General features: G+C 32.7%; 1 protein-coding gene and 1 long non-coding RNA gene across 5 annotated transcripts; both read left to right on the top strand.

Annotated features, from left to right (window-relative positions):
• The first annotated feature begins 2,108 nt into the window (after positions 1-2,108).
• Positions 2,109-53,944, top strand: LOC134236469 (receptor-type tyrosine-protein phosphatase T-like). Of its 4 annotated transcripts, XM_062718651.1 has the most exons (20): positions 2,109-2,366; positions 11,574-11,711; positions 12,656-12,796; positions 15,081-15,212; positions 15,342-15,485; positions 17,714-18,046; positions 19,006-19,163; positions 41,723-41,810; positions 42,100-42,170; positions 42,466-42,502; positions 42,764-42,861; positions 42,986-43,114; positions 43,242-43,393; positions 49,246-49,381; positions 49,601-49,756; positions 52,291-52,381; positions 52,508-52,578; positions 52,675-52,809; positions 53,474-53,593; positions 53,735-53,944. In XM_062718651.1, the coding sequence occupies exons 7-20, from the start codon at positions 19,122-19,124 to the stop codon at positions 53,927-53,929; spliced, it is 1,521 nt and encodes a 506-aa protein (XP_062574635.1). In that variant the 5' UTR covers positions 2,109-2,366; positions 11,574-11,711; positions 12,656-12,796; positions 15,081-15,212; positions 15,342-15,485; positions 17,714-18,046; positions 19,006-19,121; the 3' UTR covers positions 53,930-53,944. The 4 variants fall into 4 exon arrangements, with proteins under 4 accessions (XP_062574635.1, XP_062574636.1, XP_062574637.1 ...); XM_062718652.1 differs by lacking the exons at positions 2,109-2,366; positions 11,574-11,711; positions 12,656-12,796 and adding an exon at positions 12,961-14,877; XM_062718650.1 differs by lacking the exons at positions 2,109-2,366; positions 11,574-11,711; positions 12,656-12,796; ... (1 more) ...; positions 15,342-15,485; positions 17,714-18,046 and having other exon boundaries at positions 18,946-19,163.
• On the top strand, positions 29,604-31,201 carry LOC134236470 (uncharacterized). Its single transcript, XR_009985613.1, has 3 exons — positions 29,604-29,859; positions 30,513-30,583; positions 31,034-31,201. It is a non-coding gene; the product is annotated as an uncharacterized LOC134236470 (long non-coding RNA).
• Positions 53,945-55,433: the final 1,489 nt, after the last annotated feature.

The raw sequence follows: 55,433 nt of genomic DNA, 5'->3' as shown, positions 1-55,433 counted from the left end.
AGCAAGGGTGTGTTTTCCAGATTTGTGCAATGTGTGAACCCAGGGTCAGGGGTTCTTGTGAGTTGGGGCACTACCGATTATTGCTGAATATTACTGATTTCTTGAAATGCATTTTTTCCTCTACTCTCCCTATGGGTATTAAGTAACTAAACTAAGCATGCTAAGTGTTAGGATGAGCAATGGTGAAAAACTGTGCATGCCATGGCCTCTGGTTTAAAATATGAACCAAATTCAATGGTTGAAAAGTTGCTTGATGCTCAGGTGACCTATAAGGCCCATGGGCCTCTTGTTTAAATACATTTTATGTTTAAAGTCCAAAAACGAAGCTTTAAATCAAAATCTTTTCATGCAACAATTTTTATTTTATGCCTCTCTATGCAATGATATTAAAAGTTCGTTGAGATTATTTGAAATGGTATTTCAAAAAGTTAACATTTGCATCTCATAAAAGTATTTTAAAATTACATATTCCAAGAAATCAAAGTTCCTATAATTTAACTTTAGGTACCAATGATTTTAACATGATATGGAATTAATAAATAGTTATGCCCCCGTAATTAGTGAAGTTTCGGGGGTATATAGTTTTTGTCGTGTATGTCCGTTTGTCTGTCTGTCTGTCTGTATGTTTAGTTGTCTGTCTGTTTGTCCGCAAAAACTTTATCCTTGCCTATAACTTTTGATTTAGTGGAGCTAAGACATTTGTATTCCACATTTGTATTCCTTGTGACAAGATCTTTCTTTGAGTACCATCAAATTTGACCTTTTGACCTTGACCTTGGAGTTTTACTTTGGCCATATCTTCTGAACAATAGATACCAGGACATTTATACTTGACATATATATTCTTTGTGAAAAAACCTTTCATTGGATACCAACAACCTTAACTTTAACTTTGGCTATAACTTTTGAACAATGAGAAATAGGGCCTTTTTATACTTCACATATGTAATCCTTGTGAAAAAAAACCTTACATTAGATACCAAGAACCTTGACCCTTTGACCTTGAAGTTTGACCTACTTTAAAAATACAACAATGATCATAAGTTTTGAAGGGTTAGAACTAGGGCATTCTTACTATTCTTGTGACATGACCTTTCATTTGATATCAAGAAACTTGACCCTTTGATCTTGACCTTGGAGTTTCACCAACTTTTTACAAACTTTAACCTTGACCAGAACTTTTGATCATTAAGGGCTAGGGCTTTCATATTTCACATGTGTTATCCATGTGACAAGACTTTTTATTGGATATCAAGAATCTTGACCCTTTGAAATTGACCTTAGAGTTTGACCTACTTTTTACAAACTTTAAACTTGGTCATTACTTTTAAAACGGTAAGGACCAGCGCCTTCATACTTCCCATACGTAATCTTTGAGACAATGCCTTTCTTTAGAAACCAACAAACTTGCCCCTTTGACCTTGACCCGGATTTTCTTCTATCTTATAAAATGTTAACTTTGGTCATAACCCTGAAACAGGTGTAGCTAGCATTTTATATTTTGCGTTTCTTGTGAAAAGGCCTTAATTTTGATACCAACATATTTGATCTGCATTTGAGAAAGCTTAGCCTTCGCTATGGTGCCATACAGGGGCGTCAGTGTTTCACAAATACATCTTGTTTTTGCTATGAAATGATGTGTTCAAAAGTAGTAAAAGAAACTTAAGTATTGTATAAGTATTTTTTAAGTCACGCAATGTTCTTCAAAAGCCTGGATACGTATGATTTTTATAAAGAAAAAGGTTTTTTGTAAAGAAAAAGGATTTGTTTATTAATTTTCAATTAGAAAATACATGTACACAGTAGGTATTATTGTTCGCACTTCCTTTAAAGTTATTTAAGATTTACTTATTTTCCCTTTATGATAAGATAAACATGATTAGTTTTAAAGATGAAGTTTGAAGAATATCGTGGGTAAACACACAAATTTTCAGAACCTGAGAATCGGACTACTTTTTTCAAAATTTGTCAATTATCTATGTTCCATAAGTATGATTTGTGTTACAAATATACAAATCTAATTACATTTTTTGAAAAAGGTTTGAAAGGATAGAATGCGTTATCTTTTCTCTAATATTTTCATACCTTATATTTTTATTCTCTAGAACAAGGACAGAAAGAGATGATGTATGGGTACCAACTTTATGTTTCAAACACAACTGACTTAAACAGTTTGGACTCTATGCATCATTGTTACAATCACAGTGGGCCTGCCTTGCCTGACTTAATCTCCACACACGTTTGTGTAACATTTGGGAAATATGTTATCTTCTACAATGAAAGAATTCCTGGAGTGCATTATCCTAATTCTAATGGAGTGAATCAAAATTTTACAAATGTTCAGTTGTGTGATTTGATTGTAAATGGTAAGTCTTATTCATACATTAATGTTCTGATATGTGTATCGATAAACCATACATTTGACAAATATAGTTATATTTATCCCATGTCTACAGGTGGATATGACTCATCGGATTTTTTTTATATCTCACAGTCAAGTGTAGTTGTGACGCCACATTAAAACCGCTACTAGTCCTAGAATTTGTTTCAAGTTTATTGACTTTGTGCAGTAATGTACATAACAATTTTTCTTTGAACAACATGCATGTTGCCATGAATACCCAAAGTAGGAAAACATATTTTACTCTATTTTGCTTCTCAAGGTGTGAATGATGTAGATGTCTAGGATACTGCATAAAACATAAGAGAAAATATGGAAACCAGAGCTTTTTTTAATTGATTTTTTTACATTTGGACCACCATTTGACTCAAATGTGAATATAAAATTTTTTTCGAATCATTAATGCACATTTATTGGACAAAACCTATCATCTTCCAAAAGATAATTGGGCTCCTTCATAAAATGTAAAAGGAATTTCTTGGAACCATCATTTTCGGAAATCTTCTTGACCAACAGGGAGAAAAAAGAAAATTCCGAAACCTGACTACACATCTGAGTTCCATACTTTTTGAGTTTATCAATATATATCTTTTTTAAGTGTACAATACTCATACATATTGTAATTATTCATGTTTAGTATCTTTTTTTGAAAATAAGAAATATTGCTTATTCATTACCTTTACATATTTTATGATGATAACAAACAGTGTTGAGAGATGAAACTAACTTTTATTTCATGTACATGGAACACCTAAACAAGGGATTATTCCGTTAATTGACCAGATTAAAGGTGTACTGTTGATGGTTTTGATATTTGTATTCACAAAGACAGGCCCCAAAGCCATAAACTGAGAATAGACTGATCAAAATTTCAAGTAATACTACTTTTGGACTTTTGCGAAGACACTGACTTTTACAGTTGACGGCTTACATTGACATTTAAACCTGAATCATGTACGGAGGTACGGAATTGAAAATAGAAATAAAAAACATCCATCGAGGTGAATGTTATTGTACTCGGGGCATTGAAATAATTTATCAATCAAAAAATATAATTGGTAAAATTTACTTTGATACTTTATTCACGAGAATTAATATATCCTCATATTTTCAATAACTTCAGAAATGAAATAATGAAGAAGACAAATTCAGTAGGAAAACTTGTCAGGAGTTAGTCAAGGCTTGAAGGGAGGGTATTGAGGGTAGGAATGTTGCCGTTTCCTTCTTAGACAACGTATTATGATCTTTGAAATAGCTCGTTATAATCGTTTTTAGCTCATCTGATCAAAATTTGTCCGTCGTCTGTCGTTGTCGTTGTCGTTGTCGTCGTCGTTGTTGTTGTTGTCGTCGTTGTAAACTTTTCACATTTTCATCTTCTCCTAAAGAACCACTGGGCCAATTTCAACCAAACTTGGCACAGAGTATCCTTGGGTGAAGGGGATTCAAGTTTGTTCAAATGAAGGGCCACGCCCTTTTCTAAGGGGAGAAAAATCTTCTTCTCCAGAACCGCTGGGCCAGGAAAGATGAAACTCATGTGGAAGCATCCTCAGCTAGTGTAGATTCAAGTTTGTTCAAATCATGACCCCTGGGGCAAGGGTGGGGCCAAAATGGCCGACCCAAGTTGTACATAGGAATATATAGGAAAAATCTTTAAAAATCTTGTTCTCCAGAACCACTGGGCCAGGAAAGATGAAACTCACGTGGAATCATTCTCAGGTAGTGTAGATTCAAATTTGTTCATATCATGACCCCCGGGGCAAGGGTGGGGCCAAAATGGCCGACCCAATTTTTACATAGGAATATATGGGAAAAATCTTTAAAAATCTTCTTCTCCAGAACCACTGGGCCAGGAAAGATGAAACTCATGTGGAATTATCCTCAGGTAGTGTAGATTCAAATTTGTACAAATCATGACCCCCGGGACAAGGGTGGGGCCAAAATGGTCGACCCAAGTTTTATGTAGGAATATATAGGAAAAATCTTTAAAAATCTTCTTCTCCAGAACCACTGGGCCAGGAAAGATGAAACTCATGTGGAATCATCCTCAGGTAGTGTAGATTCAAGTTTGTTCAAATCATGACCCCTGGGGCAAGGGTGGGGCCAAAATGGCCGACCCAAGTTTTACATAGGAATATTTAGGAAAAATCTTTAAAAATCTTCTTCTCCAGAACCACTGGGCCAGGAAAGATGAAACTCATGTAGAATCATCCTCAGGTAGTGTAGATTCAAATTTGTTCAAATCATGACCCCTGGGGCTAGGGTGGGGCCAAAATGACCGACCCAAGTTTTACATAGGGATATATAGGGAAACCTTTTAAAATCTTCCTTTTAAGTACTTCAAAGCTATGATTAGTGATATTTATATGTAATCATCCTCAGGTAGTGTAGATTCTAATTTGTTCAAATGATGAACGCCTGGAGGGGGGATAAATTCAAGCCCAATGTGCTCAGGTGAGCGCTGTGGCCCCTGGGCCTCTTGTGTTAAATGTTAGGATCAATATTTTTTTCACAAAAGAGCTCCCGTATATTTTCTTGGTGTAAAAGTAAGCCGTCAACTGTAAAAGTCAGTGTCTTCGCAAAAGTCCTTTGAAATGATTTTGATAACAATACAAACAAATGTTTAAGGGGGCCGACTGGGGTTTTTATTGTTTGAAAACTACAAAAGCGAAACTCTTCATTTTTATACCATATGTAACTAACATTAACTTTAGTGTACATGCAAAGATTGGGAGAAATCTACTGCCCAGGTATTTTTCAGGGACCGTCTCAAATATAGGTACATTTACTATAGGATTATATAGCAAAATGTCAATTTTTAGCTCTCTAAAGTAAATTATACAAATATTACAATAGACCTTTTGTTCAAACTATAATTTATGATGAGTAATACTACATGTATATTATACATTATGTGTAAGAAACACAAAATTCTAACGACTTGTTACCAGAGGGGGCATCTCAAAAGGCCCAAAATTAACCAATTTCCCTGTTTTTATATAGCATTACAAAATATGGCGGGCACAAAGGTATTATATGATAAAAAATAAAAGAATGATGGAGAGATTCTCAAATTTCTATGTTTTAAATTTCAAGAGCGTACTTTTATGACGTTTTATTTAATAACATTTTGATTACCTTTTCTTTAAAAGCTTTAGTTTATCATAAAGTCAAAAACACAATATAATGACGTCAACCTCTCTATCATTTTTGGTTAATTGTTTAAAAATTCCATTATATGAAATTGTAATTACATTTTTTAATCTTTTATTTCTTAATTTTGTTTATTTTTATTCATCAAATGAAAAAAATTGCTTTAAAACAGTAAAAACGCTTTATTTTACTTTGATGCGCGAAATATTTCGTAACTATTTATCATAAATGGCAAGCTATTCAAAATCTGTTAGTAATAAATATTGACATTTCCACACTTTGACAAAGGCAAGTAGGCAATGACGCACATCTAAATATAAAACTATTGTATGGAAAACAAGTATTGTGTTTAGATAATTAACATCTTTTCTTCTTGATACCATCATTCCCCCTTTCCCTGTCAACAACCAACACATAATTTTAGAACTTAGGAATGGCCATATAATTAATCTACTAAGTAATAAGCAAATATAGGTACAAGTACATTTAAAAAAAATCTAAGATTTATCGAAAAAAAAAACAATTAATGTTAAACACAAAATTAAACATTTTATTCATATAAGCCGCTTTCTCTGCTGAATTTTATCTCCTATTTTTGCACCTACATGATCGGTATATAAAATTCATCTGAAGCAGAATTTGTGCATAATCTTATGCCTTTAAAGAAGAAAACACTTGCTGTGGCTTTCAACTCGACATTCAGATATATTGACGACGTATTGTCAATTAACGATTATAATTTCCAATCTCTTTTAACAAATAAAATTCGTTATAGCGAATTCTAAAAATCTGTTATAACAAATTAAATTAGTTATAACGAATTCTAAAAATTGTTATAACGAATTCAAAAATATATTTTGAAAGGTCCTAAATGGGCTTCCGTAAATTGGTTATGACAAATTCACAAATAATTTTCTATAGGCCCCAAAAGTCGAATTTGATGATACGATTTTAATTCGTTATAACAAATTTTAGAATTTGTTTAAACAAATTTGATTCGTTATTACAAATTTTAGAATTCGTTTTAACAAATTTATTCTGTTTATCCGTTACGACGATTTCATCAAACTTGTTCTAACAAATTCAATTCGTTACGACGAATTTAAAAAAATGTTATATAAGAAATAAATTCGTTCTAACAATTTCGACAATTCGTTATATGGAATTCAAAAATATTTTTGATAGGTCCTTAATCGGCTTCCGTAATATTTGGAAATTCTACTTGAAAAAAAAAAACTTAAATGGTAATCTAACAACCAAGCTTTTGACGTTATCATTCGTGCGCCGTAAGACGATACAAAACATAACATAAAATCTCACAATTTGTTTATTTATGCATACATCTATTTGAAATTTGCTAATTTTATTTTAAAACTATGTACTAAACAATGGTGAAAATATCAGAACGTAGTAATGATTATTATTCACGCGAGACAACTTGGCCATGATTTCACCGGACAACCCTCGTACATAACACGTACATATACATAAGTCTTAACATTTTTTTTTTATTTATACAAAATTTTATTCACATAAGCAAATGTGATTGGGCAGCAGGAAAAGCCTATTTTAGCCCTGTCCCTGAGAGTCTCTCAAAGTCTAAACATTTCATCAGTCGTTTCCTTAACCCCAAATATACATGTTTTAAACTTTGTAACCGCAACGTGGGGTGATATTTTTTCAATCATATTATTTCTTCAGTCTTTTATTTCGAAAATCCTTTAAAAAGTTTGCCGTTTGTATATTTTTGAAGTTAACAAAAAACAATATATTAAAATTAATGTATTTCGTGTTTGTAGGCAACTGACTAAAACTTAAACAGGAATATAGATATCCATGCATTCTAATAAAAGTTATGTTTCTCTCTTAGGCTGTCTTTGTCAGATCCACACTTCTTTCTCCTAATTAAATCCTTTAAATGATATTTAAGGACATTCGATCCTGTCCTTTTGAGCCGAATTTAGTCTGGACCTTTATTTCTAAAATTCTGCATTTTAAGTTATACGGTTGAGTTTAGATTCTACAATGCAAATTAAACTATATCCTTTGCAAAAACCGCAATTAAATTCCATTCAAGAAGAGTTAAGCCAGGGACTATATCTTGTGGTGGAAGGTTTCTTTTTAGAAGAAAATTATCAATTTATCCCTTTTGAACTTTATAGAGTACTATTAATTTTAGATTCCTATTTTTTCATGTTGGTTGCACACAAAGCTGTTTTTTGCAGTGAAATGTGTTATACATGTGTGTTCTGAAATATTTATTGAGTTATTTCTTATGAATTCTTTCGACGAATTATGAAAAATATAGTAAATATATTCTGAAAGTCCAGGAAAAAATTGAGCCAATTTTAACAGAAAATTGCCAATTTTTCTTAATATCTAAATATTTACATCATATACCCCCACTTTTAATATTATTTTCTGAATATTTAAGATATTAACTTTGACCCATCTGCTTAAATTCAGCAAAAGTTTAAGACTTGAGAATAACTTTCTTGCTTATTAAATTTTTAATGCCAGAAAAATCACATTTTGTGAGTGCAGAAATTGATTATGTGTAGCAATTTGAATCTTTCCTTAGTCACAATTTTAAATTGTCTTTTTTTAAATAGACTTATGGTTCATTTTGTTCCATGCTTTATTTGGATAAAAATATTAGAGGGAAAACGTTGAAGATGTATTTTTTTTTATTAAGACATAGGTTTCAGTGCAAAGAGGTCATATTTTATGTAATGTAGCGCCAAAAGAAGCATCTTGACACCCACATTTTGATTTGATTTTTAATTAAGAAATTTAAGATTTAATTAGAAAGTAAAAATATACTAGACCAAAAAAATGTTTAAGACTTTAAATATCAGGATCGAACGTCGTTAAATGATTTAACCATTCAGAAAATGCCTGTTCAGAAGAATTCTATAAAGTCAAACAATACACAATTTTCTTAATAAGTAATTGTAGAAAAAAGAAAAAAAAATATCAATATGTGTGGGTCAATTGTACTCTTCAAAGATCAGTAGAAATAATTGTTTTTAAATACGAAAAATATTGAGTTTAAACGCAAAGAATATTGCTTTTTCGAGGGTTGTCACTGTATCTATAATATTTGGCGTCATATTATCGGATATATTGTACCAAAAGATGTATAAAAGCTAACCAAAATTGAAAATTCCTTTTAATAATGTTCAATTGAATTAGCGTTATAGACGTTCTAAGCTGTTTAAAAAAATAGGTGTAACTGCGTCACAACATAACGTCACATTTTAAAGTGTATATTGTTAGAATGAACAAAGACAAACACATTAAAAAGCATCTAAAAAGCGTCTAATCGGCCAATAAATTAAAAAACAACATTTTCTTAAGTTGAAAATAAAATAACGTCATTACTTTTGGATAATAAATATTGTTGTTCTAATCTGCTGTATTGAACAAAGGAAATGTCGAAATGGAAAAAAATCGCTTAAACGAGCTGTAATGCTTTTATTGCTCCAAAATGGGAAATTCGCCTGTAGAGACAGTTACGATGATTCATCAGACTCACAGAAAAGTTAATCTAAATAATAGATTTGCTTATAGATGGTTTTAGCGATTTTAACGGGTCTTTGGTCAGTAGAGAACAGGAGGCCCAAACAAGAGGCCCATGGGCCATATCGCTCACCTGAACAATGTGGCTAGTAAAAAAGCAGAAATCACTTTATTATTAAACCCAATAGTGGTCCCAACCAATCCTCAAAAGGGAGTGGGTATAGTTTGAGCAAACTAAGGATGCTTGCATATTTCTTTGATCGGCCATTGAAGCCCTGCCCTGAGAATGCTTCCATAAAAATAGGATCATTCATGCCTTTGTTATTCTTAAGAAGAATTTTTTTTTTAATTTCCCTATATTTCTATGTAAAACTTTGATCGACCATTGAAGCACTGCCCTGCCCCCACGGGTCATGATTTGAACAAACCTGAATCTACACTACCTGAGGATGCTTTCATATAAGTATGATCATTCATGCCTTTGCTTTTCTTGAGAAGAAGATATTTAAAGAATGATTCTATATATTTCTATGTAAAACTTTGATCAGCCATTGTGGTTTCAGTCCGTCTCATCCTACCCCCGGGGTCATGATTTGTATAAACCTGAATCTGCACTACCTGAGGATGATGGTTTCCTATAAGTTTCATCTTTCCTGGCCCAGTGGTTCTTGAGAAGAAGATTTTTAAAGAATTTTCCTATACATTTCTATATAAAAATTTGATCGGTCATTGTGGCCCCGCCCTACCCCCGGGGGTCATGATTTGTACAAACTTGTATTAACACTACTTGAGGATGCTTCCTTATAAGTTTCATCTTTCCTGGTACAGTGGTTCTTGAAAAGAAGATTTTTAAACATACTTTTTCATTATTTCTGAATTATCTCTCCTTGAATAAGGGCGTGGTTCTTAATTTAAACAAACTTAAATTCCTTTCATCTAAGGATACTTTTTGCCAATTTTGGTTGAAATTGGCCCAGTTGTTCTTGAGAAGAAGTCGAAAATGGGAAATGTTAACGACAACAATAACGACAACAAGGACGCCGACACAGACAACGGACAAATTTTGATCAGAAAAGCTCACTTGAGCCTTCGAATCAGGTGAGCTAAATAGGAGGTCGGGTGGAAACGTTCAATAGTGTCTGACGTTGTCCAAAAAGAGAGACGTGTCACGATTATAGCGATGAGAAACTTTCAGTTTGTCTTATGGAACTGTTCAAAGAGTTTTGACAGAGGACTGAATTATGTACAGAATGAGTGTAAAATGGATGCCAATAATTCTTTAAAAGAGAAATATATGTGAATTTGATCGTGAACTTCAAATATTTTTTTAATGAAACGAATGGGGAAACGTTTATGACGGCGCGTATTCATCATATGACGTAAATTAGGTGCGGCGACTACCATAAACACTTTGTATATAATTCGATATTTTGAAAAGTATAAACCATTTTAATTTGAATTTTTCAGGACTTATTTGTAATAAATATAGCTTTGATCATGTATAATTTCGTTGATTTACGCCGACTACTAGCAATTTTATCGAAGTTGTGACATTTCTGATATATCGACCCGTGTAAATGCAAAAAATAAAAAAAAAACTACTGCGTTTAAACGCAAAAATTATTGCGTTTAATCACAAAAGTATTAAGATTAAATGCAAAAATTATTGCAATTAAACGCATCAAACATTTTTGCGTTTAAACGCACGAAGTATTGCGTTTAATCGCTTAATTATTGCATTTAAACGCAATCGTTTGCGATTAAACGAAAAGTGCTTTGCGTAATCTTTGCGATTAAACGCAAGAAAAAATATTTCTTTCTCTTAACTGACCTCAACGGACTTCCATACTAACCTTATGGACCAGGCAAAATTTATCAAAATGATGGGACCAGTGCAAAATTAATTTCTCATTTTAAAAAATTACATGCCCCATGGCTTCTTATTTCAAAAGTTATAATCTACCCGTGCCTTTACATCTATTAAAAAGTTACTGTCCCATGGTTATATCTTGATGGTTATAGTGAGAATATTGCAACAAAAAATCAAAGTTACCCATTACTTATATGTATGTATATTACTTGAAAGAGTTTGTTTCTTTGTTAAATTTTGCATGCAGCATGCATCGATTTGAAGTTTTATTTTCGCTTTGTATGCATGACTTTTAAAAGTGATAATACATTTTTTTAATTCTTGGGGAAAAGTATAACAATGCGTAATTGTGTCTCAAGTTTAGTAAAAAAAACAATTTTGCCCCTTGGGCACTTAATATTAAAATTATTTTTGCCCAGTGGTTTTCTTCAATGAAAAGTCATTGCCCTATGCCTGTTTGTACCGGTCCCATAATTGTGTCTTGTCCTAAGGAGGTGATGGAAACTCATGATATAGAAATCAGACTTTATTAGTTTGAAAATAAAAATGTATCACTTTTTTGTTTAAGTGTTCTCTGTTATGATAGCTGTTGTCTTATCAACAAGATTACCATACGCAGTGTTGTTTTAGGATGTGATACTCCTGGAACGTATGGAAATGATTGCAATAGGAGATGTCCATCAAAATGCCAAGAACAACGATGTCACATTATCAACGGAACCTGTTTAGGTTGTACGGAAGGATGGAAAGGAGATAAGTGCGAATATCGTAAGACTTTTCACATTTTAAAAAGTATTTTCATTTCAAAATTAAATTGATTTTATTGATTTTATTAAAAGATATACCAGGGTTAAAACAAAACTGGTATCAAAATTGCTAAGTGTGGAAATGTAATAGTTTTCACATATAAAAAAAAATCGGAATTGATTGTTCAAATGAAAAGATAAACGAGGGTTCAAAAATAGTAATTCCAAGTAACAAAGTTTTTTAGAGAAGTCAATAAACTTATAACTCTATTAATATGACTTCTGTCCTAAAAAATTAAAAAAGAATAAACAATACTTTCGGTAAAAATAAAACAACGCCAGTTTTTTTTTTTCACTTCAGGAAAAAAAATATTTTGAAGCCTTATGACGCTTATTCGATACTCATTTCGAATAAAACAATGCACACGATAAGTGCAGAAATGAACGAGAGAAATATGAAGATAACGAGTTGTTATAAAGGTAACACCTTTCTAACACTACACATAAAGACTAAGAGGTGGGATCAGATGTCTTGGAGTTCTAAGCATCCAATGTTACCGTGTAAACACCATGTGCTCTATGTGATGATTGGGAATCCAGGAAATTTATTGACAATACAATGTATGAAAAAGTCAGTTCGGAAATAAATTTGGATAAATTTCAAGAATTTTTAATATTTCAAAATAAAAGACAAGTAGTATCAAACTTTACTGCAAATGTATTTCCAATGGATCAGTTAGTAATACTTTGAAAATCAGACGTGATTATTTCGGTCTAGTTTTTTTCTCTATTTTTATCACAAACCTTTCAACGCAATACAAAATATTTTATTTTGATTTACATTAATTTTTTCTCTAATTTCTTCTACATTTACTTGTAACATTTATTTTAAGATGGAATTATACCTTTTAATGTTTAAATCCTAATTCAATTAATAAATGCATGATGATTTTATTTCTAATATAGGATGTCCAGAGGGATATTATGGTTTGGAATGCAGAGGTATTTGTTCAAACAACTGCCAAGAAAACAGAACCTGTAATCACGTGACTGGGAACTGTGACAACGGCTGTTCTGATGGATGGACTGGTGGACGTTGTAACAAAAGTAATATTATATCGTATTTATTTTCAGATATTTCTATGTCGCTACATATAGAATTAAACATACTTTTATGTATATTTATCTTTGTATCACACGAAATACCAATACCAACTAGAGTAAAGAGGCCAAAGAATTTATATAATACATATTTTATTACTTTTCTCTGTTTTCTCATTCTCTGATTGACTCAAACTTGCATATTTATATGATTTCATTTACTTGTTTCTAAAATCAACTATGATTGATAATTTATTTACACAAAGCTTACATGTATATTCCATAAAAGTAACAAGTAGCCTTTCAATGTCACTATTTCACTATTTCTCCGATGACTATCACTCAAATTTTTGTATGTCATTTTTAATACATCGATTTTTTTGTTTTGTTATTTTTATTTAGACAACAGCGCTTTCTAAAGCTAGTTCAAACATAAATCATTTCCGGGAAGATAATTCTGCAGTTGACCAAAATCAAAACGAAAACCTTCAATATATAAACGAGTTTAGTTTTTTTTTAAATACAATGTGACATCTGAATAAAAGAATTCCGTTTTTTAATTAGACAGAACTGTCATTTATTTAGATGTATTGTTTGGGAGGAGCAACATACCGCATAATTTTTTTTATTTTTACTGTTTGCATGCATCCACCAAAAAGTAATTTGGTTCAATTAACTCTAGTACTGTGATAAACAAGGATTCCACAAAGCGGAACATCACCTCGCTAAGAACTTATTTATAAATTTAGACAGCATTTGATATCGATATTGAGACTCCACCAGATTCCAGTGGAGCGTTACAAACTCGTGAGTCACGGCATCTTATATCAGCGCTGCAGCATTTTTGTGCAACTGTGAAATGGTGTGAAGATTCCCATAACAAGTCCGAGATTGGATTCGAATCCGACACGTAGGGATCAACGCCTTATTTATTGACTTTGGAACAAACTCATTAACCACTGAATTACATCGTGTAGCTCATGAACGACTCTGTAGAAAATAAATATCATTTCTACAACGAGGTATATTATTGACAAACAAATGGATAAAAAAGAATTTCAACAGGCACGTTTAAAGTCATCTTTACGTAAGTTCTATGCGATATGGTTGATACAATGACCTTGTCAGCAAAAACAATTTATCATTGAATCAAATGCTGACTGACGTTTTTCATATTAATTGTTAATCCATTATTTATACACTGCATTGACGACAGATTTTTCCGCTATTTCTTGATCATGACAAGGAGCACACGGCGGGTGATGCTCACTCCTCCATGGCACCTAATCCCACCTCTGATGTTTTGGAGGTCCGTTATTGCTCTGCTCCTATTTTCCTTTGTTTTATTAACTTTTGATCTGGATTACTGTTAGTTATCTCCATATGTTACATTGTTGACCGGTCACCCGCTTATTCTTCTTGATAATGTAAACGGAAAATTCGTAGACTATACAAGGTACGTGAAAATAATGAATTAATAATTTGTATTAAAAAAATAAGTCAACACTCGACTTAACGGTACTGAATAGCTAAAAATCATATATATGTTTTTAATATTGTAAAATTACTTTAATTCAGAGTTCATTGCCTTTTTCTTCCTTCCGAAGTGTGATTCCAGCTCCATTTTTATTGCATATTTAGATAATAATCATAATTACTTTAAAAAATCTAAGACTTTAAATTTTGTGTTACATCATTGAAAAGTCTAAAAAGAGAGAATTTTCTTCATTAAGTCACCTCAGTCATTCAGGTGACCTGCGGGAGTATTGCATGTTTTAGTTTACATAATACCAGAGGAATTTCGGTTAATAAGGTATATGTAAAGCAGGTTTAGGCTAATTATAGTATTCAAAATCTTATTGACGTCGAAGAAGATTTATTGTACATCTTGTGATTGAAAAATATTCATATTATCATTTTATCTTTTTCATCGTTATTAACATAGAAATACTCCAAAACAAGTTGCACCGTGACAGAAATATGTAGACAAAATATCACTACCCTCTGTGATTCGGTCGCCCTATGACCTCTGACACCGAAATAAAATTCATACAGAATCGAACATATTTTCTCTTCAATAGGTTCATGTAAGAAAGATGTTTGCAAAATTTAATGTAAATATTGTTCTTTAAGCTCATCGTTCATAGAATAATAATAAAATGATGATTATGTTATAATAATAATACATACTATATATAGAATAAAGTGTTCTTAATTTGATAAACTTTATTCTAAGACTCGTATTAATTTTTTATCATAAAATTCTGTTGTTCTTTTTTTAATTGATTAGCTTGTGGTCCTGGTCGGTATGGACAAAATTGTTCGTATATTTGCTCCAGAAATTGTAAAGATGCCAGGTGTGATCATGTCTATGGGAAATGTATATGTAAACAAGGATGGAAAGGATCAGACTGTTTGACAGGTAAAATTTCTTATAAAAATTTCTCTTACTGATTTCGAAAAAGGAGGAATGTATTCATTTATTTATATATATTATCTAGAATCTTCATTTTCATTTAAAATTACGTGCTGTATTATTTATATTATGCAGAATGTTCAAATGGCACATTTGGAGAAAATTGTCTTCAAAACTGCAGTGATCAATGCAACAACAATGAAGTGTGCAACAATACCAATGGAGAATGTCCAAATGGTTGTAATAGCAACTACGAGGGTGTAACCTGTCATAAAATGAGTATGGATTGTAAAACCTTTATACTTATTTTAATTTTAATCACAAAACTATTTGAATCTATTTAATTCTCATAATTCCTACTACTTAAAATAAATATTGATTTCATTTTTGCTGGTTAGTATGCCATTAATTCTTCATCCTCACGATGCCAGTCGTCCTAAATCCACTTGTGGCCGTTAAACACCAAAAAATGTCGTTCGATATCAAACGGGCTTGTTTCTCCTTATGAGAAGTATGCAACAGATCGGTACTTAAAAACAAACCACTAATTAATGTTAAATGTAAACCGAACGTATAAGCAATTTTTTTTCACTAAAAAGTTTTATATGAAGAGACGGGGCCCTTAACTATATGCACCAAATCTAGTTGGTCATTACGATAGGGATCAGTGAATTTCATTTGGGTTTTAACTGACAGGATTAGCTATCTTTCATTGCAGAGAGCACCTTTCGATTTTGATGTAAAAGTTCGTTTGATAGTATTGTTAAATGGCTTGTCTGCTCAGTTTATGTTAGCTTTATAAACAAAAAATTAAAACTTTGGTATTTGGGTTGTATTAAATTGTTGATTTGGAATAAAATTGTATTCATTTCCATTAAAATAAAAATGTGATGACGAAGAAGATTCAGTAAAGAAACTAAATTCAAATGATGCAGTTTTGAACACGTTAAAAGAATTTTTCTGGGGATAAGGGGGTGATGGGTTTATAAGGGTGTCGTTTTTCTTTTAATCTGTTGTTCCCCTTTCACTGAAAGGGGTGATATTAATTTCGATCTGTCTTTCAGTCCCTACCGTGTCTAGCTGTCTGTCTGTTATATTTTCGTTTCTGCTCGATATCTCGAAAAGGATAGAGCTTTTGCAGTAAAATGTTATACCTCAACTTCCTAAGGAAGACCCCCTTATTTTTTATGTCAAAGGACATAGTCCTAAAATCATACATTCTACATTCTAAATCTGTGTGCAAAGATTTCAATTCTGGGCGATACCTCAATAAAATTTTGAGCTTTTGTAATGACATTTAATATTACATGTATTATTTCATTTGGCCCCTCCCGCCCTTCTGAAAGTCCTCCCTAGCCCCATCTCTAGATCCGCGTATAGGTTTCTTTTTTTCTTCCTGAAGGACATACATAAGGACAGACATTCTCTGAGTAAGCTAAGCTTGTTTTTTCATTTATTTTCTGCCTTTAGTGTCAAAAATTGGATCTAAAATAAAGAAGGAAAAACATTTATAGCCTTTAGGGAATTTTCCTTGAAATATGAAAAAAGTTTTTCATTTCATGTGTGTATTTAAACAGCTGTCATCCTTAACCAATTAAATGGGCTATTACGCTCACATCCCCATAATATTTATTCTTCATTGACATGTTGATAATTCAGTAAAAAAGACAAATGATTTTGTATGTTTCATTCATAAAATTAATCAATATAAGAAGGAAATAAATTCATAAATATTAATTAAATGTTATTTTAATCCAACAAAATTATCAAATCGACTGCATCCTATTGAAATTGATACGTAAGTAGATATTTACATTAGCTGTGTTTTTCTAGAAAGCCAACTGTGAAAATGATTTGAATACCATTTTCATGTATACTCACGCGTAAAAATATACACGGAGAAACTTGCGTTAACGTGACGTCACAATGAGGCTACGTCTACGTTAGTGAAAATGCAACAATATAGGGCAACGAGAAATTTAAATATTGAGTACATTATTGGTTTTTTCAAACATGTAAAATATTAGGGATGATTTTAAGTTTAGTGTTAAATATTCGTGTGTGAATCACACAGACTTGCATGTAGGCATATTTTTCATGAAGCGCGCTATCACACACCAATAACTCACACAAAACTTAAAAACATTCCTTAAATGAATGGACCCTCTCGTGTAAAGAGGAACAGTCCAATCTCGACATGTTGACCTGCGTCATTTCATTTAAAGGTTTTAGAGCGGTAAGTAGAATAAAATTAAAGTTCTTGTCGTTAATGGTGCAAGATAACCTCCTCGATTTTGAAATGTTCAAAAATAAAAGCATATGCTAACCTTTCGGATTTTTTTTTATTTCAAACAACATTTTTCGACCTCTAAGGTTATCCTGCAATATTCACGCAAACGGGAATTTAATTCTTAAATACTCATAAAAGTACTATAAAATATTCTAAAAGGAAAAATACTGATATTTTGAATGATAAAGTGGTTGCTCCTAGCTATGCAAAATTGCAGAATCAGCAAAACCCCAATCACAACATGAAATTACACTGCCTGTCACCATCGTGATTGTTGCTTGCTTTCTTGTGCTGATCATACTGATAGTCATATATGTGATAATATGGAAACGGTGAGTATTTTAGAATTAATTATATCAATTATTCATTGATCTTTGAAACACTTATACAATTCTTCGCTACGTATTTAAGAATTCTTTTGAAAAGCCAGGCTGTGGTCTTAATACTTCGTACATATTACAGTATGTATTTAATTACTTTACTTTCTGCAGAAAATATCGACGTGGGGAATTAAAACGTGACCCTGAACATTTGCCGACTGAGTCAAAAGGTAAGACCATTCCAATTTTTTTTCAATGTCCAGTTGCCATACATCTGTCTTAAACCTGCCTATCCACTCGCAAAAAGGACATCACCAGTAAAATAAAACACAGACTTTAGAGTAACAAATCGAACATGCGTTATTCAATGGATTTCATTTCACATATCAATTTTGTTGGTAGAAAGATCTATTCTTTAGCAAAATAAAAGTTTCAAATTGTTAAAATCTACTTTATATGATATACTGTAGATCAGTGTTTAGAAAAATTAAGGAAAATTTGACAGAATAATCAATTTTAGGATTTTGATTTTGTTTAGGATTTTTTTTCTGATAGGGAATGTCGAAAACAAAGGTGCACGCGAATGCTAAACATAAATAAGATGTCTTTGTGAAACACTATGCCCCCGATGGTAACACAAGTCTGGAGTAGGACGTAGACTGAACTGGTATACACTTTTAAGATGTTTAAGGGCTTCAAATGTAGGTCAAAAGTCACAGTCGAGGTCACATGATAAAAAAAATTCTGTACCAATGGAAAGGTCTTGTCATAATGACCACTCATGTCAAAATATTGAAGCCTTACCCTTTATAGCGCTAAAGTAATGGGCTAGATTAAAGTTGGCAACAGACAGACAGACAAACAGACAGACAGGACAAAAACAATATACCCCCGGGATTCTTTCGATCCAGGGGCATAAAAACCTTGGAATAGCCTGAAAAATTAATCATTTTAGTTTTTGCCTACTCTGAAACTAACATGTACTACTGCATGAATGAAAATTAGAAAATGATTGTAGGTCTTAGTTATTAAAATGCGAGTATTGAATATTCTTAAAAATCCCATACAATACTAAAACATATATTTCATGTATGATCATGTAAAAAAATTATTTTAGAATAAATGAAGTTGTTTTTAATTGGAGTTGTCATCATGCAAACTAAATATATAATAATTTTAATGAAAACAGAAAGTAAAGACATTCATTCGTACACAAATGAGACGGCTAACTTACAAGAAGAAGCAAAAACAATTAACAAAAACCAGAAAATTTCTGTAGCCGACCTTTGGAAGACCATAGAAGAGATGTGCGAGGATAATGGTTCGGGTTTCAAAGCAGAGTACGAGGTATGACATATGTTAACCACATAGGTAGTTAATACTTGTATAAACAATTGCAAAAGATATTATCCAAAGCAATTTGATTAAAATCAAATCCTTAATACTGTTCGTTTCACCATATGTTTCATCCTTTGATTCTCTCACATAGATTGCTATACCAGGTAGCGATCTAGTGTGAGCGAATCAAAGGATATTTTTTAATTCAGGTTGATATCTAAAGCTGGATATACCGAACAATATTAGATGTACACATGTATTCATTATGAATAGTTTCGCAGGGATAACTTAAGATTACTATAGTTACATGTAACTATAATTCTTCTTAATAGCTAATTATATTCACTTTGATACTTTTATTCAAAATGAAACAAGCTGAAGACACCCTAAAATTCAATAAGATTCAGAGTCCTATCATCTCAGAAATATAATACCAATGTTGTAACGGATGACTGCACTTAGAGCTGTGATTTTGGGTCTTTTTCGGTTGCCTCTATTACTTAACCTTATTTCACTTTTGTATATTTACTACAGAAGTCTGCCAGTTTGGCAACAAATTAAAATTCTAGACTGTAAAACAGTAAACAAAGTTCCTTTTTTCTTGTCCTTAGTGTTTTCCAAATACAGAGAATTTACATTTATCTGCCCTTGGTTGAACATTAAGTCTACTACTGGGTTTTAAATTAGACTAAATGAATATCAATGACATGTATTAAAACATTTCAGATCGTTATTTACCATTTCCCTATTTGTTCTGTATGACACAAATACATTTTTACAAAGGTAAAAGTCTAATTTGCATCCCTGCACCAACACATAATCTCAAAATAATATTTAAAAAACTCTTCAAGGACATTAAACAAATTGAAATAGTAGTAGTGCTCTTACTTACCAAAAAATAAAATGCAAATAATGTGTTTCTCTAAAAGGAAAAGAGAATTATATGTAATTGAGAATATTTATAGTTTTACTATTTTCAGTAGGCGTCCACATAAGATTTAAATTAATTTGGAAATCTAAATTCATATTTCAAGCTATTTACGTGCTATAGATGATACAATTTTGCAATTTTATAAAAAGAATCATTCCTTTCTCCGAATGTGGGATGGTGTAATAAGCTATCAAGATCGCGAATCTTGTTCCCGACACGAGTATGTAATGAATGATTATTTTTTGCCTCATTATTTTATCCAAAACGAAGGGTCTATCATTTTTAATTAAAATTTACATATACAGTGGAGCCTCATTTATCCGGACTCTTTGGTTCCCAGTCAAATTGTCCGGATATGTGAAGTGTCCGGATATCTGAATTACCAGTTAATCAAGACAAAATAACGTTAAAAAATTCTGTTCCCATGAATAATCGTCCGGAAACTGAAGCATCCGGATATCTGGCGTCCGGATATCTGAGGGTCCACTGTATATTTTTAATTTTGTATCGAATTCAAAATCTAAAAACATCATGAGATAGTACCTGAAAATGGTTTACACGTTTTGTGTAATTCAGAAAATTCATTTCAATCCACTTTAATTATTTTTAGACTAAATGATATAAACAGGAAAATATATATATATATATATTCGATAGCGTACAATTCATTGAAGAAGAATCCTTCCACGGTCGTTAATAGTACTATTTAAAAAGGGACAAAAAACAGTATTTTAAATTAGAAAAATTTATGTTATTGAATTAAACAACAACATTTTAAAGGTGCATGGACACAGATTTTCAGTATAATATTACGAATTATATATTTTTAATAGCATTTCACACAAAAATATATTTAAAACTTTTCAACTTAAAGTTATTGATACTTCAAATATTTGGATGGGTTTGATTGACACATCCTTGCATTCTCACAAAGTTTACTTTTATTCTAAATACTTAGAAAAAGTGGCAATCTTGTTGTGTATTAATGAAAAATTTTAAAACGTTAATCCAGATCTGTGTTCATGCACCTTTAAGTATACTGTATATGATTTTTAAAGGACATTTTTACATGCATAAGAAGAAAAACTAGGTAATTTGCATTATTTGACCAAAATCAATTACACAAAAACTTTTTAAAGACTTTTCAACTTTATACAATCATTCCCCATGATAAATTAAAGTCCAGGATTTTTGATATCATTGACAGTGCTTTTCAATAAAAATGGTACTCTTAAATTTACTTACCTTTTAACTGGTCATTTTCAATTTTTTGACAATGTCTACGTGGTCTTTAGAGACCAGACTTACAAAATAATTATTTTAATACACATGGGTACCAATTGCGCCCAGTTATAGGTAGGTCTATTTTTGCCTTCATATGAAGCAGAATTTGCCCAAAATCTTAAACCTGAAAAATAGAAACCACTTGCTGTGACCTTTACCTTGACATTTAGATATACTAGTATTCACGATGTATTGTCAATTTAACATGGTTGCATGTATTTCAATTCTTATGTCAATACGATATACCGGTGAGCTTGAGATAAAAGATACCACAAAGTATGACATATATCTTTCATATTTGGATATTGTAATTGAAAAGGACGTTACTTGACATCTAAGAAACAAGCTCTATGATAAACGTGGTGACTTTTAACCTTACAGTCGTCAACTTTCCTATACTTATGCATCTATGCACCTGCATCACCTGCTTACAGAGTTTATATATCTCAGTTGATTCCATACGCAAGAGCATGCTCCATGTACAAACAATTTCTAAAACGAGGTAAATTATTGACAAACAGGTCAATGAAACAAGAATATCAGCAGTCTCGTTTAAAGTCATGATTTCGTAAGTTCTATGGTCGAAACAATGTTGTCAGCAAATACAATTTATCCTTGAGTCAAATGCTTTTTTCATACTAATCGTTAATCCATTATTTAAACAATGAATTGACGACTGACTATCCGTTATTTCCCGATCATGACTTGGTATGACCAGTCGGCATGGGATGCTCACTCCTCCATGGTACCTGATCCCACATCTGAAGTTTTTGAGGTCCTTGCTTGCTCTGCTCCTATTTTGTATTGTTTTATGGACTTTTAAATTTGATATTGAATACTGTTCGTTATCTTTATGTTTCAATTTAATAGATAATTGCTTTTGTTGAAACTAGGACTATATATACATCATCGATCCTCCATTCCAGGATGTTTTTCGTTAGTAACGACTTAAATGTAAAAGGGGACAGCATGTTAATAATATCCTTCTGGGCATTCGTCTCTATGCAGTGTATAGGCTGGTAGATGTAAGGGGCATTTTTGAGGGATACCAAGGGTTGCATATGTCAAGGAATGAGTTTCGTGTATTTTAATTTAATTTGGTGTTTCAGCACCTTTGTTATATTTATCGATTTTGACATATCTCTAAGTAGTTGAGTTACAAGGCCTCAATCGTATATATTCAACACTTGTATAACGGTGTTCAGTTCCCCTTCTCATATCAAAAATGTATTGTTAAATCAAAGAGTGCTTAATAAAAGAATTTTTGTAGCTTTTCCAGTGTTGGAAAGAAATTTGATTTCTTCAGGTTTAAAAGAGTAGGACCTTTTGGGGATTATTTTGTGTGTGCTTTTAAGGATGTATTCTTATGATACGCGGAAAAAAACGTGCATTAAACTTTCTAAATGCTTATATTTTTCTGACAATGTAATACCCAAGGAATAATTTAAAGACAAGAAAAGTGTATGTTAGTGTTCATCTAAGAGAGATTCAACCCTTTAAACATAGGCCAAAATAGAGCAAGGGAAATTTCATTAAAAATGCTAATAGACCATAAAATACCTCATAAAACTTGTAAATACAGTGAATTAAAACTTAATTCAGCTGAAATTTACTTGAAAGTATTGCAAAGTTGATTTTTTAAGCAAAATATGAGCAAATAAATACCAGTATAGATAACTTGTACCCAAAAATGTTGTTCACTTAAGTCAAAATTAGGCACATTTTTCCCTTTAAAATTGCTCGAAAAACCAAAGAAAAACATATTTCTACAATTAAACTTTTTAAGAAAATTGTTGTACAATTTCTTTTGGCATTATGGATCCTTTTCATAGCAAGAAAAGTTGGGGTTAGTGCACATATAAGAAAGTTTTGATATTTTTTATATCCTCACCCCCTGTTTCTTTTTCAGCATTTAATGAAAATAAATCAAGGCATTTAGGCATCAAAGTATGTGTTTTATTCACCAAATATTCAAAATTAGTGTGATAATTTCTGGTAATAATTGCAATTTTGTTAAGAAAAGATTTTTAAGAACAAAAAGTAATCAATTAACACATAAAACTTCATAATAATCTGTTTGATGTCCTGTCTTTCTCTTGCCCTGTGGGTTCCGGATTGGGTCCTGGTTTGTGGTGTTGGATGGTGGCCTCACAGGGATTAGTCAAATCCAGTCTCACTTTCTCAATCTGATTTTCATGGTTTTCTCCATCTGATTTTAGTGGTTCTTTAACCCTGCTCTCTTCTAAAAGCCTTCATTAGTGGTTCTTGTGAAAACAAGACTTACCTGTAAAAAATTATTTTAGAAAAAAGTAGATTATAATTTACTGGTAATATCATTGCTCCAAAAAAATGTTAAATCAATATTTTGTCTATTTGACTTTTTTTTATGAACCCAGGCCTGTAGTTTAGACTCAAATAATTTCATGTTCATGATGTTTCAGAAATATTCTATTTTTTTTAACCCGCATACGCCGCCATAGAATGAAGCGACCTAGTTTCTTACCGAATGCAAACAGCTAAAAATTATAGATGTTATCTTATTATTTTCGTACGGTATGTCTATAAATTTTGGACAAAGAATCTGCATTTACAATATCAAAGGTCATTTATCATATACTAAGAGCTAAAGTTGCAATAAAAAAGATAATACGAATGTTGTCGTCTGCACGCCTCTGGAGACCTTAGGCCTAATGTACGTTACGTACATGTAACATGTTTATGCTATGTTTGAGTTTGCGATGTGACAGTATACTACACAGGAAAAATGTCCACATGTGTTAAACATATGTTTGGTTTCACATGTGTTCAACACATGTTTTATACATGTAATACATGTGTGTAAATAAACACATGTAAAATATGTGTTTCATTTATATGTAAAACATATATAATTTACACATGTTATACACCTGTGAGATAATATATATGTTAAACACATGTTTTTCACCACACATGTATAACACGTATTATATATATGTAATATATATGTGTGCGAAAATACAGATGAATTATACATGTTTAATTTATATAAAATATATGTGTATTCATAAACACATGTTATACACATGTTAAGTTTTATCTCATATGTGTGTGTACATTAATTCAAAAGAATTTGTAAATGTTAGTAAAATTTTACTCATGTAAAGTTTTACTTTGTTTATCCCCCCCTTCCCTTCTAAAAAAAACTTTCACAATTTTTTTTTCTGTAATTATGCATTTATCAGACAAAATTGATAAAGAATGAATTCATTTTCTTTTCATTTTAAATCTTTTGGGCTTGGCTTACTTCTTGATTAAAATTAAAATAATTCCGTATTTGTCTCCGGGCCGGTTTTGTCTTTTATCGGATGAAAATGTACGTCATTTTTGACGTCACTGCTGCAGCAGACGTGCTGGGTGTATATAGAAAGGTAAGTGTTCTCCGAACAATTTTAAAAGACTTTTAATTCATATTGTTTAAATATCATTTCATTATGATTATAGTTACAGGTGCGTATGAACTTTCTACATACATGTAATACTCTTATCATTGTGACTTGTCCATGTTGTCATGCATTTCGTAAACCTAACGATAGTGATCTGAAAGTAATTTTGGTGAAAAATGTTTCTGACAGAATGTAAGCACGGGCACTGGAAGTTAATGTAAATATATAGTATGTGTATGTATAAAAAAGACCCTTCTTTTTTTATACATACACATACTATATTATTTATAAATATTAACATCCAATGCCCGTGAATGTAAGCGGTTACATGTTAGGTTAAAGGCATTACTATTTTTTATAATTTGTATACAGGTAAGTAATTTTGGATAAATTTGTTTCTGAAATGAATGAACGTAAACATTACATGTTAGGCTATTTTTTAAAGGCATTATTAAGGTCTTCCGCTCAGACGGAAGACCTTCTACTGATTCTGATGGTTAAGATTATTCCCTATTATTCTTTTTTTTTGTTTGTTTTTTTTTCCTAGACGCCAACTTTGAGACCTCGTAACTCGCTCATTTCTTAACGGATTTCGCTCAAATTTTCAGAGTTTTTGGACGTTACAAAACTCAATTAAAATGTTTTCATACATTTCAAAAATTCCCTTCCACTTTCGATTTATTTCCCTTTAAGTGAAAATTTGGTACTGTTCGTTTCCAGACAAAGGCTCAGAAACGACAAAAGCTGGAGCAGAATGTCTACTGCATTTAAATACTAGAAGAATTGAAGTTGTGCACATCGGTTTTTCTTTTTCGATTTCTGCGCTCCAAACGGTGCTAGATAGGGGTCAAAAATGAGAATGCCTAAAAGCGCCAAATTTTACATATATTTCCTTGTGTATCTTTTAAACTAAAAATAATTTGTTAAGACATATTTCACAAATATTGTGCATAATTTTAAGATCTATCATCTGACATCATTAAAAAGGGGCTGGCCCCTCAAATTAGGGGTCAAGGGAGCATGAAAGTTTTTGCATTATAACTCAAAAACGGTAAATATTTCGATATGGTTATCGATTTGAAATGGGTCTTTAACATCTTATTGATCTCATGAAAACGTTATTTTGTTTGAATCTTGTGTTATTGAATGAGCAGCAAACTTTATGTACAGGTAACTGATTAATTTTATACGGCAAGTGAAGAATTCTTTATGCGTACGCGTATAACACGTATAACTGAAATAAACTGAATAAGAATAATATACTTAACTAAACTGAATGTTAAACTTTGTTGAAATAAAGTTTTTAACGTATTCTCTAGCTGGATGTCATACAGATTATTCAGAGACAACTTTCTCCTTGTATTTAGTTTGAATTACAAGACGGGAGATAGGAAAAATACTTATCATCTCTCATTCGATTGATACTCAATGTTGCATTATTTATAAAAAAAAAAATCAAGCTTAAAATAATTCACTGTCATTTTATTCATGCATCGTGAATTTTCGTCGGACCTTGACTGCTTTGTTTACAGTTGTGCAACCTGTTTATCGATCGCGCATGCATTGACCTATATACATTCCGGAGGTCAACAATACCGCTCTTTGATTTTTACGCGAGTCCCAGAGTTTATCTAAAACGATGCTAGTCATCGATTTACTCAGTTTAAAATCAAGAATTTGTTATTTGCTTAAATCGTAAGAATATTTCTAGACACAAATATAAAGGTTTTCTTGAACATGTACGAGTATTTAAAGATAAAATGTCTGATTCTATTCTTTGACGAATGAATAAGAGGCGCTGCGATTTTGCTCAGGTACAGATGATTTCTCTGGACGAGTCCATCGGTTACACTGAAAGGTGAAGCAGGATGACCTATCGATAACTCTGCCAATTTTGATAGTGATTGTAATGCCACATGTACATAAATTAATGTTTGAATTCTACCCTTGTGAAGTCCATTATAGTTTCGTTATTTAAAGAATCGGGGATATCACTACTGCAACTTAATTGTTTTTAATTTGAACGGATGATTCTATATTATTGGAAAGGTACACATTTTTTAGGCGCCGTCGTCTCCCTCTCAACTTTGAAGTAATTGCAATCGTTATATGTATACGGGCCTATATCAAGTTATTCTAATTGTTGCTTAATTTATTTCAGAAAAAATTGCGATGTTGTTTAAATTAGCAATTACAAATAAACATGACAAAAGCACACAGTAAATTGTAAGTGGAAATGACGTTTTCAATTCTCATGAAAATCGAAAATAAAATTAAGTAACTTTGAGTTTTGCATAATTTGCTACATAACTTATCATTGTATTTTTCCGAATGATATGCTCATAAATTTCTTTTATTTCCTCAAATAAAAAGCTAGAATATCACAATGACACGATTTTATGTGCCTGTACATGATATTAACTAAACTACATGCTGTTTTACACAGAAGAGCACCCAACATGAGATTTAAGAATACGAGAAAAAAAAGAGAATAATTAGAAATTCTTCTAACAAATGCAAAATTTCTTCCTGTAATTTCATACAAATATTCCAAGTCTTTCGTGTTTATTGGACTAAAAGAGATTAAATTATTAAATTCCCTCTCATTGCGATACGTAACCCCCTGAAATGATACAATGCTTTCCTTCAGAGTCGAGAATGGCAGGTCAGGGCTGGTGTTAAAATCCATGATTACTCCATAACCTATTTTAATATTAACCAAAAATCATACGCGATATTGTTTTTAATTCGCAGGTTGTCAAATAAATTTAAGAAAAGGTCGGCAGAGATGAGTACGCCTCACTAAACTTTTTTATTCATAAACTTTTTAATTTCTAGAGTGTACAATCGAGCATCGAAGTGTGTACATGTACTACATGTACTAGTTTTTTTTTTTTTTTGGGGGGGGGGGGGGGTAACCAGTTTTAGCTGCATTTTATTTCCTGAATTTTGCATTGCATTTCCGACAATTAAACAAAGTTAATAGAATATAATTGGTGACAGTAACACAAGTGATTTATAAAACGAAAGTCAAGCAATGAAACGTTAAAGTTTGTATTTTGAAAAATAAATCAAGTCAAGTCACATAAAACAAAGACAGGTTGAAACGCTCACACATGGACATACAAACGTTTTGGTAACTCGGAATAGTCCAGAGTAAAACTATATTTTCTTGATGATGGAATGTCCAGTACATCTAATGTTCACGTCCGGGATAGTTCACGGCAGTTTCATCACACATACGCAATTATCATACAAGTCGAACGCTCTGAGGTTGAGGATTGACACTAATTCCTTAGATAAATACTGAGTATCAAATTCCTTTTTACTGTCTTAACTTAACTTGATAGGTAAATAATTTTAGCATATGTTAAAAATAAGCATTAGAAATAATTCTTTTCATAAAATTCAATTCTGTTACATTTCAAATGAATTTGTAAAATTAACTTTATGACAATTGTCATGCTGCAGATCTGTAGCTCGCTAGCTGTTCTAAAAAAAATTGAGATGGATCACCAGAGAACTACAGTGCCATCCATATTATCTCAAGTTCAGGCTCAGAAGGACTATTAAAAACGGTTGTAAGGAATGTTTAACTGTAGAAAAGTTTAAGGAATGTGTTAGAGACACACGGTAAATAATATTTTTAGATTCAAGCAGTTGAAAAACACGGATATTGAATATAGCTTCAGTGCAATTTTTTTCTAATATTTTCTAGTTTTTTATTCTTCGTATTTCTCAATTTATCATGTTCAAATAACGTGTATTTATTTTTATTTGGGCACATTAAACCTTATTTGTCAACCAGTCTGACAGTGTCCATCTGTCACGAGAACTTTAAACTTGATAATAACTATTGAATGGGTTGAAATAGGACTTTCATATTTCACATGTGCATTATTTGTGACATCTGATTTTCAAATATACTGTGATTTTTAACTCCGTGACCTTGATCTTGACCTACTTAAAAAATAACATTGCTTTAAATTGACCATAACTATTGAAAGCTTTCATTTTATAAACATGTACATGTAATACCTGTGTCAACGCCTTTGAAAATTCATTATGATTTTTGACCCTTTGACCTTGAAGTTTGACCCACTTTTCAAAAACATTAACCATAGTCATACCTTTTGAGAGAAAAGAGATGGATTAGGGCTTTTATTTTACCACTGTGTATTACCTGTAACAACATTTTTTTTAAATACCGATACGCTGATTTTGACAACGTGACCTTGAGGCTTGACTTACTTTTCACAATTTTAATCTTGATCATAACTTTTGAATGAGAAGAGATAGGGTTTTCGTATTACACAAAAATCAAATGTATGTAACCTGTGATAAAATCATTTCAAATACTAGCATATAATGAACTTTGACCTTGAAGTTTAACCGGCTTTAAACATTGCTTAAAATTGACCATGACTTTTGATAAAGAAAGGATAACGCTTTCATACCTAGATTTACACATGTATACACGTATTAGCTGTGACAAGGCCTATCGAAAAAAGTATAGCTTAAGAATTCGTCAATACGGTAGCACACAAATGGCTTTGCTTATCACCAGCGTGTGTCATGGTGTGACGTAAGGTCATTTTAACAAGGTCAAGGTCGCAAACATTCCTTTACTATCTTTTTTAATAGTAAAACATAAATAAGATGACACCTTACCCTTAATAGATTGCTTTAACATTAGAACGTGGAATGACCTTGACCCAAGGTCATTTCTCCCTGTCCGCAGCTCCGACGGAAGACCTACTCGTTCCTTTGCAACGAGCTCGGCTCTAGTTGGTTTTCCTTTTGTGGTTACGTACTGATATGAAAGTGAAAGTAGAAACCTTGAAACCATTGTGACTGTCAGTTGGTGTTTATGTATGTTGAGATGGCTGTCAAGTCGATTCTTTCATCAACTTAATAACAAGTGTTTGTTTTTATGGCCTATAGATGCATGCAGTAACTTGAGTTCAGTGTCACATTGCTGCGTCTAAAAAGCCAAAAGCTGATAAGACTGGCGATTGATCCCAAAGCTGATTTGACAGAAGATTGCATCTTCACAATATTAAAGGTAAAAATAAATACTACTTGCAATAAAAAATCAAAGTAAACATCTGTAATGACTCCTTCATGACAAAATATTTCTTGATACATTGTAATTTCTTTTTGTTCTTTTATAATTCTACATCATATTGTTTGCACGACTTCATAAATAATAAGTCCAACTCAATGCTACAATAATTTTATTCTATATTATAAAACAGTTTTAATCCAGTGCACTTTTAAAATATGGAAAGTATGAATAGAATTTGCTGGCTTTAAAAGCTATGAAACTGGTACATGTACTGTAAATGACTTCGGGGGGGGGGGGGGGGTGGGTGGGTTGGTAATTGAATTTTTGAATTTCAGTTAATAATTAATAATTACAGTGACATCCAACTTTCAAGGTACAAGTACATGTGCATATGTGTTGATTGTTGAAAGTACATCAGCTAGCTAATCCATTGGATATTTACATCTATTATGTACCGGTATTCATTACCTGACATTTATTATTTTTTTCCAACACTAGAGAACATAGTTTCTAGTAAAATGTAAGATATTAATTAAGACTATTAAGAACCTACAAACACGTACTCTCTCCTTTTTGTAGTTGTAGTTTTGTAGTTTAATTAAGTTTTAGTTATGCTTAGAAGATATCTACTGCATGAATATTTGTTTCAGGTTCAATATACAGTCAGCATCTCATAAGAATAAATCCCAAGATCCAAGACTTGCTTAAAAGCTTAATTAAGGTAACTACACACTGTTATAAACTTTGTTATATTCTTCCCAACAACGTTTGGGATATCCTGGAATCACACTGTCTGTTTTTGTGCCTGTCTACTTCTCTGTAGTACTTTTTGTCCAAAAATAAAATATTTGTGTCAGAATCTTCTTAATTTTTGGCAATATGAATTAGTGATACTGTTTCAACATTCCAAATTTAATTGTCAAAATCAAAAAAAAAATACTTTTTATGACTTTATTATGAAGCATATCTTCCAACAGTGTAATTGTCTTGCAAATTACATCATAGGATTCCACAAAACACCTAGTATAGCATATATAACATTAGTTTTATCTCTTATTATATCTCTGTTGGTGAATTGGGTATACATTTGTTTGCTGAACTTTAATATTACTTGTAGAATTGATTTTGTAATTTAAGAATTGTTTTATTTTTACTTTTGAAATTTTTGTAGAGACCATTCTGTGCCACAAAGAAATTGTTCAGGAAAGGGAGAAATGGTGGATTTGCATTTTGGGTACAGTTCAAAGAGAGTTCAAAATGGTCAAGCTCATGGAAGATCAGAGGGAGGACAACTGAAGAAAACTGAAAGATACAGAAGGAAAAAGAACAAGAAAATATATGAAATAACTAGATGCTGTCATGAGACAGTAATACCCGCACTAAGGTGTTTGCCTCTAAATGCACACTCCTCTAAAATTAGGCTTTACCAAAGAAAAAGTCAATATAATTTAATAATTTACAAAATAGGGCCTCCATGTATTCATCAAATTGAGCATAATATTCTCAAGTGAACATGTGACCCGTCACCATGGGCCTCGATCTTATAGGTACATGTATTTCATATTCATAATTCATTACCAGTCTGAAATTAAACAACAGAATTCAATTAATGATGTAAATTCGGTTCGAAACAAGGGGGGGGGGTAAATGTTTGGCCCATAATTGGAACTTTTTAAATCTATTTTCTCATATAGATCAACAACAAATATTATTCAAATTAGTTTAAAGCGTTTTTGATGATTTTTTCCAAAATGTACAAACTTTTTTTATACTTGATTAGGCAGAAACACCTTGAAAGCTGCCATATACCATTTATACCCAATCAATTTAGTCAACCCCCACCCTTCTCCCATCAACACACACACGCGCAAACACACCCTATTTTCCTGTTTTTGGAAATAGGCCTAGATGGCAAAGTTAAGATAAAACATCTTTTGTAAATAATAATTTTAAATTTGTTCTTATACTGTAAATGTATCTGAAGACCTGCATCACATTGGGCTTGCGTCACGTACCTAACTTAAGTACTAGTTTTACCATTATCATTTTTAGATAGCACTGCACGTGCAGTACTAGGCCTAGTGTTGTGTACACATCATTGCATGTATGTCAGTTGGAATTATTTAGTGTTTAATTGGATTATATTTCATGAAGTTGGAGCTATGGCAGTCGGTAAGTACACGTTTTGGTATAGATTTGGGTAAAATAGTCTGAAATGCAACTGGTTAGGTTAAAGTTTAAAGGATCAAAGGTCATCCGATGCTGCAATAAGACGAATTTCACATTCTAAAGAGTTATCGCCCGTTATCGACGTTACATTCAGTTACAAAATACAGAATTTTTTTCTGAGAGGAAGGGGGGACTTCCAGACCAGAATTTTCTGAGAAGCAAATAAAAGGAGAAGTTATGGTGGTGTCTGTTTTCTAGGGTGGAGGGCATCCAAAGTCTTTTTTATATTATAGTCCTGCAAATTCGGGGGGGGGGGATCTCAAGATACACTTCCAGTCCCTGTAAACAGTAATGGCAAATGATCATGTGACTCCTAAATAGTAGGAAACTTTTTCCATTTGACAATACATAATTTTGCGCTTTTTGTGTTATTATGTTATGTAAATTTAATGTATAAAGGTTTTGAACCCCCTGGAGGTCATCCCCACTCTCCTAATGATTCTAACTGGAAATGTTCACAATATGACTGCATTAAATGAAATAAAAGTGCATCAATGATAAGATTGCTTGACATTTCATTCATCAACCTATCCTCCTAGAATTAGGAATGAAAATCATTCAAAGAGATGGACCACATTTTAAAAAGTATTTGTATATAGGCTATTAACATATTTTTTTAAAAATGTAAAACAAGTAGTAGTTTGCATACATGTCATGAATATAAACAGGGGTCTGGGATGGGGTGAAGGGAAGGATCGAGTTCCTGTCTCTTTACGTCTTAATGGTTGAAAACTCCTAAAATGAATGTTGACCTCAAATCCGACTTGTCCTCATTATTTTTCAAGTGGGGGTGTCTCCATTTGAGTGAAATATTCCTGAGAGGGATGTTTAACAACAAACAAACAATTAAATGACATAAAAACACAATATTGATTTGCGTTAAGAAATATGCAGGGGATTTTTTCCATCATAAATCTTCTTCTCAAGAACAGCAAGGGCATTATTGTCCCCCGTTTTGGGGGAAAGGGAGGGAACATTATACACTTATTTAATGACTACGAGGTAAACAGTCAAACTGTTGTCCCGAGGTGGTGGGGGAGACCTGGGAAACTGTTGCCCAAGGCCGAAGGCCAAGGGCAACAGTTTCCCAGGTCTCCCCCACGTACTACTGAGGGACAACAGTTTGACTGTTTCACCGAGTAGTCATTGAATAAGTGTTTTATTACCTAACCTACTATATAACTAATTAAATTGGAATAAAAACACACAAACAATCAATAAAAAGTTTTCACAATTGTTTATTCACATACTTGTCTATTAATTAGCTGAATACATAATATAAAGACTAAATTAATATTTTTATTTTAAAGTAATTACTTAATAAATTTATTGTTTGTGTGTTTTGTTTAAATTTAATTCATTATAGAGCAGGTAAATAGTGATGTCGTGATCATCAAAACGCTTGAATATCACAATGACGCTTTAACCAGTCAACAGTTCATTCTGTGGACCGGTCAACAGTTCACTGTTTCATGATCACGCAAAAACATAAAGTAAACCGTGAAACAGTTCAAAATGCCTAATTATAAATTAGATAGTAAGTTAGGTAATAATAAATCTTATTTGTCTGTCAGTCTGGCCATCTTTGACAGTATGTGCATCTGTCACAATAAATTTAACCTTGATCATAACTTTTGAATAATATGAGATAGGGCTTTTATATTTCACATGTACATTACCACAAAACTTTCTAAATGTACTATGATTTTTTAACCCAAGTGAGACCTTGACCTCAAAATTTTACCTACTTTCCAAAAAATAACATTTTAAATTAATCATTTTGAAAGAGAAAAGATATGGCATTTAAATTATACATGTATATTACATGTGAAAAGACTTTTCTAAATATATCAATTCATGACTTTTGACTTTCTGATCTTGACGTAGGAGTTTAACCTACTTTTCAAAAATATTATATTATATATTTATATATATATAACTTTTGATTGAAAAGAGATGGGTCTTTCATATTTGACATGTACTTTACCTGCAACAAAATATTTCGAGCATGCGATGATTTCCCCCCTTTGACCTAATTTTCATAAAGTGACATATGATAGGGATGCATATTTGATACACAATCTGCCATAAATTATGGCATCCCATTCACTTAAACACAGAAAGCAAAGGACCACAATTCTTTGAATTTGCATGTATAATCTTGATATGGAAACATCCTCATATAATGTATATTCAAGTTTTTTATGCTACGCCATGATTAGGAATACATGTATTAGTTTTTGTCATGTCCGTCCTCCACCCTTCCATCTGTCTTTCCATCGAGCTCAAAGAAATTACTTTCTAGATATTTTATCAAAGTTCATATGCTGATGCATATACTGATGTAAACTATCCAACTGTGGCAATATTTTTTATGCGCCCGGATCGATAGATCCCGGGCATATATTGTTTTTGTCCTGTCTGTTTGTCTGTTTATCTGTTTGTCTGTTTGTCTGTTGTCAACTTTAACTTTGGCCATAACTTTTGAACAATAAGAGATAGAGACTTCATATTTGGTATGCATACTCCACTATTAAAGTCCTTTCAAATGACATCAAGGTCAATGACCTTGTGACCTTGACTGTGACCTATATGCTAAAAATAGCTTTTTCCACTGTTTGTCATAACTTTTTATCCATAGGAGATAGGGACTTGATATTTGGTATGCATACTCCTCTAATAAAGCCCTTTCAGTTGACAACAAGGTCAATGATCTTGTGACCTTGACTGTGACTTACATGCTAAAAAAAGCTTTTTACACTTTTTGCCATAACTTTCGAACCATAGGAGATAGGAACCTCATATTTGGGATGCATACTCCACTGATTAAGTTCTTTCAGATGACACCATGGTCAATGACCTTGTGACCTTGACCGTGACCTAGATGCTAAAAATAGCTTTTTACACTTTTTGCCATAACTTTTTTACCATAGGAGATAGGAACTTCATATTTAGGATGCATACTCCACTGAATAAATTCTTTCAAATGACACCATGGTCAATGACCTTGACTGTGACCTATATGCTAAAAATAGCTTTTTACACTTTTGGCCATAACTTTTAAACCATAGTAGATAGGGACTTCATATTTGGGATGCATACTCCACTGATTAAGTTCTTTCAAATGACACCACGGCCAGTGACCTTGTGACCTTGACTGTGACCAATATGCTAAAAATAGATTTTTTGAACTTTGTTTCTGCCGGGCGCATAGTGTTTCACAAACACATCTTGTTTACCTTTACTTTCCTTTGACCTTTACTTAACTTTTCTTAAAATTAGTGTTTAGCTTTATTTTAGAGAAACCATAATGATTCAAGTTGTGTAATGAAACTTCACATGATGATACATACTGATGTAAGCAATTAAAGCTTTACAATGCTTCACTCTTTTTTACCTTGACATTTCCTGTGATCTTGACCTCACTGTCTTAGACTAGATCAGTTTTGAATAAACAGTTCAAGATATATTAATCAAACTTCATATGCTAATACATACTGATGAGAGCTATTATTGCATTAACTTATTTTGACCTTGAATTTTCTTTTGACCTTGACCTCACTTTTTAAAATATGTGTTTATCTAAGTTTCAAATAAACCATTAATTATATTTTTATCAAAATTCATTTGATAATAGTAAATTCACACTGATGTAAGCTTTTCAGCTAGAACAACATTTTGACCACAACCTTTCCTTTGACTTCTCTTTTCTTAAAACAAAGTGTTAAGCTCACTTTTATTAAATCATTAAAGATATTTTTATCAAACATAATAAGCTAATATGTATTAGTGAGAGCTATTCAGCTGCATCAAAAACTTCATCTTGCACATTCCTGTGACCTTGACCTCCCTCCTCTTTAATATGTATTTTGCTTAGTTTTTAAGAAATAATTTAAGACATTTTTATGTTTAACATGCACTTATACATGATTTGATGAGAATTTATTATCTATATCCAATTTATTTATATTTTAGTTTCAATTCTGAAAAAAAAAACTGTTTAAGATATTTTATTCAAACTTTATACACAAATACAAATTTTAGTTTTTAGTTTTTAGCTCACCTGAGCTGAAGGCTCAAGTGAGCTTTTCTGATCATATTTTGTCCGGCGTCCGTCTGTCTGTCTAGCTGTCTGTAAACTTTTCACATTTTCGACTTCTTCTCAAGAACCACTGGGCCATTTCAACCAAACTTGCCACAAAGCATCCTTGGGTGAAGGGGATTCAAGTTTTTTCAAATGAAGGGCCATGCCCTCATTCAAGGGGAGATAATTGGGAATTAATGAAAATTTGGTGGCATGTTTTAAAAATCTTCTTCTCAAGAACCACTATGCCAGGAAAGATGAAACTTATGGGTTAACATCCTCAGGTAGTGAATATTCAAATGTGTTCAAATCATGACCCCCGGGGGTAGGGCAGGGCCAAAATGGCCGACTAAAGTTTTATATAGAAATATATTGGAAAATTCTTTAAAAATCTTCTTCTCAAGAACCACTGTGCCAGGAAAGATGAAACTTATGGAGTAACATCCTCAGATAGTGTAGATTCAAGTTTGTTCAAATCATGACCCCCGGGGGTAGGGCAGGGCCAAAATGGCTGATCAAAGTTTTACATAGAAATATATAGGAAAATTCTTTAAAAATCTTCTTCTCAAGAATGACAAAGCCATAATTCATCAAATTTATATGGAAGCATCCTCAGGTAGTGTAGATTCAAAAATTTGTACAAATCATGACCCCAGGGGGTAGGGCGGGGCCAAAATGGCCGACCAAAGTTTTACATAGAAATATATGGAAAATTCTTTGAAGAAAAGCAAATCCATGATTGATCATGGGATTACTTTTGGATTTTAACTTTTCAATTATAAACCAATTTCTACTTTTTCTTAGCTTCAGTACTCAGGTGAGCGATGTGGGCCATGGGCCTCTTGTTTAATGTACCATTAGTAATACACATCTGGCGGGACATTCATGTCCTATAGACATATTTCTAGTTTTTCAAATCATCACCTCAGGCTAGGGTCAGGCCACAATTAGGGATCAAAGTTTTATTTAGGAATAAAAGGAAACACATCTTTAAAGTTCTTCTTTTCAGGAACACCAAGAGCATGATTAATATGGTAATATGGAAATATTCTCAAGAGGTGTACAAATCATGACCACCAGGGTTAGGGAGGTGCCATATTATTCCCGCCCCTTTTTGCCATCCATATGAAAATTCAAATTTTGAAACCATTTTACACATACACAAAACAAACCAATCATTTTCTAAATGATCATGGTTTAAAGCTATTGCAGCATAAGATATTAGGGAAGTTCTTGAAAGCAGGGTGATTAAACATGTCAAAAATATGTAAAAAAAAAAAAATATAAAAATTCTACCTCGATTTGATCCCCATCCCCCCACCCCCCGGGCAAAATGAAAATTCCGAAACCTTACTGCACATCTACATGACACCACCAACCATCTCTTAAAATATGATAAGGCTGCTGAGTAAAATGTAGAAGGAGTTCAGGGAAGAAGGGGCTTTTTGTATAAAAAAACGTCATTTTTCGACCCCCATTTGATCCCCCGGGGCAAAATCAAAATTCCGAAACCTTACTGCACATCTACATGACACCACCAACCATCTCTCAAAAGATGATTAGGCTGCTGAGTAAAATATAGAAGGAGTTCAGAGAAGAAGGGGCTTTTTGTATAAAAAACGTCATTTTTCGACCCCCATTTGATCCCCTGGGGCAAAATCAAAATTCCGAAACCTTACTGCACATCTACATGACACCACCAACCATCTCTCAAAAGATGATTAGGCTGCTGAGTAAAATATAGAAGGAGTTCAGAGAAGAAGGGGCTTTTTGTATAAAAAACGTCATTTTTCGACCCCCATTTGATCCCCTGGGGCAAAATCAAAATTCCGAAACCTTACTGCACATCTACATGACACCACCAACCATCTCTCAAAAGATGATTAGGCTGCTGAGTAAAATATAGAAGGAGTTCAGGGAAGAAGGGGCTTTTTGTATAAAAAACATCATTTTTCGACCCCCATTTGATCCCCTGGGGCAAAATCAAAATTCCGAAACCTTACTGCACATCTACATGACACCACCAACCATCTCTCAAAAGATGATTAGGCTGCTGAGTAAAATGTAGAAGGAGTTCAGGGAAGAAGGGGCTTTTTGTATAAAAAACGTCATTTTTCGACCCCCATTTGATCCCCCGGGGCAAAATCAAAATTCCGAAACCTTACTCCACATCTACATGACACCACCAACCATCTCTCAAAAGATGATTAGGCTGCTGAGTAAAATGTAGAAGGAGTTCAGGGAAGAAGGGGCTTTTTGTATAAAAAACGTCATTTTTCGACCCCCATTTGATCCCCCGGGGCAAAATCAAAATTCCGAAACCTTACTGCACATCTACATGACACCACCAACCATCTCTCAAAAGATGATTAGGCTGCTGAGTAAAATGTAGAAGGAGTTCAGGGAAGAAGGGGCTTTTTGTATAAAAAACGTCATTTTTCGACCCCCATTTGATCCCCCGGGGCAAAATCAAAATTCGGAAACCTTACTGCACATCTACATGACACCCCCAACCATCTCCCAAAGGATGATTAAGCTACTGTGAAAAATGTAGGAGGAGTTCAGGGAAGAAGGGGCTTTTTGTATAAAAAACGTCATTTTTCGACCCCCATTTGATCCCCCGGGGCAAAATCAAAATTCCGAAACCTTACTGCACATCTACATGACACCCCCAACCATCTCCCAAAGGATGATTAAGCTACTGTGAAAAATGTAGGAGGAGTTCAGGGAAGAAAAGTGTGACAGACGGACGGACGGACGGACGGACGGACGGACATGAGTAACAACAATATACCCGAACTTTCTTTCGAAAGTGCGGGTATAATTATGAAATTGGGAGAATGTACACAATCTTGTCTGCATTTGACCTGTAAAGATTTAATTCCCATTCTTATTTGTATGCTGTAATATCAAATAACTTGATTTTTCATAAATTTACAATAGAGAATACATGACAAATGTTATATGTGCTATTTCAATTTTGCTTTGGACACTTTCATGTCAAATCATATAAATTATAAAAAAGTACATGGACTAATTATGTTATTCATTTGTACATGGTATGCATGTTTAACTATTTAATCATTTTGTGGAAATCTTATAATTGTACTCAACTTAGAATATGTAAAATATATGTATCGACAAATGCTACTGACTTGTCTGTATACTTTCCTGTTTAGAAAGTACACTGAAAAATAAGTTATTTCTCTTGATGAAAATAATTTATCAAAAAAGTTGTGGAAGCATTTTAAGATATTAATTTTCAAATATTTAACCCATGAAGATAGATCATTGGAATGTAATGGATTTTCATCTCAAGCAGAAATATCTGATATTTAAATGTGTACAAGAATGTGTTTTTCCTTGTGATAAATATTGAAAGAGAACACATGTAACTATTTCATATGACTTACATATGCTGCCCTTTTCAAATGATTCACATATTTGGACAGACATGAAAAAAGTATAAAAATGATAATAAGTACAACAGTAATATTATACACATATAATTCACATATAAAGTATAACATATATAAAACACATGTTTAACACATGTTTCATATGTATAAATATACAGTGTGTTTATTTTTACACATGTTAAACACATGTGAAATATATGTTTAACATGTGTAAAAATAAACACCCTATACATGTGTGCTCCTTTTATGTGTTTTACATGTGTAAAAAATATATGTTAAACACATGTTTAACATATGTTCAACACACGTGGACATTTTTCCTGTGTATGTAGTTTGAAACCTTAATTTGTATCTACAAAGCATAAACATTGCTATTTCAATAAGTTTGAAAGCATTGTAAACCTACATTTTCGCTTTTCCACTGCTACTGGAACGTCGTCAACACAGTTCGGTGCTCTTGGCTGGCATGTTTGGAGACCGCTTTCGAGAATGTTCCTGTAAGCCTAATTGTGATGTCGGCAATTTTTTAAATGTTTTAAAATTTCTGTCGGTTGCCTCTTTCAATGGAGTGCCATTCGGCATTTCTATCGCTTTGAAACGATCCCGTCTTCTTGACTCTTCCCCCGTCGATCATGTTGATTTCACTTGTCGACTTTCTTAGGCCTATGTCGTAAATATCGTAATTTTGCACACGTGTTGGTCATTAGTACAACATAGAAAGAATTTTTATTTAAAAATAAATAGAGTTAAACATATAAATCATAAAAACTTGAAAAACTTCTTTGTAAATTGTTGTCAGTTTGAATTTTACGACATGCCTAAGTACGAAGACCCACTTGGGGTAAAATGATCATAAGAATGCATCCTTAAATCTTTTTGTATTGTTTTGCCTTAAGAACCTCTCTGCACTGTGCAAAATCAAATCCTGTTTAATTACTGAAAACTGATAACAGACTGAAGCGTTAAATTCCTCCGAATCTCCCTGTCATTTCCCTTAGACTCCAAGGCTCTTTTTCGCCATATTTCGTGCGGACATGCACAATAGAGTTGGACAATTTAAGAAAGGTGCAACTCATACGGAGGTTTATTATAAAGGACAAGGTATGGTTGCTTTTGATGCGAAATCAGAACACAGTTAAAGCTGTGTAGATAACACTAAAAAATATTTAAAAGGGCTTGTTTTAGAATCTGTACTAATTTTGATACAAAGCTTACACGAGGGCTACAAGAGGGTGCAGAATTACGATATTTTCCCAAATTTCCTCAATTCTGATAGAATTTCGTCAAATTTGAAATACATTTCACTTCGGGAAACATAGAACAAAAGCTTGCTTATCTGAGATTTTTAAACAAAAAATGCATCTGACACTAGTGTATAAAATATTTAACTTTGGTAGATATCAAAGCTTGTGTTCTGTTTTCTTAAATCATGTGCTGTGAAATCGATGAAAAATATAAAAATGAGACAATTTCGAAAATTGACATTGTACATTATAAAAGTTTCTGACATTACAGTGACCTCCGTGTTTTACTTTACTTTGATCCTTTACTCGTTATGTGGCAGGAGGTACCATCAGGTTTTATTGATATACTGTTGCATCATTTTAAAAGACACCCCGAACCAGGGACACCAAAAGGGGTACTGTAAATGTATTACATTCGGCGTGTACGATATTTGGCGGAAATTCAATTTTCAACAAGTTAGCGTAGATTTGATTTAGCGCTATCTGAATGTGCTAGTAATAAATGTGTGAAGTTAAAGACATTTAGCCATGTACTTGATTTAGCAGACTCTACTTTCCGCCAATATCACTAAATAGAATACAATGTAATACGTTTACGGTATATCTTGTCATTATTTTGTCAAATGTTTAAATAACCCATTGTTTTCGTTTGAAGTATTGAAAGTTACATTTCCAATAACATTGGATCGCTCCGCATTTTTGAATCGTTAGCTTCACTTTCACCTTCTATGATTTGTTTTTGAGATATTTTTAGAAAGATCAATCTAGCACCGGTGATTTTGCGAGAAAAAATTCTTAATTGCTTAAATTGGGTTAACAGACACAGTGGAAATCTACATACAAATAATCCATTTTTTATCAACAATATATTTCTATTTTATCAGAAAATTTCAAAGGGAGAATTACATTCATGTGATGCGGGGAAAAGGGATGAAAACAAAACAAAAAACAGATATAAATCAACATTTCCATGTAAGTGCTACTTTAACACGTTTAATTTATGCGAACAAGAAGAAATTGAAGAAAAAAGGTTGCTTTCAAAAAGAAAGACAGTTCAATGTTAATGTTGAAGTAAAAATAAAAATGCATCATAAATTATTGACCATTTAAAATATTGCAATGAATTAGAAAATTAAAATTGGAACAATGAAATTTCATCTAAATAAAAATAAAGTAAATAGAAACAAATTCCACACCATCCTTTATTTTTAAAAAACCCTCTTCAGATTCTTCTTCATGAGACTGTATTTAATTTTTTTAGATGATCATTCGCGGGTTAAGTTTCGAATGACAGACATGAAATCTGATTACATAAACGCCAACTATATAAAGGTATTTATCAATTCATTTTTTCATTGTTTTTTAAATTAAATATATTAATATAACTTTATTTATCTTGGGTTAGAAAAATAATGTACTAAATTTACATGTTCATAATTATACATGCATTGATTTTTTTTAAAATTCTTACATAGTGCAGCCAATTAATTTCTACATTTTAATTAAAACACGTTTTTCTGAAATAGTTTTACAATTAGACGTTATCAGATTTTTCTTTATTTTGCTATATGTGTGTAATATTGTTTTCTTTACAATTGTGTTTTTTTTTTCAATTATTTTGTCAAAGGATATATCAGGCGAGCAGAGATACATAGCTACACAAGGTACAAATCGTTTAATTGTTGAAAAAGTAATCACCTACATGTACATTTCGAAATTCTGTATATTAGATAGTCAGAGTAATATATGTGAAATTGCTTCTTTTGTAATGCTTACCAGTTTTCAGAAAAGTATCTCAGGATATTTCTTTATTGAAACTTGTATTCATCAATGCTTTGGGAACAAAGTTTGATTAAGTTAAATAATGAATTAGGATAAAACACAACGTTTTTCACTTCATAATAAAAAATCTTATATTTCTTTAGGTCCAAAAAAGAAAACAGTTGCTGATTTTTGGACAATGATTTGGCAGGAATCAATTGAAATTATTGTTTGTCTAACAAATCTGAAAGAAGAAAAAAAAGTAAATTCAATCATCAAACATTTCAAATATACTAAATGAACTGAATTTCTTTTTTTTTAAGCAACGGGTTGATTAGGTTACATTCTGAATATGTTTATTTGAAAAAAAAACTTTTCTTATGTAGGAAAAGTGTGCACAATATTGGCCAAACTGCAACGACAAAGTCCAAAGTGGCAATTTTACAATTCGAAACCTGGAGGAGAAGACGTATTCAAACTACATTAAAAGACATCTGAAATTGCAAAATACAATTGTAAGATGATAGGGATAGAAGTATAAACTTCAAAGTGTTCTTAATGTTTTATATCATGTTCTTAAAACGTGATCTCTCTCTCTCTCTCTCTCTCTCCTTTTCAATTCAAATCTTCACTTCATTTAAGGGTAAGGAAGAAAAAGACGTGTGGATGTTTCATTACACACAATGGCCAGACCACGGTGTTCCTGAGGCTATAAATCTTGTGGTGTTCCATCGGCATGTACAGAGAGTTTTTGATGAGTCTGTAGAGAAAAGTAAAATAGCTGTCCATTGCAGGTAAACAATCAGCATGTACGCTTTGGGGTACCCATTTCTTATCCGCAAGTCTTCTTACACCACTGAATGAATTATCATGGGATTTTTAAAGAATCTTTGGTACATAGTACCACTGCAAATCTTCTATTTCACTTTTTGATCGGATATATATTCTAAGTTTCCCATAGCAAAACACAGACACGGGAATTCTTTCTATGATCGATATTGAAGTGTATACATTTCTTATCCGCAACTCCTCTCAAACCAATGAATAAGATTTAATGAGATTTCACAGACTCATTTTAATAAAAATGCCTTTGTGCATCTCTTATTTTACTCTTTGATTTGACACTTATTTCGGGTCTCCCAGAGCAAAACATAGACTTAAAAATTATTATCATATGCAAGGCGGGATGTTTCATTTAATAAACTCAATGCAACAGTGCCTCTAGTTTGAAATTCGTTTTAACATTGTAAATTTACATTCAGTGATTATTTTTTTCTTTATCAGTGTATAAACGACACTAAGCAAGACACGTGCGTAGATTTCTTGAACAATGGCTCTTCCTTCAGTTTTGCACGATGTCATAATCATCTATAATACAATATTACACATATTTAATTTTACTTATGTTTATTCATACAGATGTAAATATACACAATAAATTTAAATGTCTTACTTTGGGTGTTAGTACTAGAATTAATGTCGCAGCTATTGCAGAAAAAATTACATAATCAGCCTACGCAGGTTATGTATTTTTTTCTGCATCAGTTGAGACATACTTCTCGTACGTACAACTAAAGAAAGTATTTATTCTTTAAATTAATGACTTCAACTTTTCCCAAGTGTTTAATAAAAATGCATGAATACAACAATTAAGTAATCCTGATGAAAAGCGAGGAAGACCATCGCAAATTTCGAGTAGATCGAGCAAGCATGGAGATAAAAAAAATGTATCTGAGGTGACATCAGGTGTCTTGAAGGATAAGAATTTCCAATGGATAAAATCATTATATCGGCTTTTACATTTTTACGGATCTTTGTTTTTACTTTTAACAATTTGCTTACAAAGTACAAATCCAACGGTAGCCAGCGTCGCGTAGTTGTTAGCTTATTATGTTCCCCATACGAAGTTGGGGAACATATTGTTTTTACTCTGTTTCTTCTTCTTATTATGTTCCCCAAACGAAGTTGGGGAACATATTGTTTTTACTCTGTTTCTTATTATTATTATTATTATTATTCCTGGGAAAATTTTGTCCACGAGTGATCTTGTAAACTATACATCCGACTTAGGTGAAACATTTTTAGGGTTAGTAGGCATGTTATGTAGAGTTGCCGAACGAAGGTCATTTTGCGCGCACGTGCTTGCAAGAGTAGGCACGTGCAACACGTAAAATGACCAATATAATGTATACTGCCGTAACTTTTCTATTTTTTGATGAAATGCTTTGTAACTCATAATGTAAGGATATAATAGTAGTATAGACAAGATGGCATGGTCAAAATAGCAAGATCTCACGCGCATGCACGTGCGCTTTACTCTGATTGGCTGAAACTAAAGTCTCAATAACTTTCTTCTTTTTTGAAGAAATCCTTTGAAATTTTGAACATAGCCATGCATTAGGATATCCTACAACATGATATATAGCTATTATCATGAAAACACGTGTATGCACGTGCGCTGCAATCTGATTGGCTGAAACTTTAAATAGCTATAACTCCCTTGGTTTTCAACCAAATAGGATGGGATTTGGAACATAAATATATATCATGGACTTCTACAAGGAGGTATGGTCAGCATGCACATGCATACACGTGTGTATACGTGCGGCGCAATCTGATTGGCTGAAACTTTTAACAGCTATAACTCCCTTGGTTTTCAACCAAACAGGATGTGATTTGGAGCATAAATATATAATGGACTTCTACAAGAAGGTATGGTCACCATGCACAAGCATACATGTGCTTGTACGTGCGCTGCAATCTGATTGGCTGAAACTTTAAACAGCTATAACTGCCTTGGTTTTCAACAAAACGGGTTGGGATTTAGAACATAGATAGATGTAATGAACTCCTACAAGGAGGTATGGTCACCATGCTCATGTATGCACGTGTGTGCACGTAAAATGGGTACATTGTAAAATCAAAAATACACTTGAATAAGCGTTTTTTTTATATATATACTTTTGAATTAAATACTTTAATATTAAGCATATTAAAATATATATATAGTGTAGACAATATGATATGGTCATTACGCACATGCATTCACATGTGCACGCGCGCAATGCTAAAATTTGAATGAACTTGGCGTTGTTGAAGTCTCAAATGCATAGATTTTGTCCTATTTAATGAAGCTTACAGGGAATATGGCACCAAAAGGGAGTTGGGGAGCGTTTGGGGAACATCTGTAACGGTCCCCGTTACAATTAGCACTAGTTATTATTATTATTATTTTTCTTCTCGGGAAAATTTTGTCCGCGAATGATCTTGTAAAGTACACATCCGATTAAGGGGAAACCTTTTTAGGGTAAGTAGACATGTTATGTAGATTTGCGGAACGAAGGTCATTTTGCGCGCACGTGCTTGCAAGAGCGCGCACGTGCAACACGTGAATTGACCAATATACTTGAAATTGCCGTAACTTTTACATTTTTTGATGTAATGCTTTGATATTTAGAATATATAGACATATCATAAATGTAGATAAGATGACATTGTCAACATGCCATTTTGCGCGCACGTGCTTGCAAGAGCGCGCACGTGCAACACGTGAAATGACCAATATAATGGATATAGCCGTAACTTTTCTATTTTTTGATGAAATCTTTTGAAATTTATAATGCAAGGATATATTAGTAGCATAGACAAGACGATATGGTCAAAATAGCAAGATCTCACGTGCATGCACGTGCGCTGCGATCTCATTGGCTGAAACTTTAAATAGCTATAACTCCCTTGGTTTTCAACCAAACAGGATGGGATTTGGAACATAGGTAGATATTATGGACTTCTACAAGAAGGTATGGTCACCATGCACATGCTTACACGTGCATGTACGTGCACTGTAATTTGATTGGCTTAAACTTTAAACAGTCATAACTCCCTTGGTTAACAACCAAACGGGATGGGATTTAGAACATAGATAGATGTAATGGACTTCTACAAGAAGGTATGGTCACCATGCTCATGTATGCACGTGCGTGCACGTGAAAAGAGTAAAATAAAAAATACACTTGAAAGAGCGTGTTTTTTAATACTTTTGGATTAAATACTTTCATTTGTAGTATATTAAAATATATAGATTGTGTAGACAAGGTGATATGGTCATTACACACATGCATTCACATGCGCACGCGTGCAATGCTTAAATTTGAATGAACTTGGTACACAAGGGGAATTGGGGAGCGTTTGGGGAACATCTGTAACGGTCCCCGTTACAATTAGCACTAGTTTGACTTAGAATCACGTCGTAAGGAGTTGATCCTACCTACTGCCGCTGGTTCAAATCGAAGTGCGGGACATGGATATACGTAGGTTATTCGGAATAAGACTGCATAAACTGAGTATCGCAATAAGTGCCGGCACAAAAGAATCCATTCATTGCTTAATGACAATGAGTGCCGAGTGTACATGTAGATATTAAAAAAATAGAAGAAATCAAACTACAAAAGTGTAATTTCTTCTTGCCATGATAGAATGTATGACTTTACTTGATGACAGTAAAAATTTTACTTAGTTAATTTAATTATGATATATACCAATGTCATTAATTTTTAGAAATAGTTTGGGAGTGTTTCCTTTAACTCGATAATTAGTTATCTCGACGCCGTATTGTCAGTTAAAAATGTGTTTTTCCCGTTCCTATGTCCAAATGATATATTCCATTGAGCTTGAGAAAAAAGATACCACAAAGTCTGACACATCTGTTTCATATTTGGATAAACTTATATTTGGATAATTTACTGTTTCATATTTGGATAATTTACTTCAAACATTTAAAGACATTAATGGTAATCTAACAACCAAGCTTTGTGATAAACGTGATGACTTTAACCTTTTATTCGTCAATTTCCCTTACATATACAGCAATATACGTTCAAAATATACCTGTTTATCTCTCAGTTGATTCGATACCCAAGAGCATGCACTACATACGTACTATTTTTGAATGAGATAATTTATTGACAAAAAAATGAAACAACATATCTGCAGTCTCGTTTAAAGTCATCACTTTGTAAGTTTTATGGTCGATACAATGACATTTCAGCGAATATAATTGAGTCAAATGCTGAATGTCGTTTTTCATCTAACAATCTAACAACCGAACTCTATGATAAACGTGATGAATTCAACTTTTCCATCGTCAACTTCCCTTACTTAAGCAGTAATATACCTTCATCACCTGCATACGGAGTGTATATATCACAGTTGATTCAATACGCAAGAGCATGCTCTACGTATGGACAGCTTCTAAGTCATCATTTCGTAAGTTCTATGGTGGATACATATATATATTTAGTCAAATGCTGAGTGACGTTTTTTATACTAATTTTTAGTCCATTTATTATACACTGAATTGACTACCGTTTTTTTTCGTTATTTCCTTATCATGACAGGGAGCACATGGCGGGTGTGACCGTTCGGCAGGGGATGCTCACTCCTCCATATGACACCTGATCCCATCTCTGACGTCTTGGAGGTCCGTGTTTGCTCTGTTCCTATTTTTAATTGTTTCATGGACTTTGATATCGAATACTGTTCGTTAACTCAATATCCTTTATTGATTGTAAGGCCATTATTTATACACTGAATTGACGACGTTTTTTTCGTTATTCCCCAGTCATGACAAGGAGCACACGACGAATGTGTACGCTCGGTAAGGGGTGTTCACTTCTCCAGGGCACCTGATCCCACCTCTGATGTTTTGGAGGTCCATGTTTTATGAACTTTTCAGCCTGAATACTGTTCGTTATCTAGATATATTTTATTCAAATATATTTATTTTGTTAAACAAACTTTTGTAAGAATCGGAGAAGTAAATACACGACAATAGTAAACTATATATGATATAGCTTTTTTCGACAGGGTAAATTCATTTTTTAAAAAGTCAATGTTATTACCTAACCTGTAATTGTAATTAGGCATTTTGAACTGTTTCCTGGTTCATTTTTATGTTTTTCGCATATCATGCAACAGTCAAAACTGTTTACCCGGTCACAGAATGAACTGTTGCATGTCTGTAGTAATCCATTATGACGTCATGATTAATTTCCCGTACTTTACATTTATACTGAAATATGTATAAATTGAAGCATTTTGATGGTTTTAAATTTGAAATTATCATTTGAAGAGAAAACTAAATACTCACAAGTGTATTCAATTTGATATCATTTTAAAGAAGAGGCCAAGAACATCTTTTCTGAGGGTAATTATAGAAAACTGTAGGCTCCTTTCACTCACTAGAGCTTTCGCTTTTAAAACGTCAGTGTGTTATATTCAAACCTTCAAGTCATCTTAGGGTTTTTTTTCTTTTACAAAACAATACATACATGCATCAATATTTATTAGGGCATGCATGATAACACAAGAAATGCAAAGTTTTGTCGATTTGTCAATTTCATTACTTTAAGAAATTGTATAGTAGGTTAAGTAATAAAACACTTATTTCATGTAACTCGGAAACAGTTAAACAGTTGTCCCTCGATAATGGGGAAGACCTGAAAAACTGTTGCCCTCGGTCTTTGGCCTCGGACAACAGTTTTCCAGATCTTCCCCCATTACCTTGGAACAACATTTTGACTATTCCCCTCGTAGTCATGAAATAAACTTTATATAAAGCCTGAGAGCTTGGTTATGTTTCTTGAAGTGCTGGATTGGGTAGAACAGGTACCTTCATAGCCTTAGACGCCCTCTACCGGCACGGTTTGGAATCAGGATCTGTAAATGTGTCTGAATATGTCACTCAAATGCGAGATGACAGAATGAATATGGTACAAGGAGAGGTAAGTGAATATAATTTTTTTATAATTTATATAATAGTATTTCGTCAATCTTGAAAAAAAAATATCAGGAATTTGATGATTAAAATCTTGTTAACTTGTTATTTTGTTATTTAAGAAGAAGGATTTTGGTTCATCAGTATTATTTTTTGTGTTTTCTGTATCATTATTTCCTAATGTCCCTATGAATCTAATATACAATCATAAATAATCTCGTTGTAGGATCAGTACAAAATGATTTACACTGCTTTGTATGAATCATTCAGAGGACACCTTCGCCCAGTTACGGATAAATTATTTCTGTCAGACCACCAGACTTTAAATTCTAAACATCAAGAAGATGAAATTAAAAAAGAACAAGAGGCTGATGATTTTAAGGTTTTTTTTTAATATTTACATTTAATTATTTGTGTTATGAAGTATTTTGAAAAAAAAATTAATATGTCAATGTCATGTCAGGTGATGTGTGTGTTTGTGTTTAATGGATATGGCTTTTATTGTTTATTCTAATTTACCCTTAATCAAACATTTGGGGACGTATCGTTTTAATTTATTCTGTCCACTTACCTTTCTGTCTTGCTGGGGTCTTAATGATGTCATGCAGAATATTCTAACTTGACTCAATCAGCGATACATATGACGACATAGTATGCGATATGACGTCAATTATAGAACACAAGTCTCCTTGATATTTGTAATCAGAGAACTTTTAATTTTCTAGGAAACATTGAGGCTATTCTGGGCCCTTAATGTCCTTACTTCTTTAGTTCACAAAAATGAATACAAACATGTAAACATTAACAAAATTAAAATGTTTTTAGTTTGTTGTGCTGTATCTGTCATTTGGGTTAGTCGCCCGCTTGGCGCAATGGTTAGAGCGTCTGCTCTAGAGTCGCGAATTTAGGAGTTATTCTTTACGTCGCGGGTTCGAATCTCAATGTGGGACGTGGAGACCTGTCATTTGGATGAAACCGTATAAACCGGGGTCCCGTGTCGCAGTAGGTGTTGGCACGATAAAGATACCTCCCTGCTAAATGGACTTAAGTGTCGAGTATAGGACAAAATTTGCAGCTCTCCACCGTCAGTTGGTGGCGTCTCCATCTGAGTGAAACATTCTCGAGAGGGACGTTAAACAATATTCAATCAATCAATCATTTGGGTTACGACCGATGACGTCATAAGTTAACATCAAGTTACTTGGGAATTAACGATGTTGTGTACAGATATTTTGTCTTCGACGACATACAACTGTATACAAAGATACGTTAAAGGGGGGTTAGAAGCAAATATCGTGAATATTATGTGGATTTCATACGGAGATAAAGTTTATTACACAGGTATGCTAATTTATTTTCATCGATTATATTTTCTTTCAAAGACAGTCAGCTATTTACGGATCACGGTCGGTCTCTCCTCTGTCATTCGTGACAAAAATAATACAAAAGAACAACAGTAAGCTGGATATTTCAAAACATAAGTTTTTAAAGATTGTAGGCCTGTCTTCCATAATACTTGGAAAGTGCGGCTAGATTCCCGAGGTAAACATGGTTTTACGGAAAATCTCGGGTTATATGTTTGAAGTTCAAAACATCAAGTACGGTTTCGTGCAAATGCCTGGTATAATTATTTTACTGACCGGACAGCGGGAGTCTAGCAGCACTTTTTAGGCATAATAGATGTTTATTAACTACATGTATATTATTTACTCAAAAAATTAATTAACTCTGGGGTACTGTTGTTCTGTTAGCTTTTTTTTTATTAAGGAACATTTCACTTTAAATAGAGGACACGTGATGACAGGGTGGTGGTGCACGTATTTGCTTTAGACACTCTTAGCTTTGTTCAATAGTTTATTATAGTTAATGTTTTTTTCTGCGGCTTTGGTAGATTGTCAAACTAAACTTTCTTTAAAAAGTTTTAATTTCCCGAGAAATCAGTTAAATGCTTCCTTAACATACCTGCGCTGTCTTATGTCTGCAAAAACTCCAACATTGATTATAATTTTTGATCAGTTATATAAACATGGTTTTCATAGCTCAAATATATATTCTTCGTGACAAGACTTTTCTTTTGATAACAACTATCCTGACTTCTTTACCTCTGAGTTTGACAAACGTTTGCATAATTCAAACATTTGACCTTTATCATAAATTTTGATCAATTGGTGATAGGGCTTTCATACTATATTTTTTGTAATTTTGTTAATAACTTTCACTTGGCCATAAAGGATTTTTTTTTTTACTTTGAGCTAGGAATTCGACCTTCTTTTAAAACAAACTTTAACTTTCGTGGCATGATTTTTGAATAGTTAAAATTAAGGTGTTTGGTTATCACGGCATTTTCTAATTTCTTGTTCAAAACATTTGAAAGGATACCGAGTATTTTGGCTTTTGATCGCCACCTAGGAAATTGAGCCTCTGTCTTTTTCCTTGGAGTTTTATCTTCTTTCTTTAAATAGAAGTTTAACAAAGCTATAACATTTGAACAGGATTTTATATTTCATTTTTTTGGGGGTGATAAAACCTTTTCTTGGATGCTAAAAAAAATTGACTTTTTTTTTTTTATTATACCTCATCTATTCCTTTTTGGTCGGTGCTTGAGCTTTGAAATGTGTATTCCAAATGAAAACGCAATTTCCATTTATTTTGAATGTTTAACATTGCATGACTTTATTGCTTGCCTTTCTTTTCAGAAAACATTCAATGCCGTTTTAACTTCTCAATGATTGGTGTATGGTCTTGCAAATTTTACAGTTTAATTCCGTATTTTATCGATAAAAGACCTTGCATCCTTTTGATTTATTTAAAATATATCTGGAAAAATCCAAGATTCCTAACATAAAAGATTTTCAAAGAGGTTATTCTGAAAGCAATCAGTTTTTAAAAATTTAATCATCTAACTCGATTTTCCAGGAGCTCGAATCACTCAAAATACAGTACGATAAAACTGAAAAATCTGCACAGAACAATGCTGCATCTAATTTTACACCAACTGTTATGCCAGGTAAAAGAAATTCTGTTTCTTTTAAAAACTTTTTTTGTTATTGCATGTAACGTATTGATATCTGAATACTTTTAAAATGACCAAAAATAATAAATTCAATATTTTAAAAAATATATATTTAAATAGTTGAGAAATATAGATGTCATGTGCTCTCTGACGATGGTGAACCGGTTTACTACAACGCTGTCATTCTTCAGGTTTGCAAATATGAATTTCTGTGTTGATGTCAAAAGAATTTTTATATATTGCAAAACAACTTTAACCGCAATTCTCTATTGTTTTATTTCTAATAGTCATTCACGAAACCCGATGGTCTTATCAGTGCCCAGTATCCACTTGAGGACCAGTGTGAAGATTTCCTGTATCTTGTAAAAGAGAGCAGACCTGGTACTGTAGTTTTTCTTGGGCGGCTTGAAGATATTCCCTCGGTATGTATAAACATGTATATCATGAATCATGTAACTCCGAAAGCTATGTCTTAACCTTATTTCACTTTTATGTATTTATCAAAAACAATCTTGTCAATTTGAAATCTTATTCAAATGTTGAAATGATTTATAACCAATATATAAAACTGACTCTCTTTCTTCTAAGATATTTGGTTTCCAAATACAGTAAAGAAAATATAGATTTACTTGCCCATGGTTGAAATAAGGTATGCATGCGAAGTGGAGTTTGAATTGTTGGAATGTCTCATAAGGTTTCACCAAAGGTCAACATGTCCGAATATATCACAATATAGGTGGTGCACGAGAGAGATCCCTCACTGTTCAATGGTCGTAACTGTCGTATAGGTGGTTAGAATTTCTAGCCCTCAACCAGCAAGTTTCTGGCGTCTCCATATAAGTGAAAATTTCTCTTGAGGGACGTTAAACATCAAAAATCAATCAATCTTTTTTTAAACAAAAATGCTGTACACTGGATGTTGACTTTTTTCAATTGAGAAGAAAAAAAAATAGATTTGAAGGCTTGTTTTCTTTCAAAAAGTTTAACCCGTCCTTATCCGACCCTGACCTCATCCTTTTTTTGAAAACATATACATGTAGTTATTTTATTTTTTTATGTTATTGATACCTTGTAAATTTATCCTAGACAAAGATCTGGTTTCCATCAAAGAATAATTGCAAGGCTGTTGGAAAATTTACAATAAAAATGACAAAGTGTATCCCTTCAGCTGAAGTCACCAAAACTAATATCATTATTCAGGGAAAGGTAATATCTCTCTCTCTCTCTCTCTCTCTCTCTCTCTCTCTCTCTCTCTCTCTCTCTCTCTTGCACAATACATCTTTTTTGACATGTAAATTTTTACGTAGTGATATTTACTTAAACGAATATTCGTTCCTATTGTTTCAGGGCTTCAAGGACATCCCTTTATCTGTTTTGGAATGCAACTTTTGGAAAGGTGATGCTTTAACTGCCGATTGTAAGAAAGTAGTAGAGGCAATCAAGGAAACAAGACTGGAAGAATCGACACATTCAAACAAAAGAACAATTGTCTTCTCAAGGTATATATATCCCAAACCTTTAAAATATAGACCCCGCAAATAGAACTTTAATTAGTTTTTTTTTTTTGTCCTCTGTTTATGAAATTTCATTTCTATGAAAAGACCTATGCTGCATTGCTGAGTTTCATTCTGGTAAATATGGTACATAAAATAATGTATATTTGTATACAACTACAAAGTCTTGAAAATATATAAAAAATTTGATGGTTTCATTTTTTTGTTGGAAAACGAAATATATACTGTAGATGTACTTTTTTTCCACAGGGTCATTATTCCATGGAATCTCAATTTTTGTTTAATCCGCGGGTAGAGAATTACGCGGATTTCTCGGACTGTCATTATTCTTATATCTATATTAAGTGCGCTTGGACAAATTTCTGCGGAAAATTTGTGACCGCGTACTTAGCGTAATTAATACCACGCGGAGAAAAGTACTTCTACAGTATTTCTTTCATTCAATTTGCCAATCTGCATCGTCAATATTTTCCTATCACTTTTTCAAGGCATAAATTCGTACTAGATTCAGTAATATTTTGCTTATAAGCAATGAATACTATACGGAATACCCGTAATCTTTATAGATTGTAAGAAAATTTTTCTAACTATAAGATTGAAAAAAAACATTGACCCTGGTAATTATGTTCCCCAAACGAAGTTGGGGAACGTATTGTTTTTACTCTGTTTCTTATTATTATTAAGGTCTTCCGTTTCAGACGGAAGACCTTATAGTGATTCTACTGTTTCTTTTTATTATTAAGGTCTTCCGTCTTCACGGAAGACCTTATAGTGATTCTATTGTTTCTTATTATTATTATTATTATCATTATTATTATTATTATTTTTCCGTACACCGAATTTTGTGCACGCGATTTCTCGAAGACTACTTGGTGGATTTTCATGAAATTTACAGAAATTATGTGTTATTATCTGAAGTTATTTTTTCCGAGAGATTTTTTGAAAATTTGCTTCTGGTGCCAAGTTACGGGATATTTTCTGAATTTAAAATGACATTTTGTCTACGGTTAAACTCAAGAACGGTAAAAGATATCAATGTGAAACTTTCAGGGATTATAGATCGTGATTAGTACTATCCAGGACGCGACCTTTCGTTCGTCGTCAGTACTTCCGGTCTTTACCAAAAGCGAATTAAAAAAATTGTATTTTCTAACTTTATTGTTTTGCAATATTTTTCATTTCTTTTTGGAATGCTAATAGAGACCCTTCTATTGATGCTTACTATTTACGTTGTTTGAATATTGGTTAATCTGAACTCTAGATATGAATATTTGAAAATCTGAAGCGGGCCCAAGATGGCGTCTGCCTCTGTCAACTCCGCCATTTCGCGAGTAGGGGTTTATGGAGGCAGCTGAGCGTTTGATTAAACCATTCAGACATAAGGATACATGAAATATAAAAAACTACTTGGACTTTCACGTAGTAGTACGTTGTAATTACGTATCAATCTTAAAACTTATTTTCCGTTTCACTGCTATAGTTTAACTGGGCTAGATACGATATGTAATGTGTACAATGTGTTAAATATACTT

The sequence above is a fragment of the Saccostrea cucullata genome, unplaced genomic scaffold (genome assembly GCF_032062105.1).
Source record: "Saccostrea cucullata isolate Sc308-1 unplaced genomic scaffold, CSIRO_AGI_Scuc_v1 ctg3344, whole genome shotgun sequence".
Classification (NCBI taxonomy): domain Eukaryota; kingdom Metazoa; phylum Mollusca; class Bivalvia; order Ostreida; family Ostreidae; genus Saccostrea; species Saccostrea cuccullata.
Note: the sequence above shows the minus strand (reverse complement) of the source record. Positions and strands in the feature narration are given on the sequence as shown.

Bases quoted from the DNA above. Each gene is read 5' to 3' on its own strand.
- LOC134236469 (XM_062718650.1), top strand. From the start codon at position 18,969: ATGCAAACTAAATATATAATAATTTTAATGAAAACAGAAAGTAAAGAC. The intron at 43,394-49,245 runs GTAAACAATCAG...TGTTTCTTGAAG, and splicing joins AAAATAGCTGTCCATTGCAG to TGCTGGATTGGGTAGAACAG. The intron at 53,594-53,734 runs GTAATATCTCTC...CTATTGTTTCAG, and splicing joins ATATCATTATTCAGGGAAAG to GGCTTCAAGGACATCCCTTT.